Source organism: Nicotiana sylvestris, chromosome 9 (assembly GCF_000393655.2).
Source record: "Nicotiana sylvestris chromosome 9, ASM39365v2, whole genome shotgun sequence".
Lineage (NCBI taxonomy): Eukaryota > Viridiplantae > Streptophyta > Magnoliopsida > Solanales > Solanaceae > Nicotiana > Nicotiana sylvestris.
The window spans coordinates 136,730,388-136,802,476 of NC_091065.1; the positions used below are offsets into that span (position 1 = coordinate 136,730,388).

Genomic DNA, 72,089 nt, shown 5'->3' on the forward strand with positions numbered 1-72,089 from the left:
GGTTTCGTCGACTTGCTGCACGTCTTGGAAACCCACATCCATTGGAATCAGTCCATGTGCGTTATCGGGGTTCTACGGTGGCGCGCCAATGACTGGAACAACCACACCATTCTCGCCATGATTTTTGAGGTAGTCATTCTCGACCCTGTTAATCGAGCTAGACATTTCGACCAGAAATGAAGAGGTATTGGACAAGAAAAAGTGTGAAATATAACTTGCGTTTGTGCAATGAAACTAGCAAGAAAATAATCACTATTATTTTTAGCCCCACGGTAGGCGCCAAACTGTTTACAGTGAAAATGGTAACAACAATTAAATTTGTAAATGGGATTCTAAAAATACGTGATCTATTTTTATGCTAGCTATTAGAGCAGTTGATGCTAAGAGTATGAAGTTTAACGATGAAATACAAGCTAAAACGGGGTAGTAATCAAACCAAGGGGCTTGCTACCCGAGCTTCGGTCTGGTCGATGAGGGGCCTCGGGGTCGACATCCGGCTCGAGCTCAAGATATCGGGGATAGACGGGAATGGGATAACAGTTTGAATATAATTAAAGAGGGATCGTTATGGCCAATATCAAGCAATAAATGAAGAACAAGTATGAAGGCGATAAATGCTAAGAGGGTCCTCGGGTGAGTAAGAACGAGTAAGTTAGAGAGAAGAAAGAGAGAGAGAGAGATACTATTGATCTTGTGTATTGGAGTAACAGCAACCCCTTACAAAGTAGTGTGGATTCCCTTTATATAGGAAATGGAATACAATAATGTACAGAATGCATTAAATGTAAAGACATGGGGATGGGACGGCTAGGCACAATGCTAGACTCTGCTGATGCTGGTTGCTCACCTCGAGAGTTCCCCACCCTCGGAATCTTTATTGGGTCGTGGGTGAACCTCGGGGTAGGGAGCTCGATCGTAGTCCTGCAGCCTCGAGATACCGATATGACTCCCCGAATGCTCCTTAGTGGCGAAAAATAGATCCCTCCGATTTCACCGTATACAGTAAGATTATAAATCAAGTGTGTTCTTTGATTATTGATAGTGGTAGTTATGCTAATGTTGCTAATTCTTCTATGGTTGGAAATTTTAATTTAAAGACTTAAAGACATACACATCCTTAAATATTCCAACAGATTAATGAATGTGGTGAACTTAAAGTGACTAGACAAGTCTTTGAATTTCAAAATTGGAAAGTATATTTATGAGATTCTTTGTGATATGGTTCTCAAGAAGGAGCCTAGGAACATGATTGGAGACTTTTTGGTGAGCTGCTGCTCTTGGATTTGCAACTTATGGAGTCCCTTTTTACCTTATTTATTGTTTATCTTATTCCATACAGTACTTCTATATTATGAAACTCAGTTGTGTTCCATCTTAGCACCTTATGACTTTGTATTATTGGGTTTTGGGAGATTGTTGTAGTATTTTCTGCTTTGGTTGATGTTCCAAGATTTTACTTATATCATGACAACAGTGATCCTATATTTGACTTATTTTGATTGATGTTTTGGTATTGGTTTACCTAGTAGGATGGAATTAGATGCCATCATGATCATTGGTGGGATTTTGGGTCGTGACAAAGTTTGTATTAAAGCTCTAGGTTCACGGGTTCTATGGATCATGAACTTATCAGGTAGAGTCTTGAAGATCGGTATGGAGATATATAAACTTAGCTTCGAGAGGCTATGGGACATTTAAGAGACATCACTTTCTTTCTTTCTCTATAGTACGACTTTGTTTCATCTAAAAGTTAGAGTCTTTGCTCTTCTACTTTCTCACAAATGGTAAGAACACATGTGTTAGCAGCTGCCAAGTAGGAGCTAGTACTCTAGGTCGGAGACGAGAGAGGCAATGGTTCGAAAGGGCTAGAGCTTAGGCCAGAGAAAGTACTTTAGTACCCGCAATAGGTGGAGAACTGCAGCTACTCGAGCTCGTAGTAGATCCGTTTCTAAGGAGCCACCTATAGCTCCAGTGGTAGACCAGGTTCCAAATCGGGCTGTTCTACTGGGACAAGCTCAGGTTCCCGAGGGTTTAATTGCTATTCCAGTTCATTAGGACATCATTGTCCAGATTCTGAGTTACTTTGAGGGTTTTCACATGTCAAGATAATTCCTGTGATCCCAACTACTTCTCAGGTTGAAGGGTGTATGCGGTGAAATTAGAGGGGTCTATTTCTCTCCGCTAAGGTGCATTTGGGGAGTCATATCAGCACCTCGAGGTTGCAGGATTATGATCGAGATCCTTCCTTCGAGGTTTGTCCACGACCCAGCAAAGATTCCGGGGATGGGGAATTTTTCCGCGACCCAACGAAGGTTCCAAGAAAAGGGGATCCCCGAAGCGAGCAGCTAGAATCAGCAAACACTAGCATCGTGCCTAGCCGTCCCATCCCCGTATCTTTGCATTTAATGCACTATGTACTATATAGTATCCCCTCTCCTATATAAGGGGAATCCATTACACTTTGTAAAGGGCCGATAGAGCTCCAACTATTCTACTCAAGTGCATTAATATCTCTCTCTCTCTCTCTCTCTCTCTCTCTCTCTCTCTCTTCTTTCTAACTTGCTCGTTCTCACTGGCTTGAGGCCACTTTAGCATTTGTCGCTTTCTTACTTGTTCTTTATTTATCGCTTGGCCTTGGCCATATAGAGCTTTGTTTGATCATAACCTAACTGTTATCCCATTCCCAACTATCCTCGATAGCTCGTGCTCGACCTGGATATCGACCCCAAGGTCCGCCATTGACAGGTCCTATACCTCGGCAGCAGGCCTCTCGGTTTGATTACTACCTCGTTTTAGCTTGCATTTCATCATTAAACTTCATATTCCTAGCATAATCTGCTCTAACAACTAGCATAAAAATAGATCACGTATTTTTAGAATTCCATTTACAAATTTAATTGTTGTTACCATTTTCACGGTAAATAATTTGGCGCCCACCGGGGGGCTAAAAATAATAGTGATTATTTTCTTGCTGGTTACATTGCACAAACGTAAGTTACCTTTCACACTTTTTCTTGTCCAAGATCTCTCGATTTCAGGTCAAAATGTCTGGCTCGGTAAATAGAATCGAGAACGACAACCTTGAATACCACGGGGAAAATGGCGTGGCTGTCCCGGTCGCTGGAGCGCCGCCACAAAATGTCTGGCTCGGTCATAAGGTGCACGATATGCATAATGTGCACAAAAAGAAACATCAAGAGACCCCAATCAAGAAACTGGGGCAGGAATTGTATTAGAAATAAAAAAAAGATTCCAAGAGTTGTAAGTTTAAACCCATATCAAAACTATTTAACTTTTTGATACCTTTCCATTTCCAACCACATACCAAAAAGACCTTTCGATCAATCTTAGAAAAATGCTGAGTCAAGCAAATGAAGATGGTTCATAACACTCTGGTCCAAACAAGAAAAGAAAGTAAAAATGAGAGAGTCTTATAGGTGAAAACCCACACTGGCACCGTAAGACGACGGAAGATGAGAGAAAGTAAAATGAGAGAGTCTTATTGGTGAAAACCTTCGCAGGCACCATAAGGCGAAAAGGAATTAAGAAATGAACAAATAAGGAAGGTTTGTCGGTGAAAACCCTTTAAGATATTGCAAGTCAAACATGTCTGTAAAATGAAAAGATGAAGTTGGGTTATGGAAATTTTGGGAAAATAAAATGAGACAATTTAAAGGAGATTGATTAAAAGACTGGGTTGATTAATCCAAAATGCATACCATGATCATTAGCGCCAGTGACTCCAATCAGATAAGTCCTATATTCCTTCTCCAGCAATCATCCAAATTTGGATTTTTCTTTTCATTTTAGGTTGTCGAAATCGTCATGTTTTCGTCACTAATAATCTTACTCTTCTAAAAGCTTTTGAGATGAGTTTTATTCCAAACAAATAAGAAGGAATGTCAAGGTATACTACCAAAATTCAAGGTTGCATAGGATAAAAATACGGCCATGATGGGCAGGAGGTAATAAAAAATAATAAGATATGGGTGTAAGAAAAGTGGAATCAAAAGCGGATCAGCAATGTCAGGAGAGACATATGATTACGGTTAAAAAGGTTTGAAGGAAAACATACAATTGGGGATCCTATAGTTAAGGATCAATTACAAGGACAGAACAGTCTTTTCAACCATTCCAAGGCAATAAAACAAGACGAAGAGAAGCCCCACCATCGGCAAGAATGCCCCAGTTAACCACCCTGTTTTAAACTAACGAAGTTTTCTTTGATTTGAAACAGGGGCAAAAACAACATTTGTGTCAAGAAACACCCAATGAAAAAATTTAAGAAGAAGTCAGGCGTCCACCTGGAGAATGAGGATGAAGAATTGAAGAAGAAGTCAGGCGTCCAGCTGGAGAATGAGGATGAAGAATTTAAGAAGAAGTCAGGCGTCCACCTGGAGAATGAGGATGAAGAATTGAAGAAGAAGTCAGGCGTCCACCTGGAGAATGAGGATATAGAATTTAAGAAGAAGTTAGGCGTCCGCCTGGAGAATGAGGATGAAGAATTTAAGAAGAAGTCAGGTGTCCACCTGGAGAATGAGGATGAAGAATTTAAGAAGAAGTCAGGCGTCCACCTGGAGAATGAGGATGAAGAATTTAAGAAGAAGTCAGGCGTCCACCTGGAGAATGAGGATGAAAAAATTGAAGAAGAAATCAGGCGTCCACATGGAGAATGAGGATGAAGAATTGAAGAAGAAATCAGGCGTCCACCTGGAGAATGAGGATAAAGAATTTAAGAAGAAGTCAAGCATCCACCTGGAGAATGAGGATGAGAAATAAAAAAGAAATCAGGCATCCACCTGGAGAATGAGGATGAAGAATTGGAGAAGAAATCAGGCGTCCACCTAGAGAATGAGGATGAAGAATTAAAGGAGAAATCAGGCGTCCACCTGGAGAATGAGGATGAAAAATTAAAGAAGAAATCAGGCGTCCACCTGGAGAATGAGGATGAAGAATTTAAGAAGAAATCAGGCGTCCACCTGGAGAATGAGGATGAGAGATAAAAAAGAAGTCAAGCGTCCACCTGGAGAATGAGGATGAAGAATTAAGAAGAAGTCAGGCGTCCACCTGGAGAATGAGGATGAAGAATTAAAGAAGAAATCAGGCGTCCACCTGGAGAATGAGGATGAAGAATTGAAGAAGAAATCAGGCGTCCACCTGGAGAATGAGGATGAAGAATTAAAGGAGAAATCAGGCGTCCACCTGGAGAATGAGGATGAAAAATTAAAGAAGAAATCAGGCGTCCACCTGGAGAATGAGGATGAAGAATTTAAGAAGAAGTCAGGCGTCCACCTGGAGAATGAGGATGAAGAAATAAAGAAGAAATCAGGCGTCCACCTGGAGAATGAGGATGAAAAAAATTAAGAAGAAGTCAGGCGTCCACCTGGATAACAAGGATGAAGGATCGAAAAGGCAATCAGGCATCCACCTGGAGAATAAGGAAATACAATTGAAGGATCAGCAGTCAGGCGCCCACCTGAAGAACAGAATGGCAATATAGTTTGACATCACGGGTAAAGTCAAAAGCCCGCCCATGTGAGAAAGGAGAACACGTAAAGTCAATAAAGCAGAGGATTCCAACCAAATCCCCAACAAGAACAACAAGAAGTCCCAAACAAATAAAGGAAATACGGGACACAATGAAAGGAAATGCAGAACAAGTCAGAAGCAAAAGATGTCCAAAAGTCACCAAGACATCAAGACAACAAGAAACGCAAGGGCATGATCTAGATAAGATTCTGTAATTCATATACCATAGTCTAGTTTAGCTTTTGTTTTACCTTTGAAGCAAGGTGTAATAAGGAGGTCAGCAAGCAGTAAAAGCAGCACAAAACAGCAGTAACTTCACAGTCCCACGATAGTCCCAACTACCCAAAACTTCCCGAACTACATTGACCTGATTCCTTTATAGCCAAGGATATGTAGGAAACCTTTGAAGCAGAGGTTCGGTCAAATCTTTCAAAAAATGCTTCCCACGGAGTATTTGAACGGGCAAAAATCGCTCGTATCCGCTCACTTTATCTTTGCACGAAAACTCTTCGAGTTTCCGCACAAAGAGGGGCAGCTGTGAGCACGTGATTTTTGCCTTACGAAAACTACTCCAAAATAAATCAAAAAATAAAATAAATTTCTTTTACTGTGTAATTCTTGAATTTGTATGGCGTTTATTAAATATTGGTGTTATGTCCATAAATGTCTACTTTGTTTGTTAAAATGAAAAAAAAAACAAAAAAAAACACATGTTGCATGCATATTAGGATTTAATTATGCATTTAAGAGTTAATTAAAAGAAAATCACAAAAATATGCATTTGTTCTAGTTTTAATGTTTCACTGTGTGATTAACGCTTTGTCTATGTGTTAAATAGTTGTTAAAAAGGTAATTAATATTGTTTTATAATTTTAATTAGGATTTTATAATTAGGATTAAAATTAGGAAATATAAAATAAATTTAAAAAGGTGAAAAAGTCGGACCTGGACTGAAATCCAGGCCCAAACAAATTAATTCCCCACAGCCCAGTCCAAACAACCCCAGGTCCGGTCCAATTCAAGGCTAATACCAAACGACGACGTTTGGTCGTATTTCATCAAGGGCCGTTGGATCAAATCCATCCAACGGCTGAGATCTCACAACCCTTACCCGTAACCTCCTACCCAATCCACTGCCCCGATCCAGCCTGACCCCAACATTTAACCAAATGACATCGTTTGGTTAAATGAATTGATCTCAACCGTGCATCTTAATTGATCCAATGGATAAGATCAATCCACCCCATCCCTATATAAATCCAAATCCCTACCCCGGCCCCCTAACTAAACACCCCCCTCTCCACTGTTCATCTTCATCTCCGGAAAAACACACCCCTAACCCTAGCCGCCCTCATTCCCCATTGCCTGAAACCCGGCGACAACAACGCCGCCGGTCACCACCTGAACACCCTCGACTCCTCACAAACCCCTCTTCACAGATCTAGTGTTAGTTTCCTTCAAATCAGGCCCCAACTCTTCGAATCTTAAATCGAAGGTTGGTCTGAAAACTCAACACTTTCCGATGACTTCCAGATTAACATCGTAGCTTCCCCTAACTACCCTAGCTATGGATCTGGTGTTGGTTTGGTTCGAATCACCTTAGAGTGCTTCGAATCTTCTTTTGAAGGTTCGAACCAAACATGAACTCACTCAGATTTGTTCCAAAATAACACCAAATGACCCCTAGGCCTCCCTCACCATTGTTTCATCTTTGGTTCCCTTCGAATCTGCCCAGAAGTGTTCGAATTTAAATCCAAGAATCTGAAACCCTAAAATTTTTCCAATCTTGGAATTTTTCCAATTCGAGTGAAGGATTGAGGTCTAAGAGACTTTAATCGAGGTATTCTCAATTGAGAATACTTCGAATAAAGTCTGTTCAGCCTCAAAAGGGTCCGAATCCAAGTTGAGTTTGAGTCCGGGTAAAATTAAAGATTCAGAGGTATTTTTTCTATTTCTTTTGTTTCCTACATTTGTTGTTGCCTACTTTAGTTGTCTGTGTAATTTTTCATATTTTTGTTTGTTTAATTCTGTGATTCTGTCTCATACCCGCTTACTTGGTCAAATAAGTGAATTGTTTCTGTTGGTTATGTTTGTTTACAATGTGTGTAATCGACTCGATTAAGTTCGTCGATTAGTTACATTATGAATTCCCGTTTATGATAATGCATTGTAATAACCTGCTCACCTGTTTTGATTGACTATTATCATGTTGTTGTAATCAGTTAATTAGTTCTTGCTAATTAGTTGGTTCTTGTTTAATAAGTCAGAAAGTTTATCAAACATTTGTGTATTAATTTCTGAGCAGTTGGTTTTAGGCAGTGTCAATATACTGACAATGCCCCTGCATTTATGCTAAATTCAATTTCAATTCAGATTTTATTCTGTTAAGTTTTGTGTATTGTTAATATGTTCGTATACAAGTTCAGTGTTCAATCTGAATTTAGTTTTGTCCATTAGCTATTAGACATTGGGTGTTGGATCAATTAGCTATCATTGAAAAGACAGAATGTTTGTTTGATTTAGGAATTGGTTATTAGCTGCTAAACAGTTTAATTCAGATAAATCTGTTAAGGTTTAGGCAGTCTTTGGTCTGGGGCAGTAATAACAGTAATATTAAGGGATTTTCAAGGGTATTTCTGGGATAGAAACAGTAGGGTAATGTGATAATAGTAGTGTGCTGATAGTGGAGTGATAATGGCTATTACTTAATGAGATAATGGGAAACAAAGGGTAATGGGAATGCTGAAAATCAGGAAAAGATCACTTAATGGGATTTAAAGTAGTAAAAGCAGTTTTTAATGGGAATTTCTGATTTTTAAAAGAAGAAAGGGGTCCAAGCAGCACTAAAAGGAAAGGGGCAGACCTGTATAAATACAGGGACTCAGATTTTAAAGGAGATCAGATTTTAGAGAGAGATTTCAAAAGAAAGAAAACTGATATCTGCTTTTAAGAGGGAGGAACCAGATTTTTTTTACATTGAGATTTTAAAGGAGATCTGATTTTAAGATAGAAAAGAACTGAGGATCAGATTATTAAAGAAGAAAAAAACCAGATCTGATTTTCAAGAGAGGAAAACACAAACAGAAGCAGAAAACAGAAATCTGATTCAAGAAAAGAAAGAAAACAGAAAAAAAAAAAAAATCAGAAGCAGGAAAAAACAGTTTTCTACAATAGAGGCTATTGTTAAGGTTGAATTTCTGAGATTGAAATTGTCAGTTCGCCTTCTCTTAAGTCTTGAAAAATCAGAAATATTGTGTTTTATCTATCTGTCCCATTGTTGAGTTTAAAGTCTGAAATTTCTTAAAGAGTCATTCTACGTTGTGTCTGGGTTCTCGGGTTCTGTATTATTGCTCAAATCTGTGGAAATACTGGTATTCTGCTGATTTTGTTACTACTGCTACTGCTGAAATATACTTCTTCTACCTTCATTTCCAGGTACATATCTGTAAACTCATGTCATGCAAAGCTTTCAACATGACAAATAAATGAAGCTCGAATTGTAATTCTGTCTTTTATTCATTTAAGTTTGTTAGTTTAAATTTCAGCTTTGTTTCATGTTGGTTAACTAGTAGTGAGTTAGACACGATGGCTATAAGTTAATTGTCTTATTTTGAAATTCGTATAAAAGTTTTGTAATAATGTTATCCATTTCGAAATCTCATTAGTATAGTTATATTTGAATTGTCAAAATAGGGAATATGGCATAAAAATGGGCCATTAATTACATCCCGTAATATTTTTAGCTAAATGTAAAGTAGAATGGAAGTATCAAAAAATTACATTATTAGTATATCTTGTAAAAAATATGATTTTGTTTAGATTGATATAAGTTATATGTTCATATATGGAATGATGACGGGTATATATATATAATCATATGAGTAAGGTGAGTTGATATAGCTCGTTACAATGTTAGAATATTATGAACGGTTCAGGCGTACATCTATGTTGCATGTAATGCAATTTTATTGAATCGATTCGAATAATAATTTTTTTTACCAACTTGATGCCTATCTACCATCGTAAACAAATTAACCAAATGATTACAACTTTGGATTAAAAACAAGTAATATAGAAGATAATTAGGTTTGTAGATTATAACAATTTTTTTTAAAAAAAATATAAAAAATAATATTCACCTCAAATAGAATAATGAAAATTCTTGGAAAATATAATTTCCTTTCTTCATCAATTCTTTCCCAATGTTTATACGTAATTCACATGTTGTTTATTTGAGTAGGCAAATATTGTATTCACTATAAATGGTAGTATTAATCACGTTGTTCATTTTTACTCCTTAAATTCGAATGGCTTGGAGGAATATAATTTATACGCGAGAAAATATAATTTGCGGTCAACACTCAATAATTGTGAATTCTTTTCAAAGAATTTAAGGGCATCTCAAATAGGAATTTCTCATGATTTTTCACATAAAAAATAATATGGATGTAATAAATAATTTGTAAAAAAATTTATATTACCATCAAGAATATATTTGTGATTATGGATACGTTCGCGTAACCTGATTATATTTCTAAAAGCAATTCGGATTATGCGTTCGCGCAACTTCGAGCGAATATTTAATAAAAGGGATTTCTCCAAGGATGTTAAAATAATTTCATATAACCCGAGATGTGCAGTTCACTGTTTAAATATAAGGGTGACGATGTTCTTAATTTTATTTTAAATTTCGAACGTATGATATTTTTAATAAAAAAATATATTGTCAATCTTATTGTGTACACGTATGCGTGACACGATTCTTTGCGTTTATATAAATAGACAAGGCGAATATATGTACGCGTGATTCGTTTCAAGAAAATCTTTAATTTGTAAACAATCTAAACGAAAGCGGTAATAAAATCAGGTAACAAGAAAAAGGGTATTTAGTAAATCAAGATAATTAAGCCAAGAATAAGAACAGTTAAGCGACCGTGCTAGAACCACGGAATTCAGAAATGCCTAACACCTTCTTCCGGATTAACAGAATTCCTTACTCAGGATTTCTGGTTCGCAGAATAACAAACAGAGTCATATTCTCCTCGATTCAGGGATTAAAACTGGTGACTTGGGACGCCTTAAAATTCCCAGGTGGCGACTCTGAAACAAATAAACAAATCCCGTTTCGACTGTCCTTTAATTGGAGAAAACTCCCTACGCGCCCTCGCGGGGCTGTAAAAAGGAGGTGCGACAGTATCGATCGCAGAAGTCAAGAATAACCGGGTCGATCTCCAGGGGAGGAGACTCGATGGATTTATCAGGGCCCGGGGTGAATGGGTAAGTGTATACATAAAGGAAGCCAGCTTTGAAGTCAGTAATATTATCGTTGGGACCGGGAATCTCCACCTCCACTATCTTGCTCCATCGTCAGTCCTCCCTCACCTTGCTAATATCGGTCACAACGCTAACGTATCGGGACACGTGCTCATACCGGCCCGGCATAGATGAGGTAGTATAAATATCGAAATCCCTTGACATGTCGAGATCAGGTGGGGGAGATTGTTCCAAAGTGGGAATCGATCTGGTTTCTTCCTTAGGTGATCGGGACGACGATGCAATGTTGTCCCGTTGGGGAACCGTCCTAGAAGTCCAAGCTATGTAAATGGTAAAAATCCTTCTATGAAAAGATGAAAGAGTGTCAAATACAAAATTCTGTCTCGCGAGCTTGTAAGTGGGGTGAAAATGAGAAGTGTCTTGCAACCGGTGCATTTATAAGAATCGCTAGGGAAGCAAAAAGGACGAGCCGATGGTAGTTCATGGGTTTTCTCGATTACTGCATCTGATGGCAGCCTTGCACGGTTCTCTATGCATGGAATTTAATGCTCTTAGATGGTTGACATCATGGCAATGATGACCTCGAGACGATGATTCAATATCGTTTCCTATTACTTCACTCTAGGAAACATGGAGACTATCTGTATGCGGTGAAATCAGAGGGGTCTATTTCTCGCCGCTAAGGTGCATTCGGGGAGCCATATCAACACCTCGAGGTTAAAGGATTACGATCGAGCTCCTTCCTTCGAGGTTCGTCCGTGATCCAGCAAAGATTCTGAGGATGGGGAATTCGTCCGTGACCTAACGAAGGTTCCAAGGACGGGGGATCCCCGAAGCGAGCAGCTAGAATTAACAAATGCTAGCACCGTGCCTAGTCGTCCCATCCCCGTATCTTTGCATTTAATGCACTATGTACTATATTGTATCCCCTCTCCTATATAAGGGGAATCCATGCCATTTTGTAAAGGGCCGATAGAGCTCCAACTATTCTACTCAAGTGCAATACTCTCTCTCTCTCTCTCTCTCTCTCTCTCTCTCTCTCTTCTTTCTAACTTTCTCGTTCTCACTGGCTCGAGGCCACTTTAGCATTTGTCGCTTTCTTACTTGTTCTTTATTTATCGCTTGGACTTGGCCATATAGAGCTTTGTTTGATCATAACCTAACTGTTATCCCATTCCCGACTATCCCCGATAGCTCGAGCTCGACTCGAATATCGACCCCGAAATCCACCATCGACCGGTCTTATACCCTAGAAGCATGCCTCTTGGTTTGATTACTACCTCGTTTTAGCTTGCATTTCATCATTAAACTTCATATTCCTAGCATTATCAGCTCTAACAACTAGCATAAAAATAGATCACGTATTTTTAGAATCCCATTTACAAATTTAATTGTTGTTACCATTTTCATGGTAAACAAAGAGGGAGCCCATACTCCAGCTACTCACACTCCAGATTAGGCCAGTACTACATTTCATACTTCAAGAGTTGAAACTACTCCACCAGTTGGTGTAGTGTTACGCCCCGCAATATTACGTCAATACTATGTCCCCCAGTATTATATTACAATGATGTTATGCCTTGCAGTATTACATTACAGTGATGTTACGCTTCGCAGTGTTAAGTTGCGACGATGTTGCACCCTGTAGTATTGTGCGTTGAATTTGTTGTAAGGTAATTGACATCAGTCCAAGGAAAAAAATATTTGGAGATTATAAGGTTGTAAGTGATGAATAAATTCGTGAAGGTGAGAAGGGAAGCAAGTCGAAGAAAATGAATTTCGTTGAAATTTGGTATTTTGGGATAAAATACGGCTTGAGCTAAAATACTCGATATTTATGGACTAGTACCATACAAGGTACCACATGACCATAATAGTAAGGTGTATAAGGTATGTGAAAAGTGAGTAATATTTAAAGTAAGTGGGAATAATTCTAAATTATGTGGGTAATTGATTAATTATTGGGTAATTGGAAATTGTTTAATTAATTAAAGAATTTGTGGATAAGCTTAATAACTTTTGGATAGCATTAATAGCCAAAAACGTGGCATCTATTGAAATATAATTGGTGACTCTTAAGTTTTCATGAAAGGTGGCAAAAGCTACACTTCCTAAACGTAAATAAAGAGTTAATAAAAGTGATGGAGATTAGATGAATTAAGCTATTCCATACTTCTTTTATATTTTATATTAATAGGTGTTCATTCCATTCTCCAACAACCCTTTGAAATAAATAACAAGAAAAGGAAAATATTATAACATCTGATTTGCTTAAATAGCCATTCTCATCAAACAGAAAAGTTTTCTCCGTCATTTTGGTTCTTGACTCTATAGAAGCAGCCAATGATCATCCAATGTTTATCAATTTCAAATTATTCTTTAGCAAATTAAGTTCACTGAGGCAGTGAAGATTTTCATTCTTCCACCAAAATCCAACGAGATTTCTTAGCACATTAGCAACGTGAGATATTGCGATTCTAAGGGAGTACAGTGCAACCTTTTCCAAGAATATTATACAGATTTTTCCCTACTCCATGTTAAGGCCATCCCTTCTTTCTTTTAGCATGGTCCAAATTATACTGATGAAACGAGCAAATACACAGTTTTCTATAAATTATTCTATTCATAGAAATAGTAAGGGTGTCTATGTTCTTGTTTCCCCATGAGCATTATTATCTTCTGTTCATGGGTCTTATAATAATATGCAGTTGAAAAAGTTTATCCAGAAGGAATATTAAGATTATTATGTATTTTTCATGCATTTCACTCATTTACACATGTGCATTGACCCATGACTAGATGGCGTTATATACGCGTATATATGTAAATATATGTATATGGGATATGGAAAAAGGTTACGGTGTTATATATGCACCACCACCTGATCAGCTGGTATAGGATGATGATGTTGCCCACAGTGGCTGAAATATGATTCAATCAACGTTATATACACATATATATATGTATGTATATGTATATGGGATATGAGAAAAGGTTATGGCGTTATATACGCACCACCACCTGATCAGTTGGTATACGTTGATGATTTGCCCACAATGGCCAAGATGATATGATGGGATGCCCTCAGAGGCTGATGATGCTATGAGACATGTACCTATGCACGACATGACATTCATGCATGATGCTATAATTATTTCATGATTTACAGGTGGATTCAATTACTCTATCTTTCCTCTATGTCTGTTATGTGCTTATTTATGTACCTTACATACTCAGTACATCATTCGTACTGACGTCCCTTTTGCCTGGGGACGCTGTGTTTCATGCCTGCTGGTCCAGATAGACAGGTCGAGAGCCCTCCAAGTAGGCTATCAACTCAGTAGAAGATGTTGGTGCGCTCCATTTGCTTTGGAGTTGCGTGTTTGGTTAGTATGATTTAGACGTGTATTGTTTGGTATGACGGGACTCAGTCCCAACCTTTATGACATTTATGTACTCTTAGAGGCTTGTAGACATATGTCGTGTACGTGAAAGATTGTGCGGCCTTGTCGTCCTATGTTTCGTGTTTATAAAAGATCATGTTGGCTTATTAGGCCCGTATGTCATGTGTATATGATGATGTAATAAGAAAGATACGTTATGTTGGTACTCGGTTGAGTAAAGTACCGGGTGCCTGTCGCGGCCCATCAGTTTGGGTCGTAACATGTAGTTCCGCCTATTACTATAATTAGGCTTGAGGTTAGGCCTGTAATCTCTATTGATGAGCAGAAAAAGTTGGATCTCCATGTTTTGATGGTGATCCCACAACTGATGCTTGGGACTTTTAGATAGGTGTTATGAGATTTTGTACAATTTGGGTCTTGTGGAGTCCAATAGAGTTGGTTTCACTACTTTTCAATTGAGATAACCAACCAAGAGGTGGTGGCAGACTTATGAGTAGAGCAGGCCAACAAAGTCACTTCCTCTCAATTGGACTCGGTTTTTGACTCTCTATTATTAGAAGTTCATCCTATTCAAAAGGAGAGACGACTTTCATAACTAGTTTGAGCATATGTCGCAAAGATGGTATTACCATCACTGAACATGAGATGAGGTTCATAGAGTTGTAATGCCATGCATCTTTTCTAATTCCCTCCGAAAAGGAGAAGGTGTGGAGGTTTGTTGAGGGTCTTAATTACGAATCAGGTATGGGATGGAACAAGAGGTTGATATTAAGACTACCTTCCACTAGGTTAGCGATATTGCTAGGATGTTGGAGAGCATCCGCAGGTGGGAGAGGGAGAGGATAAAATGACCAAGAAGCCTCGTGGTACTAGAGGATTTAGTGGTGCATATTTTGGAAGCAAGAGACATTATGGCAGAGGCCATCCTAGCATGCCAGTTCAGTTAGAACTCTAAACTACTCGCGATGCTCCAGTTAGCCATAGGTTTTAGAGTGCTCGTTTAGGACAGTCGTCATACGATACACTTTCTTCATGTGGTTCTTATGGTGCATCTTGGGGGGCAAGGTCTTTCAATGGTTCTTTTCACTGGGAAGAAAAACAAAGGTCCAACAAACACGCCATTAAAGAGTTTGATTTGAGTATAGATATTCAAGGCATATAAAGAGGGATTTTCCCAAGCTTCAGAGTGGTATATCTTAGCAGGGTATCCGTTGATGATTCTAGCCCCAATTTCCAAACAACCTGCTAAGCCATTTAGGGGTTGAGGCCAACCAACTAGAGGTTAAGGTCATCAATTTAGAGGTCGTTCTAAAGAGGGAGGACAGAACGGTGGAGGACAAGTTTGTTGTTACACTTTCCCTAATAGACCTGAGGTAGTGGTATCTGATGTAGCCATTACAAGTATTGTCTTAGTCTGTAATATAAATGCTTTGGTATTGTTTGATCGAGGATCTACTTATTAGTAATTGTCATCTTAGTTTGCATCATATTTAGGTGTATTACAAGATACTTTAGATGTTTTTGCTTATATGTCTACGCCCGTTGGATATTCTACTATAGTGGATTAGTTATAATGGTCTAGTGTGGTTACTATTAGTGGATATAATATTATGATTGATCTTTTATTATTAGACATGGTGGATTGTGAGGTGATTTTGGGTATGAATTGGTTATCTATGTATCATGCTATCTTGGATTGTCATGCTAAGATAGTAACTTCAATTGTGCTAGGGTTTCCTAGATTAGAGTGGAGGGGTTCACTTGGTCATTCTAATGGTAGGGTAACTTCATTTTTGAAGGCTCATTGTATGGTTAAGAAGAGGTGTATAGTATGTTTTGCTTATATTTTTTTTTTCCCGGGAATCTAGTGCAGAGTTTCCTCCTATGGTTTTGGTACCACTTATGAGGAAGTTTCTAGAGGTGTTCCCTATGCATTTTCTAGGTATGCCACCGAATAAGGATATTAATTTTGGTATTGACTTATTTCCAGGCACTTACCCTATATCTATTCTATTGTACTTCATGGCTCTAGCTAAGTTGAAGAGGTTAAAGGAGCTGTTGCAAGATTTACTTAAAACAGGGTTTATTTGACCGAGTGTTTCTCCTTTGGGTGCACCAGTGTTGTTTGTGAAGAAGAAGGTGGTACTATGGGAAGTGCATTAGTTGTAAGCAGTTGAATAAGGTTACTATCAAGTACAAGTATCCATTACCTCGTAATTGTGATTTGTTTGATCAACTTCAAGGTGCTAAGGTTTTCTTTAGGATTGACTTGAGGTTGGGTTATCACCAAGTGAAGATTAGGGCTTCAGATATCCTAATGACAACCTTTAGGATCGTTATGGTCATTATAAGTTCCTGGTGATGCCATTTGGTTTGACTAATGCTCCAACAATATCATGGATCTGATGAACTGGGTGTTCAAGCCTTATTTGGACACTTTTGTGATTGTGTTCATTAATGACATCTTTGTTTACTCTTGCAGTAGAGAGGAACATGAGAAACATTTGAGGATTGTGCTTAATACCATGACAAAGAAGAAGCTTTATGCTAACTTTTCTAAGTGTGAGTTTTGGTTGAACTCAGTTCTATTCTTAGGTCACGTAGTGTACTATAATGGTTTTAAGGTTGATCCCAAGAATATTGAAGCAGTTCAAAGTTGGCCTACAACTACTACAACTATAGAGATCAGGAGTTTTTTGGGTTTGGCATGCTACTATTGTTGTTTTAGAGGGGTTTTCATCCATTCAACTCCATTGAGTAAGTTGACTTAGAAGGGTGTTCCTTTTAAATGGTCCGATGGATGTAAGGAGAGCTACCAGAAGCTCAAGATTGCTTTGATTATAGCCCCTGTGTTGGTGTTGCCCATAGGTTCAAGGCCATACATGATGCTTTCTGATGCTTCACGTGTTGGTCTTGGTACAATGTTGATGCCGAATGGTATGGTGATTTCATATGAATCACGACAATTGAAGACCTATGAGAAGATTTATCCAGTTCATGATTTTGAGTTGGCAGCGATTGTGATGCACTAAAGAACTAGAGGTATTACTTATAAGGCGTGTAATGGGAGATGTATACAGATCATCATAGTCTTCAATACTTGTTCAAGTAGAAGGATATGAATTTGAGGCAACGGAGATGGCTTGACTTGCTTAAGGATTATGATATCACTATTTTGTATCATCCAGTAAGGCGAATGTGGTGGCAGATACCTTGAGTAGGAAGGAAGAGAGTATAGGTAGTTTGGCATTCATTCTAGTTGTGGAGAGGCCTTTGGCTATTGGTGTTTAAGCCTTGGTAGATAGACTTGTGAGATTGGATATTTTTGAGAGCTCGGTTTTGGGCAATTTTGAGGGAGATTTTCAAGGAATTTATAGGTTTGGCTATTATACATGAATACATCATTGTTTTTACCATTTAATTAGTGTTTTGAGTTGGAAATATTGGGGAAATTTATAAAAACTTCATAGACTATATTTTGAGGATTTGAAGGTTGATTAGAGATTGAAATTGAGTAATTTTAGTATGGTTGGAAACGTTATTGAATAGGTGTTCCGATTTTATAAGTTTAGTCGGGTTTGAAGACACATGCCCGGGGTCGACTTTTTGATATTCCTTACAGATTGTAACTTTATTATTTGTAATAATTTTCTATGCTTTATATTTATGGTATAAAGTTATTTTGGCTAGACTCGAGCCTTTCAGAGTTGGATATTTGCAGAAAAGGCTTACTAGTGGATTGAGTTAGCGTGTTTTGAGGTAAGTGTCTTGCATAACTTTGTTTGAGGGAATTACCCCTTAGGATTGGTATTGTTTTGTGTTAATTGTGGTACGTGAAATCCATGTACGCAAGGGGACGAGTGGGTACACGGGCTAAATGTGGTAATTGACCAGTTTAAGCTATGTAGATTCTATTCATGCCTTTAATTGAATCGTCATAACATGTTATTTTCATCATCGTTAATATATTTTACATGCTTCACTCGATATTGTTAATACTTGTCTCATCTCTTACTCGTTAGTTTCCCTTACATGCTTACTTGAAGTTACTATTTTCTCATTGCCTTGTTAAATATTTAACTGTTGAGTTACCTTACTTGAAGTTGTTATTTTTTTGAAATATCTTATTGTTGGGTTTTGGAGTTGATGTTGTGAAAGTTGTGATCACATTGAGGCAAAGTTGTAAATTGTTGAAATACCATTCTTGTTGAGTTATTGACGTTCGATTACTATTGTTGAGACTCTTGTACATATTGTGGTTGAGCATGGGCTATTTATTGTGGAAATATTTTTATTGTTAACTTCTTTGGCAAGTTGTGGTATTAGGCACTTGAGGTGCGATTTGTGATATGTTGTGATATTGTTACACATGCGATGGTATAAGGATATGGGTTGATATGCATTAGGTGAGTTAAGGTGGTCTTGATACACGTGTTGCAAGCAGGGGAACTACTTGAAGCCACGCAATGTGATAAGGTGGGCTAAAATGCGGGTAGCTATTTCAGAAAAAATGATTTTCAGACTAAATATAAGGCTCCCGTAGTGATATAAGGAAAGATTGTGATTGTGATTGTGAAATGAGATACGAGGTTGTACCTCAGACACGATTCTTATTGTTATCTTTCATTTTCATCACTTGTGTTTTGTTTGCATATTTTCTTTGGTGTTCTTATTATGTGTTTTCCTCCCTTAATGCCTTTATTGCCTTAATTTTCTGTGTAGCTTATCTTGATGTATTTATTCATTGTTTCATTTCTTTATGTCCATTATTATATTGTACCATATTTGTTCAGCTTCTTTGTTTATTCCAATAGGTGTCTTGATCTGACCTTGTCACTATTCTACTAAGGTTAGGCTTGATACTTACTGGGTTCCATTATGGTTTACTTATAGTACACTTTTCCACATCTTTTTGTGCACGTCTAGGTACTTAATAATAGGCTAGGCATCCGTGAGTTGAGCGTGGATCGAAGACTTCAAGGTATACCTACCGGCGTTCGCAGGTCTCAGAGTCATCCTTTATCTTAGTTTCTATTGAATACTCCTATTATAGATATTGATGTATTAGGGATATTTCAGTATAATCGTGTAGAGCTTATGACTCAGTCTCACAAGATTTTTGGAGTATTGTCAGTTATGTTGACGAATTACTTTATGATAGTCGGTTGGTTAGATTGAAGTTCTTTTATTTTGTATGTTATTTCTTCATGTATATTAGGATTACCTAGTCTTAGAGACTAGGTTCCATCATGACATCCTACGGAGGGAGATTGGGTTTTTGACAAGTTAGTATCAGAGGTCAAGGTTCATAGGTATTACGATTCATAAGGAGGTTTAGTAGAGTCTCCCGGATCGGTACAGAGACGTTTGTACTTATCTTCGAGAGGCTATGGAAACTTATTGATTCCTTATCATGCAAATTTGTTGACTTGTAATTTTGAATATTTGTCTTTCTATTCTCATACAGATGGTGAGGAAACGCACTACTGGATTCGACGATCAGACACTTATGCCCCCTGCTAGAGCTGCGAAAAGTCGAGGCCGGGGCAGAGGCCAAGGAGAGGAATGTGGTGCAGCTAGAGTACCTACCCGAGCTACGACAAAGGATCCACCAGTAGCTCCAATTAGGGTCAGGCACCTGAGGCGCCTGTTGCCACCCTTGCACTTCAGAAAACCCTCACACAGCTCTTGAGCATGTTTGGTACTCTAGCTCAGGCGGGGTTAATTCCACTTGCACCACCCATATGTCAGGCTGGGGAAGGAGCTCAAACTCCTACGACCCATACCCTTGAGTAACGTGTACATGTTGACCAGGTCCTAGAGGTTATACTAGTGTGGCTGGTTGTTCTGGTTCAGCCTGAGGTTAGGGAAACATCATCTAAGGAGGAGTAGTTAGACTTGGGAGGTACAAGAAATACCACCCTCCTACTTTTAGCAGCCTAGCTACAGAGGATGCATAGGGTTTTCTGGAGAAGTTCCACCATATTCTCTACACCATGGGTATTTTGGAGACAAGCAGAGTTGCTTTTACTATATTCTAACTGTCGGTACCGGCATATTATGGTGGCGGGTTTACGAGGAGGGTAGCACAACTAATTCAACTTCACTCACATGGGCTTAGGTTTTGAAGATGTTCTTTCATGAGAGAGTTTGTTACCTATAGACTTCAGGATACATGGCATGCTAAGCTTGAGCAGCTGAGCCAGGGTACCATGATAGTGTCAGAGTATGCTGTCAGATTCAGTGAGTTGTCCAGATATGCACCTGCCTTGATTTCCATAGTCCCCGAGCGAGTTTGTCGATATATCGAGGGGATCAACAAGGGTATTAGATTCATAATGGCTTGAGAGTTGGACACAGATACCCCATATCAGCAGGTTGTAGAGATCGCACAAAGATTGAAGGGTATACAGGCCAGGAGAGAGACGACAGGAAGGCCAAGAGGCCTAGAGATTCTAACGGATATAGTGGTGCCCGTGCCCCAGTTGTAGCCCGTCATGGTAGAGGATTTTTGAGCCATCTAGTTTATTCAGTACTTCCTGCTTCTAGTGGTGCACCGACTACTTCCAAGTTTGCGATTGCCCATTATGCACTGCCACTGTCTAGTACACCTTCTGCACGGGGTACTTTCAGTAGTCAGTCCAGCCGACCAGGCCCGAACTAGTTTTAGTAGACACATCCTCTAAGATATTGTTTTGAGTGTGGTGATACCTCTCATATGGTGAGGGACTACCCCGGACTAAGGAAGGTTCACCTTCGCCGACTACTCAGGCTCTACATATTCTACAGGGTCCCCAGACTTCTCAAGCCATGGTGATTTCTCTAGTTGTCACTCCACCTTCACAACCAACTAGGGGTGGAGGTAAGGCAGGTAAGGGTCACCTTAGAGGGTAGGCCAGGCCAGATGTTATCCTTTTTCGGGTAGGACGGAGATTGTTGCATCAGACGTAGTTATCATATGTATCGTTCAGGTTTGTCATAGAGATGCATCACTCTTATTTGATCCAAACTCCACTTACTCATATGTATCATCTTACTTTACTCCATATGTAGGTATATCTCATGATTCTTCGAGTTCTCCTATTTATGTGTTCACGCTTGTGGGAGATTCTATTCTTGTTGTCTATGTGTATCGATCGTGTTTAGTTGTTATTTTTTGGTTTTGAAACCAGAGTTGATCTATTGTTGCTCAGTATTGTAGACTTTAATGTTATTTTGGGAATGGACTTGTTGTCATACCAAGACTGTGAATTTGGCTGTGCTAGGTTTATTGTGGTTGGAGTGGAAAGGTTCTTTGGATTACGTTCCTAGCAGGGTTGTGTCGTTCCTTAACGCACAACGGATGGTTGAGAAGGGTTGTGATGCATATCTAGCCTTTGTGAGAGATGTCAGTGTTGATACTCATACCTTTGCGTCCGGTTTAGTAGTGAGAGACTATCCATATGTATTTCTGGCAGATCTTCTAGCATGCCATCCGATAGGGATATCAATTTTGGTATTGAATTATTGTCGGGAACTCAACCCATTTCTATTCCACCATATCGTATGGCCCCAACGGAGTTGAAGGTGTTATAGGAGTAGTTGCAGGATTTGCTTGATAAGGGTTTCATTCAGCCTAGTGTGTCATCTTGGGGTGCTCCAGTTATGTTTGTGAATAAAAAAGATGGTTCTATGCACACGTGTATTGATTATCGGCAGTTGAACAAGGTTACAGTGAAGAACATGTATCCATTTCCGTACATTGAAGACTTATTTAATCATCTACAAGGTTCCAAAATGTTATCCAAGATTGATTTGTGGTCGTGTTATCATCAACTAAAGACTCAGGATCTGGATATTCTGAAGAATGCTTTTAGGACTCGGTATGATCACTATGAGTTCCTTGTGATGTAATTTGGCTAGCCACACCCCAGCAACATTCATGCACATGGTGAATAGTGTATCCCAGCCTTATCTCGATTGATTCATCATTGTGTTTATTGATGACATCTTGGTATACTCCCATAGCTGGGAGGATCATGATCAACATTTGAGAATTGTGCTCCAGACCTTGATGAAAAAGATGTTGTACACAAAATTTTCAAAGCGTGAATTCTGGTTTGATTTGGTGGCATTTTTTGTCATGTGGTGTCGAGTGAGGGGATCAAGGTAGATCCGAAGAAGATTGAAGCATTGCAAAATTGGCACAAACCGTCTACAACTATTGAGATCCAAAGTTTTCTTGGTTTGGCCGGGTATTGCCATCATTTCATAGAGGGTTCTCTTCTATTACTACACATATGACCATATTATTCTAGAAGGGTACTCCTTTTAGAAGGTCCGAGGAGTGAGAGGCGAGCTTTCAAAATCTTAAGATTGCTTTGACTATAGCCTAGTGTTGGTGTTGCCGACGGGTTCAGGGTCATACACTTTGTACTGTGATGCACCACGTATTGTCCTAGGCGAGGTATTGATGCAAGGCAGTAGGGTGATTGCCTATGCGTCTAGACAGTTGAAAGTTCATGAGAAGAATTATCCTGTCCATGACTTGGAATTAGTGGCTATTGTTCATGACTTGAAGATTTGGCGACACTATTTGTATGGTGTCCCCTATAAGGTCTATACTGACCACCTGAATCTACAAAATCTGTTCAAATAGAAGGATCTTAACTTGCGGCAGCGAAGATGGTTAGAGTTTCTTAAGGGCTATGATATCATTATTCAATATCTTCCCGAGAAGTCCAATGTGGTAGTTGATGCCTTGAGTCGAAAGACAGAGAGCTTGGTCAATTTAGCATATCTACTAGCAGTTAAGAGGCCATTTGCATTGGATGTCCAAGCCTTGCCCAACAGTTTGTTAGATTGGATGTTTTGGAGCCCAGTCGTGTTCTGGCTTGCGTGGTTTCTCGGTCTTCTTTGTATGATCGCATTAGAGAGCGTCAATTTGATGAACCCCATTTGTTTGTCCTTAAGGACATGGTACATTAAGGCGATGCCATGGAAGTTTCTATCAAAGATGACGATGTGTTGTGGATGCAGGGCCGATTATGTATGCCTAATGTATATGGGTTACGTGAGTTGATTCTTTAGGAGGCCCACAATTTGCGGTACTCCATTCATCCGAGTGATGCTAAGATATATGTAGAAAGGCATAGAGGAGTATGTAGCTTGGTGCCTAAATTGTTAGCAGGTGAAGTTTGAGCACCATAAGCTAGGTAGGTTGCTTCAGAGACTTGAGATTCCTGAGTGAAAATGGGAGCATGTTACCATGGACTTCTTTGTTGGGCTCCCACGGGCTCAAAAGAAAATTGATGCAGTATGGGTGATTGTGGATAGGTTGACCAAGTCGGCTCATTTCATTCCGGTAGTAACTACGCATTCTTCAGAGGATCTATATTTGCGAGATTTTCCGCCTTCATGGCATGCCGGTATCCATCATCTCTGACTTAGACACAGTTTACATCGCGTTTTTGGAGAGCTGTACGGCATGAGTTAGGCACACTAGTTAAGTTGAGTACATCATTCTACCCTCAGATGCACAAACACTCCGAACGCACCATTCAAATATTGGAAGATATGCTTCGTGCCTGTGTTATGGAGTTTGGGGTTTCTTGTCGCTTGCGTAGTTTGCCTACAACAACATCTACCAATCGAGTATTCAAATGGCTCCTTATGAGGCCCTATATGGGAGACAGTGTCATTCTCTAGTTGGTTTGTTTGAGCTGGGAGAGGCAAAGTTATTAGGCATGAATTTGGTTTGAGATGCCTCGGAGAAGGTCAAGTTGATCCAGGATTGGCTTCATACAAGTGGGCGTGATAACTAGGGATTTTAACGTGTTTCATGCTTTTTCTTGCTTACATTTTGATTATAAATTGTTACAAAATAGTCCCAAAAGGCTCATAAGTTGTGCTTGATTGCATGTTTGATCGACAAAGTAATAAGATGTCAAAGATCGACTCAAAAGGAGTGAAACCTGCACAAGTACCAAAGACAAGGCAAACTCAGAACAAACAGACCTAGTGCGGCCGCACTACACTTTGTGCGGTCCACGCTAAGGAGATTCAGAGAACTGGCAAATCAAGTTAAAACAGTGCGACCGCAGTGGAAATTGTGCGGTCCGCACTGAAAGCTCCGCGGCTGCACTACCATTATGTGCGGTCCGCAGAAGCGAAGATCAGAGAGATGAAAATTGCCAAGGCTCAAGCTGCGCAGTCCGTGGTCATGTTTATGCAGACCGCATTAGAAGACTCCGCGTCCGCGGTCCATTTTGCGCGGTCCGCGGAGCCTGAGTTCAGAGAGATGAAATTGAAGAGTCAAGAGCATAGTGCGGCCGTAGTCCATTTTGTGCGGTCCGCACTGACCCCGCAGGGGCATTTTTGTTCAGTTTTTCCAGCTTAGTATAAATAGAATCTTTGTCCATTTTTAGGTTATCAGATATTATCAAACATTAGCTGCGCTCGTGAGAAGACCATCTATAGCCATTTTGGGAATTTTTACTTAGTTTTTATCAATGAATCTTTGTATTTACTTTAGCAATTAATTAATATGTCTTTATCTTCATCTATTTCTCTGTTTTTCTCTTCAAGCATGAGTAGCTAAACCCATTAGCTAGGGTTGTGGCTCAACCCTAGTGTGGGTAACTGATGGGTATTGTGATTTAGGGATAGATTGACTATGGGTGTTTGTTATTTGGGTCAATTTTATGGTTTAATTTATGAATTGGTGGTTACAAACACTGGTTTGTGCTAAGTTGACTTGGCTCTTCTTGAGAAAGAGAACATAAGTCTCCAAAATTAATCCAACAAGGAATTGGGATGGACTCAAGAGAATTGATAGTCCCAATTAAAGGGTTAAACCTCGAGAGAGAAATTACCCGACTTGAACCCTAGTTGCTTGAGCAAATTTGCCTCCCCATTTGGTCTTGAGAAAGTCAGTTGGGCAAAATCACTCTATCTACCAAGAGTTGTGAGAGTGGATAAAATCGTGCAATGGTTATAGCATATTTCTCCAATCAAGTCAATCATGCCTTAGAAGCAATTACACGTCAATTAGCCACCTACATGAAAGTCACTACCCTAGTGCCTTTTTATCCATTAGATACAACTTTTAGCAATTCTCATTTAGCATAATCTAGTTACAATTATAATTAGTAGTTGATAATAGTAGTTTGTTGAAGAAAAACCAAAAATGATTGGAAGTGATATTTGGAACAATTACACAATCCCAATCTAAATAGATACTTGAATCCATTTCTAGCTCCCTGTGGAAAACGATCCCGACCCACAAATCGGGTAAAAGCTATTGCGACCCTCTCTTCCTACTTTTTAGTAGTGCGGAGTAGGTAGCGGTCACTTTTTGGCGCTGTTGCCGGGGAGCTAACGGTTTTGGCTATCTATTTAGTTAGTTTTGCGTATTGTTCTTCTTTCCTTCTTTGTTACTTACTTGTTTGTGTCATTACTGTCGACGCCCCCCCTTTTTCCTAAAGAGCGAAATCGGGTTTACGACATTATGGACAAAACAACTCTTATTCCCTTTCGAGGAATCGGGTTATGGAATTTGAAGAGTCGTCACCTAATGATTATAGTGCATTAGGACACTTTTAAAGAAGATAAGATTTTTTTGAAAGATAAACCAGAGTTCGGGTAAGGGCTTAAGATTATCTCGAGGGGAAGGTGTTAGGCACCCCTCAAGATCCATTAGTGTGGTTCCCGACCGTGCTTAATTATGACTTTAAGAAGAGTAGGAATAAACAAGCAAAGTTTGCACATAACAAGTTGAAAAATTTTGAAAGAAGAAAGACACAAGTGATTTTAAAAGGAGAAAGCTTAGTTGAAGAAACATTAATTTAAGAAAACATCAATAACTAAAGAAGGAGAAAAGGGGTCCTAGGTTTAAATATAATATGGATCACTTCTATGCAATATCCAGCAATCACTCCTCAGAAGAGGGGTCGCACGTGATATTAGCGCATCGCTCATCATCTCCATATTCTACCCTTCCCACCCCGTCAAGGTATTAAACGCGATTAGTCTCGTTTTGCTTATTGCATGCTAGTACCCGTCCCGACCTATTAGTCCAGGGGTGTTTGGACTTCCAATCCTAAAGGAAAGAAAGGGGTAGAGGCATATATGGAGTTTCAAAAGGATAAAATACTAGGCGTCAATCAAAACAAATAGCAGATAAGTGAGAAATAAAACAAATACTCAAAAGTCTCACACAAACCCCAAAAATCACATAACAATTATTTTAGCATGTCTTACAATTACTGATTTGGTCTTAAGATTAAAACTGATAGTGGACAGATTAGTTTAACACATAGAGTTGGATAATAAGTCTACTTTGAGCCCCTCGGGTCCGGTTTGTTAGAAATCAAAAGTATTTTAGGCGAATGATTTAGAAAATACTGATTTCAGAAGAAGTAATCAGATGCAGAAGAATTTTAAAGGAAAGTACAGATTTCGAAAGCATCAAACTGTTTGAGTGAAAAAGCAAAAGAGTTATGCAAGAATTTTGAAGGCAGGAATATTTTTGAGAAAAGGATTTGGTTGCAGAATTGTATTAAAGGCAGTTTCAGGGAATGATTAAAATGCTTAGGCAGAACTATTTAAGAAAAAAAACTGTTCATGGAGAAGAATGCAGATTTGTAGAGTTTGAAAGCCCACATGGTTTACAAAAGAGTTTTGTTGAAAATATTACTTAAAGAACGTTAAGAACCAATTGACAGTCTGCTGTTACTTAAACGGATCAAGCGAGTTGCAATTAATCCTATAGACATGACATCTACGTTTCGATTTTTAAAGGGGGTTGTTAAAGCATTGGTAAAAGATGAGCGTAATTATCCTACAGTTTGCCAAACGCATATGCAGTTCCTATAGACATGATTTCTATCATGCTTGCAATACAAAATCCTATAGGCATGATTTATGAATAGTATGCAATATTAAACCCTATAGGCATGATTTCTAAGTGATTTGCAACGTTAAGGTCCTATAGGCATGATTTCTAGATGATTTGCAATATTGAAGTCCTATAGGCATGATTTCTACTCATTGACTGATGCAAACAACATAAACCCCTCCCACACCCTTTTACTAATATTACAAAGTTATTACAAAAGTGGAAGGGAAAGACTAAAAAATAAATACATTAAAGCTAAAACGGACCCGAGGAAGCCCAAAGCAACCTTAATGTCCAACACATGTATTTTACCAAATCTGGGCTCCAGATTCCAAGGCCTTCTCTTAGAGTGTTTCAAAGTTCCAAGGGCTTTCAGGAATCCCAGGCAATGATTACACCCTAAAGATTGAGTAGAATAGTGCAATGTGTGGAATTACCAGCCCTTAGGCATCCAAGTTCAGAGGGAACTCTAGGGTCCCAAAGCGTGGTTTACCATAGGGGGGTAGGACTTAAAGAACTAAGAATAAGTGTAAAAGTGAGGGGATTAGAGGAGACCAAAGCAAAGGGTGGTCATACCTAGCCATGGATGGGACTGGCACACCCCTAATCCTTTACTTGGTTCAAGCAAATAAGAGAGCAAACTTTAGAAAGTCAGACTTAGGCCTGTATGGTGATTAGGACACCACCAGACTTGAGTCAAGCTCAACACATAACATGGTTAAGGGAATGGGACTGATTTGAGTATAGGTTTAGAGCAACCTGGTTCTAAACTAGGGATGGCAATAGAGTGCCACCCTAGTCTAAACAATACTCACACACAAAGGGGGTTCAGGGAAAGGGATTGATATGAAAACATTTGTACCAACAAACAGAGTTAAGCCACGAGGACTTGGGGAAAGGGATGTACAGGAAAGTACTTACACAAGCATAACAGAATCAAAGACATGGGAATATGGGTTTGGGATGTAACATGCTGAAGTTTAACTGCATAATGTAAGAAAGTCGAACATAAACAGACATATGAAAAGGGTAAATAAACACGCAGTTTGGAGATGGTATTTAAATCATGGACATACCAGTTGCAAACTCAAACAGTAAAGCAAGTAGGGCAGATAGAATCCTATAGCATAGCCTTGGCTTTCAGCCGGCTAAACCCAATCAGAACAAGTAGCAGAGAAGAGCAGAGAAGAGAAGAAAGAGTTTAGTGAGTGTGAACTTGCAATTGTTCCTCCTTTTTTTTGAAATAAAAGGGGTGGGGGTTTTTATACTTTGAAAGTAAGCAATAAGTAAGGCAAGAAAATAACTTAGTATCAAGTCATAATCAATTAGGCAAAGGACTTCCTTTAATTAAGGAATTGGACTTAAGGTAATAAAACAGAGTTTCATTTATAGAAAGAAGAATCAAGAATAAATTGTAAAATAAAGGGTAAATACATATAAAGTTTTGAAAGATACACGGTTTTTAGCAAATAAGGCAAGAATAGAATCACTAATCACATAGTAAATCAAGGAATTAGGGATTCGAGCTCAGTATTGAATTCAGTCAGAGAATAGGTCCAAATCAGTCAAAAAGAAAGAATCAAAATAGATTCATAGGAAATCAACACCCAAAATTAGGGTTATTTTGAAAGAAAAATGTTTGACTATAAAAGATGCATAAACTTAAACATGCAGGGCTAAGATTAAACAAATAGTGTAGTCATGTGATCAAAATAGAAGAACATAGATATGCGAGGAATAAAAAGGTCTTGCAAAGTTTAGCAAGAATCAGAAACATGAGATGGGTTTGGAGAATTAGGGTTTTGATATCAGGCAGGCAGCAAACAATCGCACACAAGTAGTTTGAAAAAATTCGAAAATCTAGGGTTTCTTCCAGAAGTCAAGTGTAGAGTCGAAAGCATATAAAATCAGGCAAAAAATAAACTCAGGAGGTCCAGAGAACACAAACATTCATGGAAACCTAAGTAAAGAAAAATACAGTAAAGAAATTACTTGAAAACCCTAGGAGGAATTACAATAAAGAAAAATACGCAGAAATCATAGTGAAAACATTTAGGAATTACAGCAAAGACAAATAATGCGAGAAATCATAGTAGAACAAGTAGAAATCACAGAAACCCTAAGTTTTGAGAAGATGAACAGTTTTGAAAACAAAAAATCGAAAAGATGTGCACGGATCTGAAGTAGATCTTAGAGAGAAACAAAGAAAACCTCGAAGGCTTAGGGGTTCAGAGAAAACCCTAGAAAAATGAGAAAGGCCTGGAACGGGCTGGTCCTGAGTCGGAGATGGACTCACAGGGCTAGGACTCGCCGGAGATGAGCCGGGAATGGCCATAGAAACTGAATCGGAGAGATTCTGAGTCAAGGTCTTCAAGGTCGGACTCTGAAACCTCGAGCAAAAGGAGAATAGAGGTACGTGGGGGTAGATATAGGTTACACAGGGCCTGGGAAGCCATGATTTCCGGTGGAACGAGGTCGGAGATCAGCGGAGAGGGCTAGGGTTACAAAGGGTGGTTGAGAGCATTTTGAGAGACGAGGGGATACAAGGGCGGCTCATTTGTGTAAATGAATTAGGGTTAGGGGTCTTGTGGGTTTAATTAAGGAAGGGGATAACGTGGACCGTTGATCTAAATAATCAACGACCATGATTTAAAATGGGGATCCGGGCGGGTTATATTAATATGGTGTGGGTCGGGTAATTAATAAAATTGGGTCAGAATTGGGTTGGATTGGAGTTGAAATTGAGGTTGTAATTTGGGCTACAATTGAAATAAAAAGGGACTGCAATTTAAATAGCCAATTTTCCCCGTTTTGATTTTATAAAAATAGTAAATAGTGTTTAAAAATCAAATTAAAAATACCGAGTTAATAAGCAATGCATAAGTATTAATTTAAAAATATTAGAAATGATTTTGTGATTACAAATGCTATTAAATCGAGAAATAGGCTAAAATTGCAATTTCATGCAATTTTAGTTTAAAAATACCAAATGGACTTGTAAAATTATGCAAAAATCATGTAAATTATATTTTGTGTAAATGAGAGAATAAAATAAATTATTCGCCAAAATGACAAATTTTGGAAATAATTATTGGTTTTTATAGTGTAAAATAGGCCATAAATTGGTTTTAAAAATCTTTAAAAATTTGGGAAAATACCAAAGCCTTTGGGCGTGCTTGTATATGCATACATATGCTATTTTGAAAGTATTGTGAGTATAAAAATACATAGGAAAAAATTGGGTATTAACAGCTGCCCCTCTTTACCCGAGGAGGATGAAAGAGTTGTCGGGTAAAGACAAGATGGCCAATTTTGACCGGAAACGGCGATTGTAAAAGAATTTTTGACCGTGCTCTGGTTTCTGAGCTGCTTACATATCCCTGGTTTTACAAGAATCAGGCCACATGTAGTTCAGGAACCATTGACGGAATATACCGATGGAAATTTAAACGAACGGTCGCGACGGTCAGGTTTGAGAGGGTGCTTGGAATCGGACAAGCTGCGGAGAACTGTAGCGGGATCGTTGAGACAGCCGTGAGCCAGCCGGAATACCTGCAAGTGCGTGATGTGCATATATATTTGCGTAATTTAAACGTGATGCAAGTTCCCATTGGACCATGAATGTTGTCTTTGGACGGTTAGGATGACGTCCTCAGACTATGATGTCCTGGGACATGAAGCGCATAAAATAAAGATTCACAGGCCATGAAATGATGTTCTCGGGCTATGCAGATGGTGCCTCCAAACTATGACGCCTTTGAATAAGTTGGAAATTTTTCAGCCCATGAGAAGGTGGCAATCTTTCAGCCGAATGAATGCAAAGGTGGCGATTTTTCAGCCAAGGCGAGAATTTAAAAAAGCGGGAGGCGATATTTCAGCCGAAGCGAGAATTTAAATAAAGTGGCGATATTTCAGCCATGCAGGATGGAGACAGAGCTTAGTCTCGAAAGGCAGATAGATAGCCTTATGCAATATGGAGGTAGAGCTTAACCTCGGAAGGTAGAGTGTAGCCTTATGCAAAATGCGGATGGAGACAGAGCTTAGTCTTGGAAGGCAGATAGCTAGCCTTATGCAATATGGAGGTAGAGCTTAACCTCGAAAGGCAGAGAGTAGCCTTATGCAAAATGCAGATGGAGACAGAGCTTAGTCTCGGAAGGCAGATAGATAGCCTTATGCAATATGGAGGTAGAGCTTAACCTCAGAAGGCAGAGAGTAGCCTTATGCAGAAATGCAAATGGAGACAGAGCTTAGTCTCGGAAGGCAGATAGCTAGCCTTATACAATATGGAGGTAGAGCTTAACCTCGAAAGGCAGAGAGTAGCCTTATGAAAAATACGGATGGAGACAGAGCTTAGTCTCGGAAGGCAGATAGCTAGCCTTATGCAATATAGAGGTAGAGCTTAACCCCGAAAGGCAGAGAGTAGCCTTATGCAAAATACAGATGGAGACAGAGCTTAGTCTCGAAAGGCAACAAGTAGCCTTATGTAATGCAGAAATGTAAAGAAACGATAGTAGTAAGTTCTCTTAGCTGATAGATGATTGCGCTATCATGACTGCTGGGAAATGCTGGGTGTAGATAGTAGACTTTTGCGAAATGAGTGATTGCTTTGAGAGTTTCGACTCTAAAGAGTGGGTGCGTTTTGCTTTTGCGGCCTGAATTCTGGTGGGCGGTTTGCACTATTAAGACTACTGGGGAGTGTCGAGTGCGGATAATGACCCTCTGGAGGGTTTTTGATTTTGAAGAGCAAATATACTTTGATTCGTTGCCTGAATTCCTGCATCCAAAGAAAAATTGTGAGTTTTATAGGGGGAGGTTAGTTCGTATCCTCCGGGTTTTACTGTTGCGTATCATTGGGGCAACGTTGCTAAACGATGCAATCCAAATGATATTCGGGCATGACCTAGTGAATATAGGGCAAGTGCATGTATATATAGGTAAAAAGAATAATTTTATTTCGGGATGAACCAACCACTGCAACGTGGTTCAAGACACGGCAAACTCGCTTGCTCCGGAATTTTGAGGGTCCTCCTCAAAAATTCTACCCCAGTTTACTGGGCTGGCGTTGTTGACGGCTGTGCTGCACGATCGAACGCGGATTGGCTCCAGAATTTTGAGGGTCCTCCTCAAAATTCTGCCCCAGTTTACTGGGTTGGTGCTGATGCGAAAGCTGACAAACTGGCTTCGGAATTTTGAGGGTCCTCCTTAAAATTCTGCCCCAGTTCCCATAGCGGGGAAAAATGGGATTTTTATTAAAGTGTGACCGAACCCATAGGGCTGCCTACGTATCCCCTCTTAAACGAGAATCAGGTCAGGCGTAGTTCAAAATAAATCATGAAGGAAAAACATATGATCAAATGTAGTATCGCTTCACTGCGTCTGCGTTGATAGGCTTCGGCCAGACTTCTCCGTCCATTTCAGTGAGAATAAGGGCTCTTCCAGTTAGAACCCGATGCACCATATACAGACCCTGCCAATTAGGAGAGAATTTCCCTTTGGCTTCATCTTGATATGGAAATATCTTCTTCAACACCAGCTGTCCTGGTGTAAACTTCTTTGGCTTGACTCTCTTGTTGAAGGCTCTGGACATTCTATTCTGATATAATTGACCATGACAAACAGCGTTCATTCTTTTTCTGTCTATGAGGGCTAACTGCTCGTAGCGACTCTTGACCCATTCTGCATCATCTAATTCTGCTTCTTGTATGACCCTTAAGGAAGGAATTTCTACCTCGGCGGGGATGACCGCCTCTGTACCATAAACCAGCATGTAGGGAGTGGCCCTAGTTGATGTGCGGACCGTGGTACGATAACCCAGTAAGGCGAATGACAACTTCTCATGCCACTGTTTGTGCTTTTCGATCGTCTTCCTTAGTATCTTCTTGATGTTCTTATTAGCTGCTTCTACAGCTCCATTCATTTGAGGTCTGTAAGCCGTAGAGTTCTTGTGTTTAATATTGAATGTTTCACACATTGCCTTCATCAGATCGTTGTTAAGATTAGAACCGTTGTCAGTGATGATTGATTACGGAACCCCGAACCGACAAACCATACGATCTCGGACGAAATCTGCTACTACTTTCTTGGTGACTGCCTTGTATGATGCTGCTTCAACCCATTTAGTAAAGTAATCAATTGCCACTAGGATGAACCTGTGCCCATTTGATGCGGCTGGATCAATTGGTCCAATGACATCCATTCCCCAAGCGGCGAACGGCCATGGTGAGCTTGTTGCAGTAAGCTCGTTTGGAGGTACCTTTATCATATCTGCATGTATTTGGCAATGGTGGCATCTCCGGACGTACTGGATGTAGTCTGCTTCCATAGTCATCCAAAAATATCCTGCTCGGAATATCTTCTTTGCCAAGACGAAACCATTCATATGCGGTCCACAGGTCCTTGCGTGCACTTCCTCCAATAGTTTGGTTGCTTCTCTTGCCTCGACACATCTTAATAATCCCATATCGGGAGTCCTCCTGTACAGGATTCCCCCGCTGTGAAAAAAGTTGTTGGATAATCTCCGAAGTGTCCGTTTCTGAGTAGCATTGGCAAGCTCTGGGTACTCTCATGTTGTCAGGTATTTTCTGATATCGTGGAACCAAGGTTTCCCGTCGGCTTCTTCTTCGACGTGAGCACAATAAGCTGGTTGGTCGTGAATCTTGACCTGGATGGGGTCAATAAAGTTTGTATCTGGATGCTGAATCATAGATGACAAAGTGGCCAATGCATCGGTGAACTCATTCTGTACCCTGGGAATATGCTAGAATTCCGTCTTCCTGAACCTCTTTCTCAATTCCTGTATGTGATGCAGATAAGGGAGTATCTTGGGATTCTTGGTTGCCCATTCTTCTCGAACCTGACGTATGAGTAGGTCCGAGTCTCCGATTACTAGTAACTCCTGAACGTTCATATCAATGGCCAGTTTAATCCCTAGAATGCAGGCTTCATATTTGGCCATGTTGTTGGTGCATGGGAACCTGAGCTTGGCGGATACCGGGTAATGCTGACCGGTTTTTGATACCAAGACTGCTCCTATGCCAACTCCTTTGAAATTTGCGGCTCCGTCGAAAAACATCCTCCAACCGTCATAGGATTCTGCAATGTCTTCTCCTATGAAGGCTATCTCCTCATCAGGAAAATACGTCCTTAGAGGTTCGTATTCTCCTCCTACAGGATTCTCGGCGAGGTTATCTGCCAAGGCTTGTCCTTTGACTGCCTTCTGGGTAACATAAACGATGTCAAATTCACTTAAGAGTATATGCCACTTGGCGAGCTTACCGGTAGGCATGGGCTTCTGAAAGATATACTTCAATGGATCCATCCTGGATATGGATAAGTGGTGTAAGCACAGAAATAGTGTCTCAATTTCTGAGCCACCTAGGTTAGGGCGCAACAAGTGCGCTCTAATAAGGAATACCGAGCCTCGTACGGGGTAAACTTCTTGCTGAGGTAATAGATGGCTTGCTCCTTTCTTCCCGTCTCGTCATGTTGTCCCAAAACACAACCAAATACCCCATCCAACACTGCAAGATAAAGCAATAGGGGTCTCCCTGGCTCGGGTAGAACCAAGACTGGCGGTGTCGACAAGTATTCCTTGATTCTGTCGAAGGCCTTTTGACAACATTAGTCCATTTAGTGGCGGCATCCTTCTTTAGCATCTTGAAGATGGGTTCACAAATGACAGTGGACTGAGCTATGAATCGGCTGATATAGTTGAGCCTTCCCAGAAAACTCATTACATCTTTCTTGTTCTTTGGCGGTGGTAACTCTTGAATGGATTTGACCTTTGACGGGTCCAATTCTATTCCCCGGCGACTCACAACGAAACCCAATAACTTTCTGGCTGGGAGCCCGAACGCACACTTGGCGGGATTCAGTTTTAAGTTGTATCTCCTCAGTCTGTTGAAGAATTTTCTCAAATCTCCCATGTGATCTGCACCTTTCCTGGATTTAATGATGACGTCGTCCACATACACCTCGATCTTTTTATGTATCATATCATGAAAGATTGTGGTCATGGCTCTCATGTAGGTAGCACCAACATTCTTTAAACCGAACGGCATCACTCTGTAACAGTACATTCCCCACGGCGTGATGAATGCCGTTTTCTCTGCATCTTCTTCATCCATCCATATCTGATGGTATCTAGCAAAACAATCGATGAATGACTGGATCTCATGTTTGGCGCAGTTATCAATCAGTATGTGTATATTTGGTAAAGGGAAATCGTCCTTAGGACTGGCCCGGTTGAGATCCCGGTAGTCGATATAGACTCTAACCTTCCCATCCTTCTTCGGTACCGGCACAACGTTGGCTAACCATGTTGGATACTCCACTACTCTGAGAACCCTGGCTTTGACTTGCTTGGTGACCTCTTTTTTGATTTTCAAACTCATGTCTGGCTTGAACTTTCTGAGTTTCTGTTTGACTGGTAGGCATGCCGGATCTGTCGGCAGCTTGTGAGCCACGATGGATGTGCTGAGACCGTTCATATCATCATACGACCAAGCAAATATATCCTCATATTCTTTCAAAAACTCTGTGTATTCTTCCTTTTCTGATGGTGACAAGTGTACGCTGATACGTGTTTCCTTGACATTTTCTGCGTTCCCCAAATTGATGACCTCAGTTTCGTCTAATTTAGACTTGGGCCTATTCTCGAAATTCTTGACCTCCCCGACAACCTCTTCTGGTATCTCATCCTCTTCTGAGTCTATATCCCTTTGTCGCACTGTCTCGTTGCAAGTCACAGTCGTTGGTTCATCATCAAGATATGTAATAGTAATGCTGTGTAAAATAAAGTAAATGGTAGAGAAAATAAATGAGAGCGAAACGTAAAGATAAACTTGAAAATGCTTTTTCATAATCGTTTAAAACATCGGAGCTCTTTTCAAAAGTAAAGACAATGCGGAGAAGTAAAATCAACTAAAGTAAAGTGTGATGCATATGCGTCGTTTAGCCTTGCTACCCTGAGGCTCTCCGGGCACTGGTGGTCCTGATTGACCAATTGGCGAGGTGCTCTCCTTGGTTCATAGCTTGAATGGAAGGGCCTTCCTCCACTCCCTCCTCGAAGATAACACAACAATCCATATCATCTTCCAGAAACATGTTCTTTATTGCTGCTAGTGCCTCGTCTTCCTCTGATCCGTACAAAGGGTCGGCTGGCTGAACAACCTGCTCCAACTGAGGTATAGGGTGCTCCAGCGGATGGTATGGTCCGCGCCATGGGGGTGACCAGTGGTTGAACTCCTCCCAAGTGTACTCATACCCTAGGCCAAAAGTGGTACCGTGCTTCTTCAGCTTGATAGGTTTGGTGATACCCTGCAGGTTCTTGCCAAGTCCTTTTCCGGGTTCATACCTGCTCCAATTCAGGATGCTCTCAATTTTGTTATCCCACCACTTGTCTTTGTCTATGGCGTTGACTCGCTCGATGTGATGGTATGTTTCTCCACCGATTTTCCTTCTACCTCCGATCATCGGGATGGCCTGGCGACTATATATAGGGTTGCTACCGTCTCCATGAATGATTACTTCCTGATGATTCCATTCAAATTTTATAGCCTGATGCAAAGTTGACGCCACAGCCCCAGCAGCGTGGATCCAGGGTCGTCCAAGCAACAAATTGTAGGACGCTGGTACGTCAATGACTTGGAACTCGACATCGAACCAGGTGGGTCCCATCTACAGGCATAAGCTAATTTCTCCAATGGTGGACCTCTGAGATCCATCAAAAGCTTTGATACTGATAGCCCCGTCTTTGATCTCGTGCAATCCCTTACCCAATGTCCTGAGAGTTACCAACGGACAAATGTTAAGGCTAGATCCCCCATCGACTAGAATCCTGGTGACAAAGTGATCCTCGTATTGCGCAGTGATGTGCAACGCTTTGTTGTGACCAAGCCCTTCTGGCGGTAATTCATCTTCATGGAAGGTGATCTTATGGCTTTCCAGTACCTGCCCCACCATGTTTGCTATTTCGCCTCCTGTTATGTTGCTGGGAACATAAGCTTCACTCAGTACTTTTATTAGGGAATTTTATGTGCCTCTGAGCTTTGTAGAAGAGCCAGAATAGAAATCTGAGCTGGCGTTTTGTTCAGTTGCTCGACGACCGAGTACTCTTTGGCCTGTACCTTCCTCCAAAGGTTATCGGGTCCAGTTTCAACAGCCCACCCGGAGGCCTGCTTGCTGGACTCAGCCAAGTGTTCCGGGGTGTATACCCTGCCTGTCCTGGTCATGCCCTGTGCGACAATCGCTTCCCCAGTATATGTCTTTCCCTTCCTTCTAGCCTCAGCGGTGTAATCCCAAGGTATAGCATTTGTCTTGAATGGGGTTACGTCTGTCATGGAGACTGGAATTGGTGCCTTAGGAGGTAACACAGTAACTTCAAACGGCATAGGCGCCCTTGGAACTCCGAACTCAACCTCAATTGGTTTTGGTGCCTTTGAAGGTGGTGCTTCAAACTCAAGTGGTACGGACACATTTACCACATCGCCCTCAGAGGGCTGAATCTAGACAACAATGGGATTGAGAGTAACTATTGGCTTCTTAGGCTCGTCTCCTTCAGCTATCAACCCGATTGACCTCTTGGGGTCCCAATCATCTTCGATCTCGATCATGTGGATGCCTCTACCCTCGTGGTCAGGTAGAGGGTTGTTGCGGACATTAGGAGCGAGCTCCTTTGCTATAATGATCTTGTTGTCAATCAAGTTCTGAATCTTGTCTTTCAACGAGCGACACTCGTCAATGAAATGACCCTTCATCCCGGAATGGTATGCGCAAGTCTTGTTTGGGTTAATCCACTAGGAAGGATTTTCTGGAGTTACGACTGGGATAGGGGTAACGTAACCAGCTGCCTTGAGTTTTTGATATAATTGGTCAATTGGCTCGGCTATGGCGGTATATTGTCTGGGAGGTTTGCGGTCGAAGTTTGGTCTAGGTCGAGGGAAGTTTTGACGGGTAGGAGGTGATGGGTAGTGAGAAGGTTGGGAGTTATATGCTTGGTGTATAGGTGCGGGTTGGGAATATCTGTGTGAAGCGGGTTCATACGTAGGTGGTGGAGCAGGTGATGGAATTTGGTAGGTGGGTGATGGTGCTTGGTAATTTAGGGTAGGTTGATATGTGAGTGGAGTTGAGGGATAGGTTTGGTACTTCATAGGGGAGTTGTTCCTTTGTGCAGCCATCACATAATTCACATATTTTTTCTTTGATGAGCCACCAGACTGTAAAGCCTTGTTGGTAGCTTGCAATGCCTCAAGGTTAGTGACCATACCATTTTTGATGCCTTATTCGATTCATTCTCCCAACTTGATGATGTCGGAGAACTTTTGGCCCTCTATTAGCATCAGCCTCTTGTAGTACTGCGGATCCTGAGCACGGACGAAGAACCTGTTCATTTGTTCTTCCTCCAAGGCCGGTCTGACCTTAGCAGCTTCTGACCTCCAACGAGTAGCATACTCGCGAAAGGTCTCTGTGGGCTTCTTCTTGAGATTCTGGATATAGAACACATCTGGTGCGTTCTCATTGTTGAACCTAAATCGATCCATAAAGTCAGATGCCATGTTCACCCAACTAGTCCATTTCTTTGCATCCTGGCTAATATACCATGATAAAGCATCACCCTTCAAACTCCTCATGAATAGCTTCATGCGAATCTTCTCGTCCCTTCCGACTCCTACCAGCTTATCACAATACATTCTGAGGTGGACCCTGGGATCACCTGTACCATCGAATAGTTCGAACTTGGGAGGTTTGTACACTTTCAGGAGCTCAACATCTGGCTGAACACAGAGATCTTCGTAATTTAACCCTTCAACACTTTTGTTACCTTCGAAATCTTGGACCCGGCTAGTCAACTTCTTGATCTCAGTGGCCAAATTCTGAATGAGGGAGATCTTGTCATCTGTCTCGATTGCACTGGCGATTGGCTGACTGTAATGTAGCATGGTGTCCACAAAGATTGGAGTTTTATGGTCTTTTGTGGTATTTTGTGTTTCAGGAACGTGCAGTGGAGTGTTGTTGCAGGTGTTGCAGGCTTGGGCATGAGTGGGTTGTGCTGGTGGTGTAGTATGGTTCTGGTTTTTGGCATCAGCAGCGGCAAGAGTGATTGACAGACTTGCCAGGTTTCGAACTTGTTCCAATCCTTCTTGAAATCTCAGCAAAGTTTGCTCAAGATGAGCAGCAGTTTCCTTAGTGATTGAAGCGTTCTGAGAGGTTTCCTCGATTTCCTTTCTAGCACTTGTATCTCCCATTTTTCCTTTGTTCCTGTTTCTGGTAGGACTTGGAGGAGGAGGAGGTGGAGGACCCTTGGATCTTGTTGAGTACGTTGATGGTGACAGAATGCGTGAACTAACCTTTGGGGAGGGGAATAAAAATAATAAAAGAAAAACAAACAAAAAGGTAAAATGTTAGCGCGGATTCTGATAAATAATATTGCAATATTTAAACACATTGTGCTGAAATATAAATCGCTTCCTAACTTGGGTGCCTCATTGTGCCCGAGGTAAGCTTAGCGACAAATTAAATTTGGAGAACTTATAATGCTAAATGCCTCATTATATTGATAAAAACAAGACGAGTCTTAAAACAACTGAATGATAAAAATATCACTAATGGCCAATGTCCTTATTACATTATGAAAGCAGAAAATAAGAGTCCTACTACTTGGTCCCAGAAGGACCTTCCCCAGATTCGGTACTCTTGCCTCCCTCGTACAGGTGCACCAGCTCGCGCAGTCCCAGCAGCAAGTAAGCTGGGGCCAGGTGCCCACCTTCATTACCCTCAGCATTGTGACAATCGTCGATCCTCTTCAGAAATTTACCTTCCAATTCCACTAAGCCTCATTCCAGATACACCAGCCGGTTGTTGCCGTTGACAGCCATATCCTTCCACTCGTTGATCAGCATCTCGTGTGCTTCCTGTATTTCCCGATGTTCGTTCTCGCATTCTCGCATCCTTATGCGCAGTTGATTGTATTTAACCTTTGCTGCAGTCTTTTCATCGATAAGCTTATGACCATGGACAAACCCCGGGTGACCCAAACCAATGTGATCATCTTCCAGCCAACCTGTGTAGTGCGGCACACACCCGGCATGATACCTGTCTAGTTTAATAGACTCCTTCCCTAAAATGAGCTTGCAGTGCCATGCTGAGCGTGACACCTGTGCGGGTTATCATCATCTTGAAAGTCAGCCCTGAAATGACTCATTTTCTCTATCCTGGGTATGATTTATTTCCTTCCGGCTTGCCTCATGACTCGGAGGGGGAAGTAAGGGTGAGTTCCCCTCAGGCCAATGAGTATGAGGAATGGTGCATCTCGGGAACGAATAATGAACTCCCCTGTTGGGAACCACTCGAACATCCACTGAATTTTCTCTACTTTTAGATTCTCGAACAGCTCTACCCATCCATTGGTGTCCTCTGGCTGAGCAGACATGTTGGGTGTGAAGTTCATTCGCTTTGGGTGATGAAAGGCGATGTGGTCATCCCAATCCCTGCGTATGATTTCCCCTCTGTAGTCGCCTTTCTGAAGGTGTTCTATAAGCCAAAGTTGAAGTATCAGATTACAACCCTCGAAGTGCGGAGCCCCTTGTTGACATTTTCCCAAGGCTCGATAGATTCAGCGATGATCATAGGTACTATGCTGAAAGACTGCCCGTCAATTCCTTCCATTAAGGTCTTGGTCACCATGGCTAGTCTAGTGTGGATCCTATCCTTCTTCATAGGGAAAATTATCATGCCTAAGAAGCAAAACATGAACACGAACACCCTTCTACGTATATGCCCCAAAGAGGTGAGGGCGAATTCGTCCATGTAGGTGCGATAGGACTTTCTGTGGCCATACCTCTCATATAAGAAGTCGAAGGGTATGTAGGAGTCCTTCAAGCAAGAAAGGTCGGGGGTTTTCTTGAGTCCTATTATCTTAAGAAAGCCTCTACTTTTGCGATTCTCCGGCATAAGCAAACCCAGAGTTTCCCAAGGGATACCAGCTAGGCCCCCTATCTCTTCTAGCAGATGGGTCATTTCCAAGTCTCCGAAACGGAACACTGATCGATCACCATCCCAAAACAAAGTGGCAGCCTCAATGATCTTGTTATTGGGTTGGATTTCCAGAAGTGAGGTTAAATTTCCTAAGTACTTGCGGACGAGGGTTTGATCACTACCATGAAGATCTTCCCACCAGCTTAGCAACCTTGGGTGGATGTTGGATACCATACCGAATCTGGGGACCTCGTGCCTCATTTTCTGCAAAACAAAATGTTAGGCCCTTAACCCCCACCGGACTCGAGTATTTAAATCAATAATTAGCAAAAGGGCATTTAGTTCTCCAAATAAATGCACATAACGTGGAGGTATCCGTTTGGGTTTCGAGGAAACCTGATGGACTTTGGTTTTGGCTATCTTAATGAGTCATTATGCGGACAACATAACTGACTCGGCTAAGTTTGACCATGATGCATGAACAGTTTAATAGAGTAAGGTTTCTACTTTGAAGTGCTAGACAAGGTACCCTTGAGCGGACAACTCAAGAGGGAAAGGCGCGGAATCGACGACTACACCGTTGATCGACTGGTTTTACCGCAAATATGCCTTTGCCACATTTAGGGGTTATGATATCGGAAGGGCACAACCACTCATTATAAGCGTTGCTATAGGATTTGTTTTGCCACGAGTGGGATATGATGTTGAGAGATGCAATTACAATAATGAAACAAATTACATGTATTTTCACGTTCATAAAGTAAAGATTACAATAAATGCTCGGAAATGAAAATGGAATTGAGATAATGGTAAAGCAGTAAAGGGGAAAGCAATTAAAGGAAAAGAAAACACGAAGAGTCAAGTTAGTATTCATGGAGAAATGATTAAAAACAAGAAATAAAGGTAATAAAGGAAGCAATAAAGTCATAAAAAGAACGTAATGGTAAAAGCCTTAAAGCATGTCCCCAGCAGAGTCGCCATGCTGTCGACGCCTCCCTTTTTCCTAAAGAGCAAAATCGGGTTTACGACATTATGGACAAAACAACTCTTATTCCCTTTCGAGGAATCGGGTTATGGAATTTGAAGAGTCGTCACCTAATGATTATAGTGCATTAGGACACTTTTAAAGAAGATAAGATTTTTTTGAAAGATAAACCAGAGTTCGGGTAAGGGCTTCAGATTATCTCGAGGGGAAGGTGTTAGGCACCCCTCAAGATCCATTAGTGTGGTTCCCGACCGTGCTTAATTATGACTTTAAGAAGAGTAGGAATAAACAAGCAAAGTTTGCACATAACAAGTTGAAAAATTTTGAAAGAAGAAAGACACAAGTGATTTTAAAAGGAGAAATCTTAGTTGAAGAAACATTAATTTAAGAAAACATCAATAACTAAAGAAGGAGAAAAGGGGTCCTAGGTTTAAATATAATATGGATCACTTCTATGCAATATCCAGCAATCACTCCTCAGAAGAGGGGTCGCACGTGATATTAGCGCATCGGTCATCATCTCCATATTCTACCCTTCCCACCCCGTCAAGGTATTAAACGCGATTAGTCTCGTTTTGCTTATTGCATGCTAGTACCCGTCCCAAGCTATTAGTCCCGGGGTGTTTTGACTTTTAATCCTAAAAGAAAGAAAGGGGTAGAGGCATATATGGAGTTTCAAAAGGATAAAATACTAGGCGTCAATCAAAACAAATAGCAGATAAGTGGGAAATAAAACAAATACTCAAAAGGCTCACACAAACCCCATAAATCACATAGCAATTATTTTAGCATGTCTTACAGTTACTGATTTGGTTTTAAGATTAAAATTGACAGTGGACAAATTAGTTTAACACATAGAGTTGGATAATAAGTCTAATTTGAGCCCATCGGGTCCGGTTTGTTAGAAATCAAAAGTATTTTAGGCGAATGATTTAGAAAATACTGATTTCAGAAGAGGTAATCAGATGCAGAAGAATTTTAAAGGAAAGTACAAATTTCGAAAGCATCAAACTGTTTGAGTGAAAAAGCAAAAGAGTTATGCAAGAATTTTGAAGGCATGAATATTTTTGAGAAAAGGATTTGGTTGCAGAATTGTTTTAAAGGCAGTTTCAGGGACTGATTAAAATGCTTAGGCAGAACTATTTAAGAAAAAAAACTGTTCATGGAAAAGAATGCAGATTTGTAGAGTTTGAAAGCACACATGGTTTACAAAAGAGTTTTGTTGAAAACATTACTTAAAGAACGTTAAGAACCAATTGACAGACTGCTGTTACTTAAACGGATCAAGCGAGTTGCAATTAATCCTATAGGCATGACATCTACGTTTCGATTTTTAAAGGGGGTTGTTAAAGCATTGGTAAAATATGAGCGTAATTATCCTACAGTTTGCCTAACGCATATGTAGTTCCTATAGACATGATTTCTATCATGCTTGCAATACAAAATCCTATAGGCATGATTTCTGAATGGTATGCAATATTAAACCCTATAGGCATGATTTCTAAGTGATTTGCAACGTTGAGGTCCTATAGGCATGATTTCTAGATGATTTGCAATATTGAAGTTCTATATGCATGATTTCTACTCATTGACTGATGCAAACAACATAAACCCCTCCCACACCCTTTTACTAATATTACAAAGTTATTACAAAAGTGGAAGCGAAAGACTAAAAAATAAATACATCAAAACTAAAATGGACCCGAGGAAGCCCAAAGCAACCTTAATGTCCAACACATGTATTTTACCAAATCCGGGCTCCAGATTCCAAGGCCTTCTCTTAGAGTGTTTCAAAGTTCCAACGGCTTTCAAGAAGCCCAGGCAATGCTTACACCCTAAAGATTGAGTAGAATAGTGCAATGTGTGGAATTACCAGCCCTTAGGCATCCAAGTTCAGAGGGAACTCTAGGGTCCCAAAGCGTGGCTTACCATAGGGGGGTAGGACTTAAAGAACTAAGAATAATTGTAAAAGTGAGGGTATTAGAGGAGACCAAAGCAAAGGGTGGTCATACCTAGCCATGGATAGTACTGGCACACCCCTAATCCTTTACTTGGTTCAAGCAAATAAGAGAGCAAACTTTAGAAAGTTAGACTTAGGCCTGTATGGTGATTAGGACACCACCAGACTTGAGTCAAGCTCAACACATAACAGGGTTAAGGGAATGGGACTGATTTGAGTATAGGTTTAGAGCAACCTGGTTCTAAACTAGGGATGGCAATAGAGTGCCACCCTAGTCTAAACAATACTCACACACAAAGGGGGTTCAGGGAAAGGGATTGATATGAAAACATTTGTACCAACAAACAGAGTTAAGCCACGGGGACTTGGGGAAAGGGATGTACAGGAAAGTACTTACACAAGCATAACAGAATCAAAGACATGGGAATATGGGGTAGGGATGTAACATGTTGAAGTTTAACTGCATAATGTAAGAAAGTCGAACATAAACAGACATATGAATTGGGTAAATAAACACGTAGTTTGGAGATGGTATTTAAATCATGTACATACCAGTTGCAAACTCAAACAGTAAAGCAAGTAAGGCAGATAGAATCCTATAGCTTAGACTTGGCTTTCAGCCGGCTAAACCCAATCAGAACAAGTAGCAGAGAAGAGCAGAGAAGAGAAGAAAGAGTTTAGTGAGTGTGAACCTGCAGTTGTTCCTCCTTTTTTTTGAAATAAAAGGGGTGGGGTTTTTTATAGTTTGAAAGTAAGCAGTAAGTAAGGCAAGAAAATAACTTAGTATCAAGTCATAATCAATTAGGGAAAGGACTTCCTTTAATTAAGGAATCAGACTTAAGGTAATAAAACAGAGTTTCATTTATGGAAAGAAGAATGAAGAATAAATTGTAAAATAATGGGTAAATACATATAATGTTTTCAAAGATACACGGTTTTAAGCAAATAAGGCAAGAATAGAATCACTAATCACATAGTAAATCAAGGAATTAGGGATTCGAGCTCAGTATTGAATTCAGTCAGAGAATAGGTCCAAATCAGTCAAAAAGAAAGAATCAAAATAGATTCATAGGAAATCAACCACCAAAATTAGGGTTATTTTGAAAGGAAAATGTTTGACTATAAAAGATGCATAAACTTAAACATGCAGGGCTAAGATTAAACAAACAGTGTAGTGATGTGATCAAAATAGAAGAATATAGATATGCGAGGAATAAAAAGCTCTTGCAAAGCTTAGCAAGAATCAGAAACATGAGATGGGTTTGGAGAATTAGGGTTTTGAAATCAGGCAGGCAGCAAACAATCGCACACAAGTAGTTTGAAAAAATTCTCCAAAATCTAGGGTTTCTTCCACAAGTCAAGTGTAGAGTCGAAAGCATATAAAATCAGGCAAAAAAAAAACTCAGGAGGTCCAGAGAACACAAACATTCATGGAAACCTAAGTAAAGAAAAATACAGTAAAGAAATTACTCGGAAACCCTAGGAGAAATTACAATAAAGAAAAATACGCAGAAATCATAGTGAAAACATTTAGGAATTACAGCAAAGCCAAATAATGCGAGAAATCACAGTAGAACAAGTAGAAATCACAGAAACCCTAAGTTTTGAGAAGATGAACAGTTTTGAAAACAAAAAATCGAAAAGATGTGAAAAATACTTAAAAATCCTAGAAAATAGCACGGATCTGAAGTAGATCTTAGAGAGAAACAAAGAAAACCTCGAAGGCTTAGGGTTTCAGAGAAAACCCTAGAAAAATGAGAAAGGCCTGGAACGGGCTGGTCCTGAGTCGGAGATGGACTCAGAGGGCTAGGACTCGCCGGAGATGAGCCGGGAATGGCTATAGAAACTGAATCGGAGAGATTCTGAGTCAAGGTCTTCAAGGTCGGACTCTGAAACCTCGAGCAAAAGGAGTATAGAGGTACGTGGGGGTAGATATAGGTTACACAGGGCCTGGGAAGCCATGATTTCCGGTGGAACGAGGTCGGAGATCAGCGGAGAGGGCTAGGGTTTCAGAGGGTGGTTGAGAGAGTTTTGAGAGACGAGGGGATACAAGGGCGGCTCATTTGTGTAAATGATTTAGGGTTAGGGGTCTTGTGGGTTTAATTAAGGAAGGGGCTAACGTGGACCGTTGATCTAAATAATCAACAGCCACGATTTAAAATGGGGATCCGAGCGGGTTATATATTAATAGGGTGTGGGTCGGGTAATTAATGAAAGTGGGTCGGAATTAGGTTGGATTGGTGTTGAAATTGAGTGTGCAATTTGGGCTACAATTGAAATAAAAAGGGACTGCAATTTAAATAGCCAATTTTCCCCATTTTGATTTTATAAAAAATAGTAAATAGTGTTTAAAAATCAAATTAAAAATATCGAGTTAATAATAAATGCATAAGTATTAATTTAAAAATATTAGAAATGATTTTGTGATTACGAATGCTATTAAATCGAGAAATAGGCTAAAATTGCAATTTCATGCAATTTTAGTTTAAAAATACCAAATCGACTTGTAAAATTATGCAAAAATCATGTAAATTATATTTTATGTAAATGCGAGAATAAAATAAATTATTCGCCAAAATGACAAGTTTTGGGAATAATTATTGGTTTTTATAGTGCAAAATAGGCCATAAATTGGTTTTAAAAATCTTTAAAAATTTGGGAAAATACCAAAGCCTTTGGGCATGCTTGTATATGCATACATATGCTATTTTGAAAGTATTTTGAGTATAAAAATATATAGGAAAAAATTGGGTATCAACAATTACTCAGGTACCAACATGGCTTTAAACAATGCTAATGACCCTCTTGGAAACATGATAGCAGGGGAGGAGGTAGATGATATTGCGCAAGATGAGGTTCCTCTTGCACCTCAAGGTCAATGGAGAGGCCGGAATGCCAATGATAATCCAAATAACAATATTCCAGACCCTCCCCCGGTTCATCCAAGAGTGGCTCCCAGAGTATTACCGAACCAGGGCTACGCAAGTGCTATTGTCCCACCCCGAATCCGGGCGGGCAACTTTCAGATAACCAATGTGATGTTGACCTTACTTGAGCAGCGATGGTACTTCACGGGTGCTGCAAATCAAAATGCCTACAAACATCTCAAGAGGTTCGTAGATACATGTTGGGGGATCAAGTAGACGAATGTATCCGAGGATGCGCTGAGATTGAGACTTTTCCCGTTCTCACTTCGGGGGAAGGCATTAGACTGGCTCGAGAGACTCCCCAATCATTTCATCACAACTTGGGATGCGTTGGAGGATAAGTTTATTGCCAAATTCATCTCACCGAGTCATATGGCGACACTTTGGGATGAGATATTGGCCTTCAAGCAAGAGCCAACGGAACCTTTGCATGAAATTTGGGAGTGGTATAGAACGATGGTGAAGGAGTGCCCAAATAATGACATGACCGAGGCCATGATCCAACAAACCTTCTACTGGGGCATAAATACTACAAATCAATGCATTGTTAACCAATTTACCGGGGGAAATTTTATGAAGCTTTCTTATGAGGAGGCATGTGATGTACTTAATGAAATGACACACTTCTTCAGCATGACAGAGTAGAGCAAATGTGCCTCAAAGTCACCCTATGGTTATCCATTTGTACAAGGAATTACATGATCACGGGAAAACGATAACTGAGCTTACTACCATGATGAATCAATCGGCTAAGGCACAGTTGCAACAAGTTCAGAATCCTCGCCAAGTGAATGTCATGGAGGGTGTTAGTATGCTTGTCAACAAGAGAAGGCAAATGAGGCAACAAAATCAAGGAAATTCTAAGCAATTTGTTGATGAATACGATGGGTGTCAAAATGATGGTTATGATGACCAAAGTGAAGAGGTACAATATGTCAACAACTATCAAGACAATAGAGGCAACTCTTCAAACCAACAATGGCGACCCCAAGGAAATTGGGGCAATCAACAACAAAGTGGAGGCAATTGGAACAACAACAACCAAAACAACAATTGGGGTAATCAAAACAACAACCAAGTCAATTGGAATGGAAATAACAACAATTGGGGCAACAACAACAATCAAGGCAGGTGGAAAAACAATGGAAACCAAGGCAACCGGGGGAAAGGCTTTCAAAGGCCCCCAATGTACCAACAACCGAACAATCCACCCCTTTCCCTTCTCAAGGTCCTAGTTCTTCTGGTAATGATTTGAGCAGAATTGAAATGATGTTCGAGCAGATGAAGAAGAGGAATGCGAATTCGGATGCACAGTTAGCTTCTCACAACACCTCTATCCGAAACTTGGAGGTGCAATTAGGCCAAATCTCTCAGTCATTGAATACTCTCCCGAAGGGTGCTCGACCAAGTGATACGGTAGTGAACCTAAAGGGTGGGAACAATCATGTTATGGCGGTCACAACAAGAAGTGGGAGAGGCGGTGATGTGAATGCCTCTAAGCAAAAGCAAGTCGTGGATGATGATGTTGAGTTGCAAGATGACGAAGTCCCTTTGGTAGTTGAAGATGTGGTTGATGAATATATGAACAATGAAGTGAGGATTGATATTGAAGAAGTCGAGGTGGAAACCCAAAATGATGTGAACCCGTCTAGGGAACACATAATTGACATGCCAGAGCCGGTTGTGCCAAAAGCCAAGGCTTCTTTGCCAAGACCACCTCCACCTTATCCTCAAAGGCTCGCGAAGCACAAGAATGATAATCAATTTAAAATTCATGAAAGACTTGGTTACAAAGAAGCGTTCTATGGATTGTAAAACTATAAAGATGACTCACCAAGTTAGTGCTATAGTGCATTCAATGGCCCCAAAACTTGAAGATCCCGGTGCTTTCACCATTCCTTGCACCATTCGGAGTGTGGATTTTGCCAAGGCTCTATGTGACTTGGGAGCTAGTAACAATTTAGTTCCCTACTCGGTTTTCAAAACTTTGGGTATCGAGCAACCTAGGCCAACCTCAATGAGACTTCAAATGGCGGATCGATCGATGAAGCGACCTTTGGGCATTATTGATGATGTGCTTGTCCGGGTGGAAGAATTCATTTTGCCGGCTGACTTTGTCATTTTGGATTGTGAAATGGACTATGAGGTCTCTATTATCTTGGGTAGACCTTTCCTTGCATCGGGGAAGGCTTTGGTTGATTTTGAAGCGGGCGAGCTCACTTTCCGAGTGGGAGATGAAAAGGTCGTTTTCCATGTTTGTAAATCTATGAAGCAGCCTAATAGAACTGAGGTGTGCTCATTTGTAGACCTTGTCACAGTTGTGATTGTGGATGATACAAGTGCTATGATCAATGTGGAGGATCCTCTTAAGGTCGTGCTATTAAATCTTGATGTCAATGAGGATACAAGTAGAGTGGAGTGCGTGAATGCCTTACATGGGATAGGCTCTTATTCCTATGAGCATAGAAAATTGTCTTTGGATCTTGAAAACCGGAAAACTCCACCAACAAAACCATCAATTGAGGAGCCACCGTTGTTGGAGTTGAAACCACTTCCTCCACACCTCAAGTATGAATTCTTGGGCTCAAACTCTACTTTACCAGTTATTCTTTCTTCTTGCCTTACTAACATGCAGGTTAAGGCCACTTTGGCGGTGCTTAAAAAGTGGAAAAAGGCAATTGGATGGACTCTAGCTGACATTTGGGGAATAAGCCCCGCATTTTGTATGCATAAAATTATCTTGGAGGATGATGCAAAGCCTTCCTTGGAGCATCAAAGAAGATTGAACGAGGCTATGCAAGAAGTGGTGAAGAAAGAGGTGATCAAATGGTTGGATGTTGTGGTTGTGTACCCCATTTCTGATAGCTCATGGACTTCTCCGGTGCAATGTGTACCGAAGAAGGGTGGTATGACTGTGGTGACCAATGACAACAATGAACTTATTCCTACTCGGAAGCATGGACTACCGGAAGCTAAACATGGTGACCCGAAAGGACCATTTCCCATTGCCATTCCTTGACCAAATGCTTGATCGTCTCGCGGGGCGTGCTTTTTTATTGCTTTTTGGATGGGTACTCGGGGTATAATCAAATCTTAATTGCCCTGGAGGACCAAGAGAAGACCACCTTTACTTGTCCATATGGAACCTTCGGTTTCTCTCGGATGTTATTCGGATTATGCAGTGCTCCGGCGACATTCTAAAGATGCATGATGGCTATTTTCACCGACATGGTGGAAGATATATTGGAGGTCTTCATGGATGATTTCAGCGTGGTTGGTGATTCCTTTGAAGAATATTTGAGAAATTTGGATAGAGTATTTGCCCGATATGAAGACACAAACCTCGTACTCAATTGGGAAAAATGCCATTTCATGGTTGAAGAGGGTATAGTGTTGGGTCACAAAATTTCAAAGCATGGAATTGAAGTTGACAAAGCCAAGATAGAGGTGATTTCAAGGCTTCCTCCCCCATTTCTGTCAAAGGGGTGAGTAGTTTTCTTGGGCACGCGGGTTTTTACCGGAGGTTTATAAAACATTTTTCAAAAGTGGTACACCCCTTGTGCAAGTTGCTAGAAAAGGATACAAAGTTTGTGTTCGATGAGGGATGTATGCAAGTATTTGAGCTTCTCAAGCTTAAGTTGACCACTACCCCTATCATTACCGCACCAAATTGGAGCTTGCCTTTTGAGCTCATGTGTGATGCAAGTGACGTGGCGGTTGGGGTTGTTTTGGGTCAAAAGGTTAAAAAAATGTTTTATCCGGTGTACTATGCAAGCAAGACCATGAATGAGGCTCAAAGGAACTATACAGTCACTGAAAAAGAGTTGTTGGCTATAGTGTTTGCGATGGAAAAGTTTTGACCATATCTTATGGGGGCCAAAGTTATAGTGCGCACTGATCATGCCGCCCTTGGGTACTTGATGACAAAGAAAGACTCCAAGACATGATTGATGCGATGGGTGTTACTACTTCAAGAGTTTGATCTAGAAATTATGGACCGGAAAGGTAGTGAGAACTAAGTGGCGGACCACTTATCCCGTTTGGAGGAGGAGTGGAGCCTTGTTATGGCCTTGAGATCAATGATTCATTTCCCGACAAACAACTCCTTGCGGTGTCAATGAATGATATGCCATGGTTTGCCGATGTTGCCAATTACCTTGTGACTGGAGTAATCTCGTATGAGCTCTCTTCTAACCAAAGGAAGAAGCTCAAGCGGGATAGTTTGGATTTCTATTGGGATGAGCCATACTTGTTCAAGATTTGCACAGATGGTGTGATTCGTAGATGTGTCCCGGAGGAAGAACAATTGAGTATCTTAGAGGCTTTCCATTCTTCACCCTATGGTGGCCATCATGGTGGGGTGAGGATCGCCTCGAAAGTCCTTAGTTGTGGATTCTATTGTCCCACCTTGTTCAAAGATGCGGGTGATTTTGTGAAGAGGTGTGACGATTGTCAAAGAGCGGGCGGAATTTCAAAAAGGGATGAGATGCCTCTCAATACCATTCTTGAAGTGGATATCTTTGATATTTGGGGCATCGTATTCATGGGTCTATTTGTTAGCTCTTGTGGCAATACTTACATTCTCATGGCGGTTGACTATATCTCAAATGGGTTGAAGCCATGGCTTTGCCTAGCAATGAAGTCCGGAGTGTTGTTGCATTTCTTAAAAAGAGCATTTTCACAAGGTTTGGCACTCCTCGTGCGATTATTAGTGATGAGGGGTCTCACTTTTGCAATAAAGCTTTCGACACATTGCTTTTCAAGTATGGTGTCAATCATATGGTTTCGACCCCTTATCATCCTCAAGCTAGTGTTCAAGTGGAAGTCTCCAACAGAGAAATCAATAGTATCTTGTCAAAGATGGTCAATGCAAATAGGACCGACTAGTCGAAGAAGTTGGATGACGCTCTATGGGCTTATCAGACGGCTTACAAAACTCCTATTGGGATGTCTCCGTATCGATTGGTATTTGGGAAAGCATGCCATCTTCCGGTTGAGTTAGAGCACAAGGCCATGTGGGCTTTGAGGAAGTTGAACCTTGAATGGGATGTTGCAGCTAATCTTCGTGTTGAATAACTCAATGAACTTGATGAATTTTGATTCCATGCCTACTCCAGTTCGTCCTTGTATAAGGACAAGATGAAGTACATTCATGACAAATATGCTCGTGGAAAGGAGTTCAAAGTTGGTTATTTGGTTCTCTTGTTTAATTGTCGGTTACGTCTATTTTCGGGAAAGCTTAAATCAAAGTGGAGTGGGCCATTTGAAGTTGTGTTTGTGACCCCATTTGGTGCTCTTGATCTAAAGAACAAAAATGGTGAAGTTTTTAGAGTTAATGGGCACCAGGTCAAGCATTATCTTGGAAAGTTTGATGATAGCAACGTGGTGGCGCTCCTTCATCTCAAGTGATGTGATGGTAACATGCGTCGTGCCGGGATGTTAAATCAGACGCTTCTTGGGAGGAAACCCATGTCTTTTTCTTCTTGTTTTCTTTGATTTTCTTTGTAGTATAGGATTGACTTTTGGGCTCACTAATTGTGAGATGTTACAGGGTTGTGTTGATGCAGTACAAGGCATGATGGAAAAATTGAACAAGTCTCTAAAGTTGCCAGTGCGGCCACACCACATTTTGTGCGGTCCGCACTGGTGTGACCAATGTGAGGACTCTCTGAAGTTTGCCATCGCGGCCGCATGGCATTTTGTGCGGTCCGCGGTGAAGCTCTACGACCGCGATTCATTTTCTGCGGACCGTAGAGGCCTGCCTTATTAGGTTTGATTTGAACAGCCCAGTGCGGACCGTGGTCCATTTTGTGCGGTCATACTGGTAGGTGAAAATGGGCCCCAGGGTTTTTCTATAAATAGACCCCAGGGACCCCCTTTTACACTTTTCAAGAAATTGAACCTCAGAGCTCATATTCACTGTTCATAATTCTCCTTTGATCGTAGTAGCATGTTTGCATTGTGTTGATTCATTCCATCTCTATATCTGGTAACATTTCACTCAACTTTTCTTAGTTTAATTTTGTGACTTTGTTTAATTTTCATTTTGTCTGAATTTTTGTTCCTCTTCTTTCCATAATTAGTTCAATTTTTAGGTTAGTTTAGTTTAAATGATGATTCTTTTGGACTTAGTGAGTAAAATGTGCTGGGTAATTGAGTAGGGACCCTAATTAGGTAAAAGGTTGAACTAAAAAGCAAAAATTAGGAACCCTAACTCAGTGCCATATCTCGGCACCCTCCGCGGACCGCAGTCGTGTTTGTGCAGACCGCGATGCCCTAGTGCGGTCTGTAGTACCACTTTGTGCGGACCGTATGATAAACTTCTGCAAGATGACTTTTGCCTAGTGCGGTCACACTGCATTTGTGTAGTTTGCACTAGCCCAGTGCGGCTGCAGTAGCCTTTTGTACGGTTCGCAGTGGTCAGATTCAGAGGCTGGGTATCCTGAGCCCCACCCCTGTGCGGACCGCGGTTGTTTTTGTGTGGTCCATGGTGGTCCCAGTGCGGCCGCACTCCATTTTGTGCAATCCACACTGGACAGTTTCTGCAACTGTCTGCTTACGTTCTGCAATTCATTATGCACATATGTTTCACTACTTCTATTGATACTAACAAGTTAGATGTTTGTGTTTACAAACAATGGTTAAACAATGAGGGAAAGGCTCAAAACAACCCGACCGAGGTGATTTCTCCCGGGGAGGGAAGCAGAGATTGGTTAAACTCACTCCCTAGGCTCGTCAAAACATAAAGAAGATGAGAAAGGCAATTAAGGCAGCTGATAGAGCCTGTGATCTATCGGGGAGTGAGTATCTGCCCTCCCAAGATATCTCCTCAGACTCAGCACCAACACATTTCTACTCAAGTTTAAGATTGACAGATGACACTCCTCCACCATCACCCACTGCCCAAGCACCAGGGCATGTTTCTACTGAGTCGTCTGAGGGCTCAGCAGCTGGCAGTGGTGAATACTCCACCTCCCCCACAGCTTTATTATCCGGGGAGGGTGCAGACGGAGGTGAGAAGGAAGTGCAAGGGGATGAGGAAGTAGCTGAGAGTGGTGAGCCTCAGGTTGGGGGCATTGCCCGAACTAGAAAACCCGAAGTTTTGGAGGATAGGTTTGTGAGTCAGGTGGCGTACCATAAATTTAGGGAGTGGTGGCCAGTGAGAAAATTGATATCGGGGCAAAGTTTCATTGACAGAGATCTTTTACCCCACAACCCTGACGTGCATAGACAGTTCAAAACGAGAGTGGGTTGGGAGCACTTTTTAGATGACTGTGTGGATGCCAATGAACACTTAGTCAAAGATTTCTACTGTAATATAGCCCACATCGTAAAGGGTTCCAAAGTGACTAAGGTTCGGAACCTCAAGGTGTTGTTTGACGGGAAGTTGCTCAACGAATACCTCGGTTTTAATGAGGAAGATGAGTCTCTTTATATGGCAAAGATGGAGATGGGCGAGGAGGTCTATCCATGGTTAGCTCAGTACTTGGCAATCCCAGGTACCGTTCTGGAGTGGTTGACTGTTGGGGTCAAAATATTATGGAAGACCCTAAACGTTGAGGCGAGGGGCTGGGAGACATTTGTGTGCAGCCGGTTAGACCCTACTACCCATGACCAGACACTTCCTCTCCACCAAGCTGTTTTGGTTGCTTCTATTATGGTGGGGTACCCCATCAATGTGGGGAATGGGATGTCCCGGATCATTTCTATAGTGGGTGCCGAGAGCGACCAGAACTATCCCTTCCCAACACCCTTACGGTGTACTTCCGAGACTTGCAGGTGGACAAGAGGCCATATGACATCAAGGTCAAAGCAACAGACCCGTTCTCCTGGTACAGCTTGAAGGGGAATGACAAACCCAAGGACAAGAACTACAAAGCCCCTACTTCTGCCCCAACTAGCTAGTCTGAAGAGCCAGTTGTGGTAGAAACCCCAGTTGAGCCTACCTCCACTCATACTGAGATGCCTCCCGGACCTTCCACATCAGCAGGCCGGGAGATCCTATCTACCTGGGCCCATCCCATCACTGCCCACCGGCTGAGCCAGGACCTTCTGAGTATAAACAATTGGATGCAGACTGCCTCATCCAAGTTGTCCACATTGACTACCACAATAGAGGCTCAGTCGGCTCCTCCAGCCCCACAGGTGCCTTAATCGATAGAGGATGCTTTGAAAGAGATACTTGAGAACCAGAAGAAAATCCTCACTACTCAGGAGACATTGACCAATGCAATCGATTCACGTAGGAAGGCTCTCAAGGAGCTTGCTCGGGAGCATAAGAATCTTAGGAAGACACGGGCCTCCAAGGAGTCCGTGAAGGATCTGCGGGCAGATGTAGATAGACTAAAGGTAGACCAGCTGCCTTTGGACCTGTTGCTCGATGACCCAATCTCAGCAGCTCATCCACAGCCAGAGTAGACCCAGAGGCCTCCGAAGAGGAGGAAGATTCCTAGAGCAGATGATGCCATCATCCAGTTGGCGAACCCACCGGAGGCTTCCTTCAGTCAGCCACAGGGTGTACCAAATCCAGTGCCTATCCAGGTCCAGGCCCAGGTCCCAGCAACTGAGCAGCAGGACACCAGGAACTAGTCTGAGGTTCCCGAGCACACAGAGGACCCAGGGACCATCCATGATCCTATGCAGACCGACAGGGCTTAGGGACTTTTCATATCCTTTTTCTATCCCTAATGCTAGCTTTTATTTGAGGGGGTGCGCCCTACATTTTGGGATGACTGTATATATTGATTCATTTTATGCTTCTTGATTTTCACATTTGGTCTGTATATAATTTGATAGTTAGTTACTTTTATCGCATTTTTCATATTTCTTTGGGTCTGTATATAAAGTTACATCATTGTATATATTCCCCCGTTGTATCAAACTCCCTATTGTATATATTCATTCTATTTTCCGCAAAATCTTGTTTTTAGCTTCTTGTTTATGTTCGTAGCTTTTGTTTTGTTTTGGACATTTTCAATAAGCCTTTGGTTTTCTTAATGTCACGGTTCTTTCCAATGGTGGAGTGTTGTGTGAACCGGGCGGCTCTTCCCAATGATGGATGGCGTGACAACCTTCTTAAGGGTTTGAGTCCATTTTTTTTTGTTTTTAGTAGTTTATAGTTAAGGATACCTCAAGCAAAGCTTCACTTGGGCCTAGCACATTTGCCTTTGATCCCATGGTCAAAGACAAAATGTTGTGTTTAGGATGGTAAAAGTCGTGACCTTGAGACTCTTGTGTTGACTGATTATCATCAAGTGATTTTTTGGGACCACTGTTTGCTCAAATCGTATCTAAGCCTGTTGTGGGCCCCCGACTCTATGTCTTTAGCGATCCTTTAGCTTGTGTGGTGAGTAATTGAATTGCAAATCCAAGTACCGAGCCATTGGTCTAGAACTTCCCCCGAATGTTTATTGAGGAGAAATCCTAAGTGAATTTTGACTTGAGACGTGATTATAGGCCCTCCTTGATTCAAATAATAGCTTGGAAAATTCCATATCCTACCAATAATATGATCCCTAGTTAACCCTTTGAACCTTAGACCTTTTTTCTTTCAAGAACCATGAGACAAGCCTAAAGATACCCCATCTTGGCGCCTGATCTTTCCTTGAGCACATGACAAAAGTATAAGTTTGGGGGGAGAGATGAGGGTGGCAACAAAGTGGTAAAAGGTACAAAAATGAAGAAAAGGGGGAAGGCAATGAAAAAGAAAGAAAAACAAAAGACAAAAAGAATGCTCAATGAGAAAAAGAATAAAAAGGGATTTAAAAAAAGCAAAAGAATGAATGGTGTGGAAAGTTGAAAAAAGAGAAACAGTTTGAATTGCATAAGAAAGAGTGACAATGTGTCCCTCTAACCCCTTAGAAAGAAGTGATATGACTCAAAGAGTCAAGAAAATTGTGCCAAATGAATCAAAAGAAGTGCTTAACGGAAGATGGAACCCACTTATATCCAAACATCTCCGACCCTGAACCAAAAGCCTTCACAATGACTCCACAAAAGCCCTATATGATCTTGAGTTGAATGAAGCTTACATTAGTGGATACTTACATAAGGGGCAAGCATATGGTACTTAGAGCCGGACTTGTGACCTTTTCTTGAGAGAGATGAGTGAAATCCCATTAACCTCAGTTTGTGTGCCAATATTCTAAAATGTGAGGTTTGCTTAGGGAGAGTTGAGGATGTGTGAGTTTTGGTTCCACAATGACCAAAGTAATTGAGAGAGTTCTTTGATGTAATGAGTCAACTCTTGATACTCTTGTGTCACACTTGATCCATGTTTTTTTTCAAAGGTTAAAGGTTGTTAATGATTCATTCGTATTGAGGGCAATTGTTAGTCCCAATTGATGCTTGTTGAGGTTACTTTAGGATAGCTGAAAATTCTTGGATTTTCCCTTTAGGGGTGGGTCTTATTTTGTTTGCTTGAGGACAAGCAAATGCTTATGTTTGGGGGAGTTGATAACTAGGGATTTTAACGTGTTTCATGCTCTTTCTTGCTTACGGTTTGATTATAAATCGATACAAAATAGTCCCAAAAGGCTCATAAGTTGTGCTTGATTACAGGTTTGATCGACAAAGTGACAAGATGTCAAAGATCGGCTCAAAAGGAGTGAAACCTGCACAAGTACCAAAGACAAGGCAAACTCAGAACAAACAGGCCTAGTGCGGCCGCACTACACTTTGTGCGGTCCACACTAGGGAAATTCAGAGAACTGGCAAATCAAGTTTTAAAACAGTGCGGCCACAGTGGAAATTGTGCGGTCTGCACTGAAGGCTCCGCGGCTGCACTACCATTATGTGCGGTCCGCAGAGGCAAAGATCAGCGAGATGAAAATTGCCAAGGCTCAAGCTGCGCAGTCCGCGGTTATGTTTGTGCGGACCGCATTAGAAGACTCCGCGGCCGCGGTCCATTTTGCGCGGTCCGCGGAGCCTGAGTTCAGAGAGATAAAATTGAAGAGTCAAGAGCCTAGTACGGCTGCAATCCATTTTGTGCGGTCCGCACTGACCCCGCAGGGGCATTTTTGTCCAATTTTTCCAGCTTAGTATATATAAAATCGTTGTCCATTTTTAGGTTATCAGATATTATCAAACATTAGATGCGCTTGTGAGAAGACCATTTGTAGCCATTTTGGGCATTTTTGGTTAGTTTTTATCATTGAATCTTTGTATTTACTTTAGGAATTAATTAATATGTCTTTATCTTCATCTATTTCTCTGTTTTTCTCTTCAAGCATGAGTAGATAAACCCATTAACTAGGGTTGTGGCTCAACGCTAGTGTGGGTAACTGATGGGTATTGTGATTTAGGGCTAGATTGACTATGGGTGTTTGTTATTTGGGTAAATTTTATGGTTTAATTTATGAATTGGTGGTTGCAAACACTGGTTTGTGCTAAGTTGACTTGGCTCTTCTTGAGAAAGAGAGCCTAAGTCTTCAAAAGTGATCCAACAAGGAATTGTGATGGACTCAAGAGAATTCATAGTCCCAATTAAAGCGTTAAACCTCGAGAGAGTAATTACCCGACTTGAACCCTAGTCGATTGAGCAAATTTGCCTACTTTGGTCTTGAGAAAGTCAATTGGGCAAAATCACTCTCTCTACCAAGAGGTGTGAGAGTGGGTAAAATCATTCAACGGTTATAGCATATTTCTCCAATCAAGTCAATCGTGCCTTAGAAGCAATTACCCGTCAATTAGCCACCTAGGTGAAAGTCACTACCCTAGTGCATTTTTATCCATTAGATACAACCTTTAGCAATTCTCATTTAGCATAATCTAGTTACAATTATAATTAGTAGTTGATAATAGTAAAAACCAAAAATGATTGGAAGTGATATTTGGAACAATTACACAGTCCCAATCTAAATAGATACTCGACTCCATTTCTAGCTCCCTGCGGAAATCGATCCCGACCTACAAATCGGGTAAAAGCCATTGCGACCCTCTCTTCATACTTTTTAGTAGTACAGAGTAGGTAGAGATAAGGGCGCACAGAAGCGAGCAACTGGCAGTAGAATCGTGAGCACAGATGCTCTTTTGGTGTCCGTTGAAGCGGAATCTCAGAGGCTTAAGTGAGAGCCACACCTGCGATGGAATTTCTGCAATTGTGGAACCACAGTTGCGGCTGTAGTCTCATAGAAGCAAAATTGCTAGGAAGAAATAGGGCAAACCGAGGGTTTTATTTTATTCTTCATCTTTTTACTTAAAGAGCTCGGTTTTGGGCGATTTTGAGCGAGATTTTCATGGAATTTATTATGGTAAGTGATTCTAACTCGGATTTGGCTATTATACATGAATCCATTATTTTTTTTACCATTTAATTAGTGTTTTGAGTTGGAAAAATTAGGGAAATTTGTGAAAACTTGATAAACTATATTTTGAGGATTTGAAGGTCGATTTAAGATCTGAATTGCATGATTTTAGTATGGTTTGAATGGGTATTCGAATTTTATAAGTTTGGTCGGGATCCGAGACGCGGGCCCGAGTTTGACTTTTTGATTTTCTTTAAAGATTGTGACTTTATTATTAGGAATAGTTTCCAATGCTTTGTATTTATTGTATAAAGTTAGTTTGGTGTCTTGATCTGACCTCATCACTACTCTACTGAGGTTAGGCTTGATACTTACTGGATGCCGTTATGGTTTACTCATATTATGCTTCTGCTCGTCTTTTTGTACAGATCTAGGTACTTCATACCAGGCTAGGCATCCATGAGTTGAGCTTGGATCAGAGACTTCAAGGTATACCTATCGGCGTTCACAGACCTCAGAGTCATCCTCTATCTTAGTTTCTGTTGCATACTCCTATTATAGATATTGATGTATTAGGGATATTTCATTATACTCGTGTAAAACTTATGACTCAGTCTCACCATATTTTGGAAATTATTATCAGTTGTGTTGACGAATTACTTTATGATAGCCGGTTGGTTAGATTGAAGTTTTTTTATTTTATCAGTTATTTATTCATGCATATTAGGCTTACCTAGTCTTGGAGTCTAGGTTTCATCATGACATCCTACGTAGGGAGATTGGGGCCGTGATAAAGTCTTTTTACCCTTTTTATCTATAATTCTTTAGCATACACATACAATTTGAATAATGGATATGTGATTTAGACTGGGGAATTTTGCACGAAGTGCAACCATGCAGATGAGATACAATTATGGCATATTGGACATGAAGATCGATATTGTTTTTTGAGGAATACTATTTTGCCTCTCTTTGTGGTTGGATTTGGATCCTACTCCGGAGTTAGGTGATAACCCATGTTACTTTGGTCCATTTGCACATGGTCGGTACATGGATATTGTACTAGGTCGATACATGGATTGTGTATCGGGTTATATTGATACATGAAATGTGTATCGGGGTACCAAGATATTGTATCAATTCAATATGCATTATTATTATTATTAACTCATTTAGAAATATTTATTTAACTTCTAAATGTTAATTGACATCCTTATATGTTAATCGGGAGTCCCGACTTCTTTATTTGAGCATGTTATCTTTTATTTCGATATCTGAGTAGCATTATGGTTATTTTTGTTACAGAAAAGCATGTGTGACTCTTGATATTCATGATATTACCTATTGTTCAGTTGTTAAATTCTGTTATTAAACTTTAGGAGTAAGTATTCGGAAGCATCTAGACTCGCTACTGCTTTTTCGAGGTTAGACATGATACTTACTGGGTACTGATTGTAGTATACTCATACTATGCTTTTGTACATCTTTTTATGCAGATCCTCGGGTGAGTTCTAGCAGAGCTTTCTAATTGAGCTAGAAGTTCTCACAGAGACTTAGGGTGAGTTGCATATGATGGATCTACTTTGCAGTTCCTGGGTCATTGTTTCTTTTATGTCTCTATCTATTTGTATTTCAGATAGTTTGACATGTATACAGACTTGATCTCATTTCTGTAGTTGCTCGTGTAGTTGTGCCACCTAGTATTGAGTGCGTATTGTATTGGTCGGGCTTAGGCCGCTCTTAGGTTTAATCAGATACTATTACTGTTTTGGGACTATTTTATCTTTTTTTATTGTATATATTTTTTAAGATAATGAAAATGGACTTTATTTATTATTTGTGAGTTGGTTTTCTTAGCAAGTTAAGTTAGGCACCATCACAGCCTTGAGGTGGGATTTTGGGTCTTGACAAAAACGTACCTTAATAAAGCTTCCTTAGGATCCTTACTTGGTTCTACTACTTATAGTACATCAATCTACATTACCAATGTTCAATTGGTAAGAATTTTAATATTTTTAGGTCATTTATGCATTTTGTCAAACACTTAATATGTATATTTATATACAACCTCCTATAATGGAACTTCTTTACCATATAACCAACTTCCATACCAACAATTCATCTTATAATCATTCTTATGCAACCAATAACCTCTATTAGCACATGCATGACCAAAAGGTTTTACTCTCAACCCATCAATTTGGTTTTCTTATTCTTCACAAACATCAAATTTCAAGACTGAGAGATTATGGCTTCTAATCACCATCTAATAAGCTCCAACACTAAGATTATACCTATATTCTCATTTTTTAACATTTCTAGGTATGAGACCTTGTCTTGTTAGTAGAACACCTTGTATGTTTCCTTTGTTGAATCTCCAAGAATTGAGCTAGAATGTAAGGCCTCATAAAATTTTACCAAGAATTAAGCTAGAATGTAAGGCCCCATAAATTTTTACCAAGGACCCAGCGTTTTGTGGTGCCGAGATAGGCTAACATGTTTGATGATTGATTGAGTTGCCCAAGGACTACGGTATCGATATTCTATATCATCTCGGGAAGGCTAATGTCATGACAGACGCTCTTAACCGGAAATCCATGGGTAGTTTGGCTCACTTGGAGGCACACAAGGGTCGTTGGCTGAGGAAGTTCACCGTTTATCTAGTTTGGGAGTTTGTTATGCAGACTCTAGTGAGGGATGGAGGCTATGCAAAATAGGGCTGAATCATCACTTGTTGTAGAAGTCAAGGAGAAGCAATACGATGATCCGTTGTTGGTGCAATTGAAGGATGGGATTCATAATCATATCACCATGGATTTTTCTCTTGGCATAAATGATGGTAAACTAAGGTACCAAGGGATATTTTGTGTTCCTAATGTAGATGGTCTCCAGGAAAGAATCATAATCGAGGCTCACAATTCTAGGTATTCCGTGCATCCAGGCTCTACAAAGATGTACCATGATCTTAAGTAAGTCTACTGGTGGAATGATATGAAAAAGAATGCAACACACTATGTGATAAGATGTCCAAATTGTCAACAAGTTAAGGCCGAACACCAAAGGGCCGGTGGGTTGGAACAAAACATAAAAATACCAATGTGGAAGTGGGAGATGATCAATACTTTGTGGTGGGACTACCTTGCACGCCTCGCAAGTTCAACTCGATTTGGGTGATTGTGGACCGACTAACAAAATCAGCTCAATTCTTACCTGTCAAGGCTACTGACATAGCAGAACAGTATACCATAGTTATATATCAAGGAAATAGTCAGGTTGCATGGAACTCCAGTGTCTATCATCTCAAATCGAGAGGCAAAATTCAAAGCTAATTTTTGGAAGAAATTTCAGCAATGTTTGAGCACTCAATTGAATCTTGGTACAACCTTCCATCCACAGACCAACGGGCAGGCATATTGGATTATTTAGAAGCTCGAGGATATGTTGCACACTTGTGTTCTTGACATCAAGGGTAGCTGGGATGATCATTTTCCCTCATAGAATTTGACTACAACAACAATTACCATGCTAGCATTCAGATGGAACCGTTTGACGCTCTATATGGTATGAGATGTAGATCTCCCATTAAGTGGTTTGAGATTGCGGAAGTAGAGTTGATAGGCCCATATCTCGTACATCAGGTTGTGGAGAAGGTTAAGATCATTAAGGAACAGTTGAAAACTGCTCAAAGTCGTCAGAAGTTTTATTCAAATGTGTTGCACGAGGATTTGGAGTTCAAAGAGGATGATTGGGTATTCTTAGAGGTTTCCCCGGAAGGGTATAATGCGAAAGTGCAATGCGTTGGGGAGTTGAAAGAATGATTTTTGCAGAACATCGCATTTCTATGATCCATTATAAGGCTGCATAACCACTATGTGGATTGCAGATTCGCCGCAGAGTACAACAGGAACAAAGCCAATTGTGGAGGTCACTTTGTGATTGATTATGCGACCATAAAATCGTTTCGTGGGCAACACATTCGTCGCAGACTCCGCATGAGAAAATTCTGGAGGAAGAATTCACGGCGTATTATGCGACCGCATAACTGGTCTGTGGACCGCAGACCTACCACAGACCTATCCCGAACAACCTAGTTTTTAGGACCATTTTTTGGTCCACTTTGTAGGCCGCATACCTGTTCTATGGTCAACTCTGCGACCGCAGAGTTGAGTTTAGAGGGTCCATTTTGTGATTTTAAAACCTGACCCCATTTCATATAAAACGGCTTTAGGGTTATTTTGACTGGTTTAAACGACTATTTTAGAGCGAGGGAAGTGCTTTAGAGGGAAAGGAGGAATCCCCAAGTGCTTTTATCATCATTACTTTCCCAAATCTTGAAGATTCAAGGGAATCCCTCACTAGACCATCAACTATCCGAGTAAGACCTTGTCTTAAGCCTTCATGCAATTGTTATGAGTTTAAGTATGTTGTGGAGTTGGAGATAGGACATTCATGTGCCAATAGGAGGTAGTATGTGGAGTTGTTGAACTACACCGGGTAAATTCTGCTGAAATTGGTTGAAGGAGGAAGGGATTACCATTGTAGAAGCCTTGTATTCGATCTTGCATGATAGGTGTATGACGAAATTCCCAAGAGAGTTATATCATGAGAATCTTTCTAATTATGATTCGATTTTATCATCTTCCTATAGATTGAAATTACTAGGAGTATTTGGATGTTCTAGTAACCCAAGTAAAGCTCAAGCAAGGTATGTTGACTAAGCATTGTAGAGTCAAATTCCATGATGTTCTCGTAACATTCAAGTATGATTGGCCCAAGTTTCTAATTTCCATGTTCCGAGCCATTCCTAATATATTCAATTATTACAAATAAGCATTGTGTCGAAAATTGTATGCTTAGAATGTGTTTCATTTGATCCTCTCATATTTGGCCCTCCTTCGGGAATATATTCAATTATATTTTATGTATAGTGCATTGAGGCATAGTCGGGGTCTTGTCATTGACACTATTGGAGGCTCCATAGACATATTGTAGGTTGTAGCTTGATTTTGGAAAGTCAAATTTGAAATGTTGTATATGTATCACATGTTTCCACTTCTAATCTACCAATGTGTAATGTATTTATTATTTTGGGAATTGTAAATGAAGTAACTAATGGTAAAGAAATTGGTATTGTCATGAAATCCTCTCGTTGTCTAACGAATGGTATGCATCTTCACTTTATTCATGGGTAAGGTCAGGTAGAAGGCATCAAGTAGGCTTGCTTGACTGGGATATCTCAGTTGCGTGTCAGTCTCTCTCTCTAAGATTGGGGCATGACAAACTTGGTATTAGATCCAAAGGTTTTAAAGTGTCTTAGGTTCTATCGGAGCTGTGTCTAGTGTCGTCTTTCTTATCGGTATGTTATCGGCCAAATCTATTATGAGGAGGCTACTTGGACATTTAGGAATGTCACCCTTGTTTGATCTTCTAGATGGTGCGATAGAGCTAATTATAAGACTGTTCCTTCTGTAACTCGTGCGTTGTTTTTATTTTTTGTATATATGTCACGCCCTGACCTCGGAGAGTGCAACCGGCGTTCAACCAAGATGCCCCGATAGAGCAAGCCTGCACAATGTTATCTACCCAATTCACCCATGAGTAAATAAAAGATACATTTAATTAATTATACAGTAAGAGGTCATATGAATAACACTAGTTCATTTCCACTTGTGATGTCATTAGTGTAAGGCCCCGTAAAGTTTTTCCTAAAACCCCAAATTTTGTGATGCTGAAGTAGGCGTAGGGGTTAATAGTAGTAGAAATAGCGAGTCGTGGTTCAGACCTTTTGGATTAAATAGTATGCTAGGGAGTTGAAGGAAATATTTTTTTAGAAGTAGGCATTTTTGTAGCCCATTATGTGGCCGCATAATCACTCTGCAAGCTGCAGAATGGCTGCAGAGTGAAGCGGTCTTTTTGGCCAATTTTGATGTCAGTTTTATGGCCAATTATGCGACCACATAACCATTTTGCGGACCGCACTTTGGTCGCGTAATCATCCTTGGACTTTGCGGAGGGAAGTTCTGTGGTGCATTATGCGATTGCAGAATGAACAGGTCTACGGGCTACATAACGGTCGCAGAGTAAAGCAGACCAGCCCAATTCCTAGGGCCACTTTTCGCGATCATTTCGCGAACCGCATAACCATATGCGACCGCAGAACCTATTTTGGAGCTCTATTTTGGGGATTTTATAACCCGACCCAATCTCGTTATATAAGCGCTTTGGATCATTTTTCTTGTAAAATCTGATACTTTTGGAGTGAGAGAGTGAGCTTAGAGTGGGGAAGTGTTCGTCAACCTATTACCCATCAATTCTTGCTTAAATCATTGAAGATTAACAAGGAAATTCACTAAGTCTTCAACTTAAAGGTAAAAATCTATGTCCAAGCTCTTAATTTCGAAATTCTACTAAAAAATTAAGTAATTAGCAATACCATCATTGGGTAAGGGAGCTATTATCTTGCATGCATGTGTGATGAAAGAGTGTAGGAGGATTGTGAGTTAAAAATGGTAAATAATGGGGTGTGGGATGATGGAATATTTCACAAAAAGGTATTACAATAGTAATGCACACCTAGTGGTTGATAATGTTCTCAAATAAGCTAGAATCATAATCATTTTTCTAATTTTTGGTTCAACTTGTTATATTCCTAAAATAAATTGAAGTTACTAAGGGTTCTGAAATATAGTAGAATTTAAGGAAGCTCTGTTGAGGTATGTATGGCTAAAATCCCCTCTTCTTAGAATTGAACCCCTTGGTGTTCACGAAATCAGTGTAAGTCCCAAATTGATCGTTATAGGAATTGTTGTTCCGAATGTGATTGCATTGATAAATACATGTGCAATATGTTCCTGTGTTTTCATCATGTCAACTTATCGATTGAGGATGTGTTAAAAATGTGGGATATGTGCTACAAATTCCTAGACTTCAAGTCAAATTCGAATAAAGATTGTTATGCCAATTGTGTGAAAAGCCTCTATGTGACTTAGGCCGTAAATTGCTCGCATGCGTAATCATAATCTTGAATGAAAAGCCTTGTTACTGTTGATATGATAATAATGAGGAATGTGGAAAGGGACAGAATTATGAATTGCAGTCAAGTGCCAAGTATGATATAACAATTGTGGCCACTAGTGTCGATGAACTGAAAAACATGAAAGAGGTATGAAATTAGATGATTGTTAGAAAATGGTAATGTCTCGGGCGAGGTGGCCTATCCGATCGGACCGTGATCGGATACCATGCCGCGCACATGGTGGTAATTATGCTAGAAATTGAAACTGGAATTTGAGAATAAAATTGTCATTATGGTTGATGTCTCAAATGAGACGACCTAGCCGATCGGGTCGTGATCGGACTCCACGTAAGAATGTGGTGGTATTGTGGATGATGGTATATCAGTATTAAAGATGTCCCAACCTAAAGTTATGGAAATTTAATTGAAAGCTGATGTGATTCGTAATTTGATATTGTGGTGTTGTTTAAGGCTTTTACTGATTTTCATGATTTCTTCCTTATTGTAGTATTGTTAATTCTAATGAGATGGTGTTTAGTTGTACATACTAGTACTATTCAACATTACTAACGTCCTTCTTGTCGGAGTGCTACATTTTTAAATAGATGTAGGTGATTCCACAGCAGGCAGTGTTGATCGCAGCTAGCGGTGCATCCTCTTTTCAGCAGACTCGGTGAGCCCCACTTCATTCCGGGGTCCTGTATTATATCTTTTGCTATGTTGTAGTTACTTTTGAGGCATAGCGGGGGCCTTTGTTAGACCCCATATTTTCGTACATGAAAATACGCCATAAATAAATTAATTAATGAGAGCTCGGGAGTGAGATGTTACGTCCCACATTTTTGTACATTGATGTTTCATCGTAAGTTAATCAACGTAAGCTCGAGAATGAGATTATTTTGGAATTATAAGTAATATGCTATTTCAAACAAGGAATAATAAATTAGTGAAGGTGAAAGGGTAAGCGAATCGAAGAAAATGAGTTTTGTAGAAATTTGACATTTTGTGATAAAAATGGTCCGAGCTATAATACTTGGTATTTATGGACTAGTACCATACAAGGTACCACATAATCATAATAGTAAGGTGTAAAAGGTATGTAAAAAGTGAGTAATATTTTAAGTAAGTGGGAATAATTCTCAATTTTGTGGGTGATTGATTAATTACCAGGTAACAGGACATTACCTAATTAATTAGGGACGTATTTGGATAAGATTAATCCTTTTTCCCACAAAAATGTGGCAGCTATCAAGCTAGCGAAAAAAGATGACTAAGAGCCATGTTAGTCTAGGTGGCTAACCAAGAATAATTAAAACTTAAAAAGGTAAGACTTAATATAAACCTTTTTTCCATCATTTACTTTAGAAAACACAACAATCAAAACATAGAGAAAAGTCTTGTTTCCTATTTTCATTGGGGATTTTCATATCCAAGAACAAGAAATTTATACCATTGTTCTTAGTCTGGAATACGTTAGGAATAGAAGATAAATTCAGTTCATGAAAGAGTAGGGTGCAATCGTTTCCGAGAAATATTATACGAATTTTCCCCTACTCCAGGTATGTTAAGGCCCTCCCTTCTTTCTTTTGGCATGGTCCAAATTATACTGATGAAATGAGTAAATACACGATTTCTATAAATTACTCTATTCATAGAAATAGTAGGGGTGTCTATATTCTTGATTCCCCGTGAGAATTATTATTATCTTCTGTTCATGGGTCTCAGAATAATACGTAGTTGGAAAAGTTTATGCGCGTATATATGTAAATATATGTATATGGGATATGGGAAAAGATTACGGCGTTATACGCACCACCACCTGATCAGCTGGTATATGATGATGATATTTCCCACAGTGGCTGAAATATGATTCAAAGGTGTTATATACGCGTATATATGTATGCATATGTATATGGGATATGGGAAGAGGTTATGGAGTTATATACGCACCACCACCTGATTAGCTGGTATACATTATTGATTTTGCCCACAGTGGCTGAGATGATATGATGGAATGCCCTCAGAGGCTGATGATGTTATGAAACATGTACCTATACAGGACATGACATTCATATGCATATGCATGACACTATAAGTAATTTATGATTTACAAAGTTATCCAGACTTACAGGTTGAGTCAAATACTCTATGTTTCTTCCATGTCTGTTATATAATTATTTGTGTGTCTTACATACTCAGTACATTTTTTGTACTGACGTCCCTTTTGCCTGGGGATATTGTATTTCATGCCCACAGGTCCCAATAGACTGGTCGAGAGCCCTCCAAGTAGGCTATCAGCTCAGCGGAAGATGTTGATGCGCTCCATTTGCCTCGGAGTTGCTTGTTTGGTTAGTATGATTTAGACGTGTATTGTTTTGTATGGTGGGACTCTGTCCTGATCTTTATGACATTTATGTACTCTTAGAGGCTTGTAGACATATGTCGTGTACGTGAAAGATTATACGACCTTGTCGTCCTATGTTTTGAGTTTATAAATGATTATTTTGGCCTATTAGGCCCGTATGTCACATGTATATGATGATGTAATAAGAAAGATACGTTATGTTGGTACTCAGTTGAGTAAGTGTACCAGGTTCCCTTCGCAGCCCATCGGTTTGGGTCATGACAAAAGTGGTATCAGAGCAGTTCTGTCTTAGGGAGTCTACAAGCCGTGTCTAGTAGAGTCTTGTTTAAGGGTGTGTAGTGCACCACACTTATAAGCAGGAGGCTACAAGGCATTTAGGACTGTCACTCTTTCTTCCTACTCTAGATCATGTGGTAGAGCTTACTTATAAGAATTCAAGTCTCGAACTTCTGTTCGTAATAAGACGATGCCTACATTCAGAAAGACGAACGATAAGAGATATAGCTGTGGAATTGTTGATTTAGAGGAACTCAATTTTGCATCTTGCTTATGATAAGTAAATGTGAGGTCTTTAACAAATCATGGGTATATTGAAAGGTGTAAGCTCCCTGATAACAAATCTTAAGGAAAGAATGCGTATCCACATTTATGGTGAACGACAACGAGAGATTAAGAAGATAAATACAAGTTTCAATAAGTAAAGCAAGCAAGATGAAGAAGGGTACGAGGCACCCAGTTAATGAAGATTATCAGTATTACAGTTCCGACAGAAAAATATAAGCATTATGAGTTACCCTCAATAGTAGCAGAGGTATGTATAATTGGCCACATCCATCTCAGTTATACCATATTGGGGGCTAACAGGTGTAGATTAAGAATAGGACGGGATATCACGATCCGGATGGGTTAGAGTCGCCCAAAATAGTGAATGGATTGTTTGCTTTAGTTGACATTTCTGAAGGATATTACAGAAACGCTAATAGATCTTCTCGTGAGATACCTAGATGGTGCACCCTAAAATATTAAAGCTAGATATGAGCACTGGAAGCCTTGAAGGAATAAATATTACCTTAGTGTGGCTCCCGCCCCCAGTAAAGAAAGAATGTTAGGCAACTGGAAGAGCCAAGGGATAGAGCAAGAGGAGCCAAAAGCAAAAGAATATTTTGTTTGAGTTTTCAGAGTAAAGCAGTAGACATAGATAATTAGCGGGAGATAATAAGAGAGATAACGAAGCATTATGAGTGAGATGTGATATACATGGATGACAACGGTAGGTCAAACAAATGATGACAGTATTACAAAGTTTACATTCAAGTGAAGGAAAAGACAAAAGATGACAGGCTTTGAGATAACAAAAGAGTATAGGCCATACAGTCATGTCCTCATTTCGAGAAGTAAGTTAGCAACTGTAGCGCGATTACCAAGAGGAAAAGTTAGACCCCAGAGTAATAGAATCAGTATGGACTGGTGAACAGGACAAAAAAATTAGAGACTGAGTGATTTGATAATAGTTAGCATTATGATAATTTTAGATTGTGTTCCAGCGATGATAAAATAGACAACAGAAGAAGATCCATGATGAATTCAGAGAATGGTAACTTAGGAAAACGCTTCCCTAAAGAAAGCAATGTGAGCAAAGTTAAGCTTAAGGGACTATATGTGCCATTTACACTAAGTGTCACCATCGCGAGTGAGTAATTTTGCTATCCTTGGTATAGAAGGATTACTGCAAGGCAAGTAAGGGTCATTGATGCTGTTAAAGGATGCCAAAGGTAAAGAGGTAACACATCTATATGTAAATCCTCGCGGGTTCAACTCTTAGTACATCCCTAAAGTGGGGAATATGGGGTAATGTGGCATTAAGTCAGGATTAAGTGGTTTTAGTGACTATGGAATGGTAAAGGAAGAATGCGATAAATGAAAGAGGAATGAGATGTCACTTATCCAAATCTTACAGATACGTTATGATTCAAGAATATTGTACAAGCACAACGTCAAGGAGAGGAAGTAAAGTTTCCTGCCTGAGCTGTTATTAATAAATAAGGAGCCAGTGCGAGACGTAAGTTAAGACAAAGGAAATAACCCAAGAAAGATTATGAGGAATATTGATATGAGAATGGGCCAACGAGTAGTTAGTAATTGGTCAGGAAGATCTTAGTTATTGTAAGCACGTGATTTTTTCTTCACGGACAATCACTCCAAAAAGAAATCAAAAATAATGGCAAATGGCCTCGCAGTACAATCTTTCGATTTTTCACGTGACATGTGTTGGTAGTCATTTGTGGTTCTGTCCATTTTTCGTTTAATATTATCAAACAAAATACAAAATATGTATGTCATTAAACCATAATTCGGTCATTAAAAGAAAATTCAAAAAATATATATGCATCTTTTATTCTAGGTTGGGATTTAACCTACTTAAATATTTCCATATGTGTGTGATAATTATGTTAAAGTGTTACAATATTGGTTGTTTTAATTTCATTTTTAGTTATTTATTTTTATTTTTATTTTAGTTAATTTAGTTTAAAAACTAGAAAAACAAAAGAAAGAATGTTGAAATCGTCTTGGGCCAAAAGAAATAGGCCCAAGTCCAGGACACCGATCCAGCCCAAGCACAGGCTGCCCGGACACGGTCCAAACGGCATCGTTTCTGTCCCGTCTAAGCTGGGCCGTTGATCTCAAACGAATCAACGGCCAGGATCACATCCCCCAGACCCGTTAAACTGGTCCGACCCATTTCCTTACCCGGTCCAACCCACCACACGCCTAAACGACGTCGTCCTTACTAAGAGAATAGATCCTGGCCATAGATCTCACTTGATCCAACGGCCAAGATCTATACCTTCAATGCATTATAAACTCAACCCTTTTACCCCGCCCCCTATCCAAACACCCACCCCCCGTTCCTTCGTCTCTCTCAGAAGGGACCAACCCTAACACCCAAACCCTAGCCGTCACCCCACCCCTTCGCCTGAAAGCTGGCGGCAACGATGCCGTTGTCCGTGACTTTAACACCCCTGAACCACCATGACCCCCCCCTCTCCAAATCCACACTCAGGTTACCTCGAATCTTCCCCGAACCTCTCGAATCTTCATTCGAAGATCCGAGACCAAACCTAGATCTACACCAAACCACCCCATATTCACCCTGGTCACTCCCCTAATGTCCCTCAGGCCTTAACTAGCTTTGGTTCCGGTCAAATACAAGCATAACTTGGTAAATCCCAAATCTGAGTTCAAGAGCCCTAAAAAACCAAACCTGTTTTCGTTTGAGGTAAGTTTCCGATGTAATCGCCCTTTCTTGTGTTTTGTTTAGATGTTATGCATATGTTTATGGTTTTGTTTAGTTTGTTTTGATTATTCTCTATCCGTCTTCAAAGACCCTTTTGTTTGGTCGATTTCTTTTCTTGAATGTTAGTTGAGTGTTATAAGATGCTTAGTCTCTTTGATTGATATTGTCGGTTAGTTAAGTCTCATAAACTGTATAATTGAATGTCCCGAGTTTTGAAATAAATTGTTACCCTGTTTAGT

General features: G+C 40.3%; 2 protein-coding genes across 2 annotated transcripts; one reads left to right on the forward strand and one right to left on the reverse strand.

Moving 5' to 3' along the window:
- Positions 1-33,646: 33,646 nt before the first annotated feature.
- LOC138878288 (uncharacterized) lies at positions 33,647-36,762 on the reverse strand. The gene is made up of 4 exons (XM_070157955.1): positions 36,050-36,762; positions 35,161-35,868; positions 34,253-34,403; positions 33,647-33,778 (listed from the first exon to the last, which is right to left on the reverse strand). The coding sequence occupies exons 1-4, from the start codon at positions 36,760-36,762 to the stop codon at positions 33,647-33,649; spliced, it is 1,704 nt and encodes a 567-aa protein (XP_070014056.1).
- Positions 36,763-48,755: 11,993 nt separating this feature from the next.
- On the forward strand, positions 48,756-50,193 carry LOC138878289 (uncharacterized). Its single transcript, XM_070157956.1, has 2 exons — positions 48,756-49,352; positions 50,113-50,193. The coding sequence occupies exons 1-2, from the start codon at positions 48,756-48,758 to the stop codon at positions 50,191-50,193; spliced, it is 678 nt and encodes a 225-aa protein (XP_070014057.1).
- Positions 50,194-72,089: the final 21,896 nt, after the last annotated feature.

Coding starts and splice junctions, on each gene's coding strand:
- LOC138878289 (XM_070157956.1), top strand. CDS start 48,756: ATGACTCACCAAGTTAGTGCTATAGTGCATTCAATGGCCCCAAAACTT. Junction 49,353..50,112: donor ATACAAGTAGAGTGGAGTGC/GTGAATGCCTTA, acceptor CGGATTATGCAG/TGCTCCGGCGACATTCTAAA.
- LOC138878288 (XM_070157955.1), bottom strand. CDS start 36,762: ATGGGACCCACCTGGTTCGATGTCGAGTTCCAAGTCATTGACGTACCA. Junction 35,869..36,049: donor AGTGCCCGGAGAGCCTCAGG/GTAGCAAGGCTA, acceptor TATTTTACACAG/CATTACTATTACATATCTTG. Junction 34,404..35,160: donor TTCATCACGCCGTGGGGAAT/GTACTGTTACAG, acceptor ATCCATATCCAG/GATGGATCCATTGAAGTATA.